Source organism: Piliocolobus tephrosceles, chromosome 3 (assembly GCF_002776525.5).
Source record: "Piliocolobus tephrosceles isolate RC106 chromosome 3, ASM277652v3, whole genome shotgun sequence".
Taxonomy (NCBI): domain Eukaryota; kingdom Metazoa; phylum Chordata; class Mammalia; order Primates; family Cercopithecidae; genus Piliocolobus; species Piliocolobus tephrosceles.
In genome coordinates this window covers 172,237,381-172,309,469 of record NC_045436.1, presented here as the reverse complement: position 1 = coordinate 172,309,469, position 72,089 = coordinate 172,237,381, and the positions used below count along the sequence as shown (strand labels likewise).

Sequence of the window (72,089 nt, the reverse complement as noted above, 5' to 3'; positions counted from 1 at the left end):
AGTGCTAAGCCAAGTTCTCCTTGGGAAATTTCCAGCGAGTTCTTATTTTGTGTCAGGCATTATTCTAGGATCTGTAGTTCAAGGTCTTGTAAATTCCTACTCTCAACGGGCTACATTCTGTTGGAAGAACACCTATAAATAGACAAATGCCTAAACAAAACAATGAAAAAAAATCAGGCAGTAATAAATATACTATGAAGAAAACTTAAAAAGAGTGATGTCAGCTGACATCATACTGAATAGGCAAATGCTGGAAGCATTCTACTTGAAAATCAGCATAAGACAAGGATGCCCTCTCTCACCTCTCCTATTTAACATAGTATTGGAAGTCCTGGCCAGGGTGATCAGGCAATAGAAAGAAAGGGCATCCAAATAGGAAGGGAGGAAGTCAAACTATCGCTGTTTGCAGACAACATGATTCCATATTTAGAAAACCCCATAATCTCTGCCCAAAATTCTTTCAGCTGATAAACAACTTTGGCAAAGTCTCAGGATACAAATTTAATGTACCGAAATCACTAGCATTCCTATACACCAACAACAGCCAAGCCGAGAGCCAAATCAGGAATTTAATCCCACTCACAGTTGCCACAAAAGAATAAAATACCTAGGAATACAGCTAACTAGGTAGCCGAAAGATCTCTATGATGAGAACCACAAAACACTGCTCAAAGAAATGAGAGAGGACACAAACAAATGGAAAAACATTCCATGCTCGTGGATAGGAAGAATTAATAGCATTAAAATGGTTATACTGCCAAAAGCAATTTCTAGGTTCAATGCTATTCCTATTAAACTATCGTGAGATTCGTCACAGAACTAGAAAAAACTATTTTAAAATTCATATGGAACCAAAAAAGAGCCCGAATAGCCAAGGCGATCCTAGGCAAAAAGAACAAAACTGGAGGCATCATACTAACTGGCTTGAAGCTATCCCTACAGGGCTACAGTAACCAAAACAGTGTGATGCTGGTACAAAAACAAGACATATAGACCAATGGAACAGAATAGAGAGCCCAGTAATAAGGCCACACACCTACAATCATGTGATCATCAATAAAGCAGATAAAAATGAGCAATGGGGAAAGAACACCCTATTCAATAAGTAGTGCTGGGATAACTGGCTAGCCATATACAGAGAATTAAAATTGGACCCCTCCCTTACACCACATACAAAAATCAACTCAAGATGGATTAAAGACTTAAATGTAAAACCCAAAACTATAAAAGCCCTGGAAGAAAACTAGGCAATACAGTTTTGGACATAGGAATGGGCAAAGATTTCATGATGAAGATGCCAAAAGCAATTACAAGCAAAAATTAACAAATGGGATCTAATTAATCTTAAGAGCTTATGTGCAGCAAAAGAAACTATCAACAGAATAAATAAAACAACAGAGTAAAGAAACAACAGAGCAAATCCTACAGAATGGGAGAAAATATTTGCAAAGTATGCATCTGACAAAAGTCTAATATCCAGCATATATAAGAAAATTAGACAAATTTACAAGCAAAATATAAACAACTCCATTGAAAAATGGGCAAAGGACATGAACAGACACTTTTCAAGAGAAGACATACATGCAACCAACAAGTGTATGAAAAAAAGCTCAGTATCACTTATCATTAGAGAAATGCAAATCAAACTCACAATGAGATAACATCTCACGCCAGTCATAATGGCTATTACTAGTCAAAAAATAACAGAAGCTGGAGACTTATATGCTGTTGGTGGGAGTGTAAATTAGTTCAACCACTGTGGAAAGCAGTGTGGGGATTCTTCAAAGAGCTAAAAATAGATTTACCATTCGACCCATCAATCCCATTACTGGGTATATACCCAAAGAACTATATAAATTGTTCTGACATAAAGGCACATGGACCTATATGTCCTTTCCCTATTAAACACTAATTCTTTGCCTATTAAACACTAGTTCATTGTTGCACTACTCACAATAGTATGAATATAGACATGAATATAGGCAGGAATAGACATGAAATCAACCTAAATGCCCATCAATGATAGAATGGACAAGAAAATAATACATATACACCATGGAATACTACACAGCCATAAAAAAGAACAAGGTCATGTGCTTTGTGGGAACATAGATGGAGCTGGAGGCCATTATCCTTAGCAAACTAATACAGGAACAGAAAACCAAATATTGTATGTTCTTACTTATAAGTGAGTGGTAAATGATGAGTACACATGTGCACAAAGAGGGGAACAATAGATACTGTGGCCTACTTGATGGTGGAGGGTGGGAGGATAGAGAGGATCAGGAAAAATACCTATTGGGTACTAGGCTTAATATATGGGTGATGGATTTGTGTACAAACTCCTGTGACATGAATTTACCTATATAACAAACCTGCACATGTACCCCTGTGTGTAAAAGAAAAGTTAAAAATGAAAATAGAAACAAAAAACAGAGTGATATGATAGAGGGTGACTTGTGGCTACTTTTCATGGGTGAGATTCAAATCTGAAAGAGATACCTTGTGAAGACTGAGAAAGAGATTTTCAGAGAGAGGAAGAAATAGTGCAATAAACATTAGGTAGGGACCGCCATTATGGGCTGAAAGTGTTCTCCTTAAAGTGATAGATTGAGATCTTAATCCCCAGTATGATGGGATTAGGAAATAAGGCTTTCAGGATATAATCAAGTCATAAAGGTGAAGCTCTCATGAATGGGATTAGTGCCCCTACCAGAAGAGACGAGAGAGCTTGCTTCCTCCCTCTCTCCCCCATCTATCTGTTTCTCTCTGTCTCTCTCCTTTTCTCTGCCTTGTGAGGATACAACAAGAAAGTGTCTGTCTGCAAACACTGGATCTAACAGCACTTGGATCTTGGACTTCCCAGCCTCCAGAACTGTGAGAAATAAATGTTGAGACTCCAGTCTATGGTGTGCTTGTTATAGCAACCCTTGCTGACTAAGATGCAGTCATAATGTGCTCACAGACATAACAGCTTGCTCCTGTGGCCAGAGGACAGAGGGAGAGGGGCAGAGTGATGAGAGTTGGAGTCCAAGATCAAGCAGGGTTTTTAAGCCTCAGTGAAGGGCATGAACTTTATTCTAAGCATATGGGAGACCATGGAAAATTGTACACAAAGGGGAACCAGACTATGATTTACATTTTAAAAAATTACATTGGCTTTTCTATGACAAGATGATTGTGGGGTGAAAAAAAGGAAAATCAGGAAGACAAACTAGAAGCTAGTGCAAAAGTCCAAACAAGAGATTACGGTGGCTTGGATTAGGTAGTACTGAGATGGAGGGAATGGCCAGAATTGCCACCTATTTTGGCAGTATTCTTTTTAAAATATCCTAAAAGTGAAAAAAAAAAAAAAAAAAAACCCACACATATAAAAAATTTACCATTTTAACCATTTTTAAGTGTGCAGATCAGAAACGTTAAGTACATTGTTGTGCAACCATCACTGCCATCCATCCCCATAACATTTTCATCTTGCAACCAAACTTCTTTCCCTACTAAATACTAACTGCCCATTTCCCCCTCTCCCCAGACTCTGGCAACCACTATTCTATGTTCTGTCTCTGAATTTGACTACTCTAAGTACTTTGTATGAATAGAATCACAGAATATTTGTCCTATTGTGATTGGCTCGTTTCATTTATCATGATGTTTTCAAGGTTCATCCATGTTGTAGCATGTGTCAGAATTTCCTTCCATTTTAAAGCTGAATAATATTCCATTCTCTATGTATGCCACATTTTGTTTATCCCGTCATCTGTCAATGGACATGTATGGCTTTCACATTTCAGCTAGTGTACATAATGCTGCAATGAACATGGGTGTACAGATACCCTTTGAGACCCTGCTTTCATCTCTGTGTGTGTGTATACCCAGAAATGCAATTGCTTGATCATACAATAATTCTGTTTAATTTTTTGAGGAACTACCATATGAGTTTTCACAGCGGCTGCACCATTTAGCATTCCCATCAGCAGTGCACAAGGATTCCATTTCTCCACATCCTCACCAACACTTATTATTTTATATTTTTTTAGTTGTAGAAAACATAGACATAAAATTTACCATCTTAACAATTGTTAAGTGTGCATCTCAGTGGGGTTGAACCTATTCAAATTGTTGTGGAACAGATCTCTAAAACTTTTTCATTTTGCAAAACTGAAACTCTATACTTATTGAACAACAACTCCTTATTTTGCTCTCACCCCAGCCCCTAGCCACCACTAAGCTTATACTTTCTGTTTGCATAAGTTTGACTGCTTTAGATACTTCATATGCATGAAATCATATAGTATTTATATCTTTATGATTGGTTTATTTCAGTTAGCATAATGCCCTCAAGGTTCATTCATATTGTAGCATAAACGTGGCAGGATTTCTTTCTTTTTGAATGCTGAATAATATTCTATTGTATGTATATACCACATTTTCTTTATTCACTTTATTCACTCATTCATCCATTTGGGTTGAATTAATGCCCCTTCTACTTCTTGGCTGTTCGGAATAATGCTACAATAAAAATGTGTGTGAAAATAACTCTTAGAGATCCTGCTTAATGTTCTTCTGGATAGGTACTCAGAAATGGAATTGCTAGATCATATAATTTTATTTTTAATTTTTTGAGAAACCTCCATACTGTTTTTATAATGGCTGCATCATTTTACATTCCCATTTACAGTGCAAAAGCATTTTAATTTCTCTACTTCCTCACCAATACTTGTTATTTTCTGTTTTTGTGGTAGCAGCCATTCTAATCATTATGAAGAGCATCTCACTGTGGTTTTGATTTGCATTTCCCTAATGACTGGTGATGGTGAGCATCTTTTCATGTACTTATTGGCTACTTGTATATCTTCTTTGGAGAAATGTCTATTCAAGTACTTTGCTCATTTTTGAATTTGGTTGTTTCTTATTTTGTTGTTGAGATTCAGGAATTCTTCGTATATTCTGGATGTTGATCCTTTATTAAATACATGGTTTGCAAATTCTTTTCTCTCGTTGTGTGAGTTGTCAGTATTCTTAAAGGACTTGATAGATTAGATGGAGATGAGGGAAAGAGTCCTTCCCTCTAGGAGATCCGAGGTATCTCCTGGATTTGAGCTTAGGAGACTGGGCGAGTAGTGGTGCTATTGATCTAGGTAGGAAAGACCTGAAAAGACTTGGTGGGAGAGAAGGGGGGAGGCAGGTGTTCAGTTTGGAATGTATTACGTCTGAGATGCTTATTAGACATCCATTTGGAGGTGTAAAATAATCAGCAGTGAAAATGACATTTCAAGAAAAGTTCAATGCTAGAAATAGAAATCTGGGAGTGCTAAGATGATAGGTGATATTGATAGAACTGGATGTGGTCACCTAGAAAAATGATTGTAGCCTGGCCAGAGTGAACTACAGGTGCAGCAATCAGGGCCTTTCAACATTTACAGATTTATTAGCAGAGGGACATTCACCCAAAGGAACTAGGAAGGAATCATTAGTTTTGTAGGAAGAACCAGGGGAGGTTGGAACTTGAGGAAGCTGAGACAGGAAAATGTTGCCATAAGGAGAGAATGATCAGTTGTAAAATGTGCTGTGGTCAAGCAATGTGATAAAGAAATGGCCCTTCGGTTTGGTAAAATGGACATTACTGGTCACCTTGAACATAGTAGAGGTAGAAGCAGAGTTAGTCAATACAGGTAACTCTTTAAAGAATTTGGCATGAAGAGGAGCAAAGCAGTGAGATGGAAGATGGAGGGGATCCTGCATCTAGAGATTTATTTTTAGAAGATACTAATGTAAGTAAGCCATTAGAGAGTGACTATTGATAATCCAAGACAGAAGAGAAAATTGCAGTAGCAAAATCCTTGAGAAGGTAAGAGATTGCTCTTTTTAAATGACTTACTTTGAAAAACTGCCAGATGAATTGATATACCTTCAAGTTTTTTTTTTTTTTTTTTTTTTTTTGGGGTGGACAGAGTCTCACTCTGTCGCCCAGGCTGGAGTGCAGTGGCGGGATCTCGGCTCGCTGCAAGCTCCGCCTCCTGGGTTCACACCCTTCTCCTGCCTCAGCCTCCGGAGTAGCTGGGACTACAGGCGCCCACCACCACGCCCGGCTAATTTTTTGTATTTTTAGTAGAGATGGGGTTTCATCGTGTTAGCCAGGATGGTCTCGATCTCCTGACCTCGTGATCTGCCCGCCTCGGCCTCCCAAAGTGCTGGGATTACAGGCGTGAGCCACTGCGCCCGGCCTGATATACCCTCAAGTTTACTGATTCTTTTTTCTGCCATCTCTAATTTTCTGTTAAGTGTGATAAGAACTTATTTTCAAAGGAAACTTTATATAAATAACATATGAGTAATATAGATATATTTATAAATATGTAAATAAATGGAGCATAATTAATCTCTTGCAATATGTAATTTAAACTTATAAATAAAGCAAACTGAAGGAGTCAGTTTGTGCCTGTAATCCCAGCTACTCAGGAAGCTGAGGCGAGAGGATATCTTGAGGCCAGGAATTTGATACTAGTCTGGGCAACAGAGCAAGACCCCATCTCTAAAAAAAATAAAAATTAGCCAGACATGGTGGTCTGTGTCTATAGTCCCAGATACTTGGGAGGCTAAGATGGGAGGATTTTATGAGTCCAGGAAGTTGAGGCTGCAGTGAGCTATGATCCCACCATTGTACTCCAGCCTGGATGACAGAGTGAGACCCCCAACTCTAAAAAGAAAAACAAAATGCAGATGAAACAATGTTTGGGGCTGAAACAATGTCTGGGGCTGGGTGTGGTGACTCACGCTTGGAATCCCTGCACATTGGGAGGATTGTCTGCAGTCAGGAATTTGAGACCAGCCTGGGTAACATAGCGAGACCCTAAATCTAAAAAAAAAAAAAAAAAAAAAAAAAAAAAAATTAGGCCTGGTGGCACATGCCTTTAGTCCCAGCTACTCGGGAGACTAAGATTAGAGGATCCCTTGAGCCCAGGAGGCTGCAGTGAGCTAAGATCAAGCAGTGGCACTCTAGTCTGGGTGACAGAGTAAGACCCTATCTCAAAAATAAATAAATAAATAAATAAAACAGTGTTTACAAACTCTAGCTAGCTACAGTGTGATGCTGAAGGCTCTGGACATGAAGTTGGTTATTTGTTATAGGGACACATTGACAAGGGCTACAGAGATGTTACCGAATGCCAGCTCCAACCTGGACCTTCCTTTGACATGATTAGCCAGATTAAAAGGGAACTGACACAACAGAAATGCACACCTAAGTTCACCAAAAGACATATGCCAGAATGTTCATAGCCTCATTTTTTGGACAGTAGCTCCAAACCTAGAAATTAGGCAAATGCTCAACGTGGAATGAATAAATCAAGTGTGGTATATTCACAGAATAGGATACTATATAGCAATGAGAATAACCAGTCTACATCTACATGCAACCATATGATGGAAGTTCATAAATGCAATGTTTTAGATGACTCACTGTCACATCCCTAGGGCCTAGAATGGGCCTGACACATGGTAGACTCTTAGCAAATATTTATTAAATGAATGGTCTCATTTTACCCTCAACACAACCCCATGAGATTAGCAGGGCAGTTATCAGAATTTCTGAAATGTAAAGAGGTCAAGTGATTTGCTCCCAGTCACCTCGATCATGGTCACTACATTAGGATCCCTGCTAAAACAGCTAGCTCTCTATAATGTGTGTTAACTCACCATCATTCTAAGTAACATTGCTGTTCCCTCAGCCTTTTAGCACAAATAGCATATTTTAGTTTCTTTTGTTGTTGTTAAATCGTATTTTGGGACCTAACTTGGAGATGTTTATTTCCATTATGGGATATTTTGGACTGGGTTTTGAAAGAGAAAGGGCCAGAGGGCTGTGCTTTCAGAGAAAAAGGCTTAAGGTAAGGGCAGAAAGCTCACTGGAGAGATTTATGTCGAGGAATTTGCAGCAAACTCTGTCATTGCATCTGAGTAAGTGTGGCTAGAAACAGGAAGGGAAAAACAGGATATTGTGGTAACGCATGGGCTTAATGGAATGTCAGATGAACAGATGGGTTGGAGCTGTCCTGGGAACTGTCAAAGGAGGAAGTCTGAGGAGCCTTCAGAGGAATCCTTACACAAATGCAGGTGAAGTGGGGATGGGGACGTGTGTTTCCTGTAAAGTCAAAAAGAGTTGTGAGTGAAGCATCAAAAGGACAAGCAAAGGCATCTCTGTCCAAGTCATCTCTCTAAAGTCAATCCGCATTCAGGTCAGAAGGAAGTAGGGGCCCAGTAGGTTCCCATCAATTTACTTTTAGGAATTGGAAATGATCACTTACATCCTTTGACACTCTGTCAGTGTTTACTGGAAAATAATTTTTTGAAGAGCCGGAGAATCCCAAAATGACAAGGATGAAATTAACATCAATGTTCAAAGAAGGAAAGGGAAGCTCTTCTTGAATATTTGTTTTTGGCTGAAAAAAAAGTCAGTTTAACTATTTTAAGTAAGACTCATTGAAGACTGACAAGTTGGTGTCTTCAAATAAGAACAACTAATTTTGGAAAGGATAACTTTATTAGCCTGTTTCACACTGCTATAAAGATACTACCAGAGACTGGGTAATTGATAAAGGAAAGAGCTTTAGTTGACTCACAGTTCTGCATGACTGGGGAGGCCTCAGGAATCTTACAATCACGGCAGAAGGGGAAGCAGGCATGTCTTACGTGACAGCAGGCGCGAGAGAGCGTGTGTAGGAGGAACTGTCACACACTTAAAAAACCATCAGATATCATGAGAACTCACTCACTATTATGAGAACAGCATGGAGGGAAACCACCTCCATGATCCAATCACCTCCCACCGGGTTCTTCCTTTGACACGTGGGGATTATGAGGATTACAATTTTAGATGAGATTTGGGTGGGGACACAGAGCCAAACCATATCAATGACATTTTTAAAACAGCATTGAACAAATTCTACTAGTGGTCATAGGGAATGCATTAACTAAAAGCTAATTGGGAAGCTGATCCTTCAGATGTAAACTGAGCAAATGAGGACACAAGTGATTTCTGGAGGATTTGGAAAATATATTTGGAGTTTCCACTTTAGATAGCATGACAATATTAGGTACTTACAATGACCCTACTGCAGCGAAACACCCAGATGCTGGACTAATTACATACTTGAATTGCATACTTAATGTGCACTGCTGGGTTTACTAAAGAATAAGCGATATCCACTAGCCAAAGATTGTTCTTTTCTTTTTTTTTTTTTTTGTTTTTTTTAGATGGAGTCTTTCTCTGTCACCAGGCTGGAGTGCAGTAGCATGATCTAGGCTCACTGCAAACCCTGCCTCCCAGGTTCAAGCAATTCTCCTGCCTCAGCCTCCCAAGTAGCTGGGACTACAGGCGCACGCTACCATGCCTGGTTACTTTTCATATTTTTAGTAGAGATGGGGTTTCACCATGTTGGCCAGGATGGTCTCGATCTCTTGACCTCGTTATCCGCCCATCTCGGCCTCCCAAAGTGCTGGGACTACAGGCGTGAGCCACCGTGCCCAGCCGCCACAGGTTGTTCTTGTTATATTGAAGTTGAAATATGTATTGAAAGATGGGATAGATGAGAAGAGTCAGAATTGTGGTTGTGCTGATTGTTAAGCTGTTGTCTCTTAACTCCAAACTCTTCTATATTCTGCTTTGTGGTGCTAGGATTGGGATTTTGCAAGCCAGATTTCTCCCTAGCTAGCAGGCCCACTGTTAAGTTCAGTCAATAGGGGATGCTAACAGAAGTCCAGAAGGCTGAGGTTGAAAAGAGGTCTTATTTCTTCTTTGGTTACTCTTTTGTTACCATCACTCCAGCAATACTTCTTTATCTCAGTAATGGTAGATGATGGCAGTGGCACTTGGTTCCAGTTTCCAAGTTTCCACCCACTCTCCTAGGACAAGCCACGTTGTCCTCTCTCAAAGATACCAGAATTATCTGGGTAGCATCTCTCCTCAGGTTCTAAATCCCAGCCCTGCAGGGCTTCTCCTTCAAACTTCTAAAACCTCAATTTTTGTCTTTCTGTTCTCCAAGCCCGGAGATAGTCCTGGTTGCTTTCAGAAATAACTCTGTATTATATCAGTGTTACTTTTTCCCTCTTAGTTCTCTAATAACTGTTTAACTAGTTCCCATTAAATTATTGTCTTAGTCCATTTTGTGCTGCTATAATAGAATACCACAGACTGGGTAATGTGGAAAGAACAGAGATTTACTTATCATTCCTGGAGGCTGGGAAGTTCAAGATCAAAGGGTTGGCATCTGTCAAGGACCTCTTTGCTGAGTCATCTCTTGATGGAAAGTGGGAGGCAGAAAGGAAAGAGAGCATGAGCTAGCAAGAGGGGGCTGAACTCACTTTTATAACCAACCCACTCTCACAATAACGAAACTACTTCCATGTTAATGACATTAATTCATTGCCCTCATGACTTAATCACCTCTTAAATGTCCCACCTCTCAACACTGTTGCATTGGGGATTAAGTTCCCAACATATGAACTTTGGGGGACACATTAAAATAAACAGCAGTTATTTATTCAAATAGCTGGTGCAGTTTCTAATAACTGACTGGACCATAACTGAAACAAGGTCCAAAATTTATTTCCTATAATATGGTAACATGAATATAGTTAGAATCAGGCCTCGCATCCAATACCAGGGGCACACCCCTCTGAAAGAAAGGTGATCTTTAGTTTCGAATCCTTGTAAACTTGCCAATAATGATAGACCTCCAGGAAAACAGCTAATGGTGTTTACTAGTAGGAGAGTTGGCACTTAAGAAATGCTTTTAGCAAGATATACCTGGTCTGTCCAGAATTGCTTATGGCAACAGAAAACCAAATAAAATCCCTTAGAATCTATTGATATGTGGGACATGGCTCCCTGGAAAATATCACACAAGTTATGTAGCCATCTGAATACAGAAGTTCCATGACTGAAACGGCTTTCTTCTAACTAATGGAGCTGCAGATTTTTCTTTCTTTCTTTTTTTTTTTTGAGACCTCATGTGTTAATCTAGGCACATGTGTCCTGATGAGAAAGGGCCTGGGAATAAGTTGGCTAGCCTGGACCTGTGTGCTTCACTTGTGTCTAGCAACTACTTATATCCTTGAAATTATTTGTAAAGCTTGATGCTGGGTAAGATCTCTGATTCAAGAGTCTGATTTAACAGTTGATCCTTTATGGTATTGCATAGACCTTTGCTCAGAATGCTATAGGTGCTTCAGCAAAATACAGGAGTATACAAGCAAGAGGAAGACATAGGATACAGGTATTAGGAGATCCAATGGGAAGAGAAGTGAAGGGTAACCCTAGGACAATGGTTAGAGGAACCTCCAGGATGAGATGGCAGCCAGTCCAGACTGCATCAGGAGGACTCAAGGAACAGTTGGAGAGTTGTCTTCAGCAAGATGCCTTCTGGCTTTGGACCATCTTTTAAAATCTAGGGGTACCTGGGAGAGTTTGACCTAGATTCTTTTATATACTTGGTTTGCTGCCAAAGCTCTTCCTTTCCTCTTTATCTACTAAATGTGAGGCAAAACATTAAAACTTTTAGAATAGTTGATCTTTAGAGTCTTTAGGACTCAAAAAAAGCTGGCCACAAGACTAAATTTATATCAATTACATTAAAAATAGAAACTGTTCATCAGAAAGTACCATAAAGACAGTGAAAATATAAGCTGTGTGTGTGTGTGTATGTGTTTGGGGGAGGGATACGTTTGCAACACATATACATGAAGGATTAATATCCTGAATATATAAAGAACACCTAAAAGTTGATAAGAAAAACACAAATAACCAAATGGAAAAATAGACAAAAACCATGAACAGGCATTTCACAGAAGAGGAAATAAGGTTGGAAAATAAGCACATGAAAGCATGCTCAACCTTCTTGTAACCAATGCAAATAAAGGCCACAATGAGATATATTATCCCTACTAGACAGGTGAAAATCTAGAAGTCCTGTACTACTCAATGTCAGAAAGAGAAGTCATTTTTAAACAGTACTGGTATGAGTACAATATGGTACAAGCATCTGGGAAAAATTTTGGCATTATTTTCCAAAACTGAAAAGATGCTTATCCTAGGAATTAGCAGTTGTACTGTGGAGCAGAAAGCTGTATATATCTTAGTGCAAAGAATGGATACAGGTGTAAAGATATATTAATTCCCTAGCTTCAAAGTAGCTGAGTAGTCTGCTTTTCTGGTTAATAGGCTGATACTCTCTTTAGGTAGCAACCAATCTGGTCCTTCCACTTACATCCTGTGCCTACAAATACCACTTTCTATATGTACAACAAAATTCATAAGTTTAGGAAACTCTACCATAGAGAAGCTTCATAAAAATGTTTAAAACAAAGCAAATTAATCTGTGAATAACCCAAGGACCAGTAAGAGGTGAATGGCTTAGTATACTGAGATTATATATATATATATATATATATATTATTAACATAGATGAATTTTAACATATTAACATAGATGAATTTTAAAATATAATGTAGAAGACAAAAGCAAGTCTCAAATGATCCATAGAATGACTCTATTTGGAAAGCAAAAAAAAATTAAAACTGAATATATTGTTAGGAATATATACATATGTAGTAAAACTGATAAACAGCTATAAAATAATAATGATGGTAATCTTGGGGGGAAAAAGAGTGGTACAGTTGGGATAAGGAATGGACATGTTTTAAAAGGGCAAAAAGGTGGATATGTAAAATCTCATTTTTGTAAAAAAGAATCTACTATTTCATTAATTCAAAGGCATGCTTTTTTCCCCTGTATTTTAACAGCTCTGAAGTTAGAATGTGTCTTGAAATTGCTATTGAATGAGTTACAATCATGATATAGTTGTCATTGCCATGCCTGATGTTGTTCCTACTATTCATATATCACTTCAACTGAATTATGTATATCATTGGTTCTAGATCCTTTGATTTCAAACACCATTTAAAGTTTTTTTAAAAGGTTGGAGTATGACTTGGCATCAAAACAGAGTTACTGTATATTCTGAAGGGCACAGGAACCAAGGACTGAGAAATACATTTTATATCAATGAGGCAAATATTCAGTGTTGGAAAAGAGAAATAACTACGATTCTATGTTTTCTCAGAAAGCAACAACCAAGTGCTTTCTGTGACTTAAGAAAGGAAGATATCTACAAGTAGGTGATGTTGTTATATTTTGTTCCTGACACATGTGCAAAGAATTGCCTAATATATGACAAATCATACAGCTAAAGGTGGAGAAATCACCAAATTCCTTGTAATTGAGGAGAGACATTTTAAAGCAACAAGCTAATATAACTGATTCATGCATGCCATTAAGAATATCATTAATTTTTGTGTTATGGTGTTTCTCTTTCCTAATAGTATACGAAGTAATGCTGCATGGACATTTTATAGTCAATAGCATTTTAGAATTAATGATTTGTAGTATATGAGTTTTGAGTATAGGTAAATAGAAAAAGGCCTGGAGCCAGGCATGGTGGCTCAAGCCTGTAATCCCAGCACTTTGGGAGGCCGAGACGGGCGGATCACGAGGTCAGGAGATCGAGACCATCCTGGCCAACACGGTGAAACCCCGTCTCTACTAAAAAATACAAAAAAATCTAGCCGGGCGAGGTGGCGGGCGCCTGTAGTCCCAGCTACTCGGGAGGCTGAGGCAGGAGAATGGCGTAAACCCGGGAGGCGGAGCTTGCAGTGAGCTGAGATCCAGCCACTGCACTCCAGCCCGGGCGACAGAGCAAGACTCTGTTTCGTATAAAAAAAAAAAAAAAAAAAAAAGAAAAAGGCCTGGAAGAATTACACATCAGACTGTTAATAGTGATATCTGACTTTGGGATTACCAGTGATTTTTTTCCTCTTTATTGTTTATTTTTAATTTTCTACAATAGAAACATTGCTGATATAATAAAGAAAAATTAAGATTTTATAACATTTGTTTTGTTTTGTTTTTTTGAGATGGAGTCTCCCTCTGTCTCCCAGGCTGGAGTGCAGTGGAGCAATCTCAGCTCACTGCACCCTCTGCCACCTGGGTTCAAGGAATCCTCCCATCTTAGCCTCCCAGGCATGCACAACCACGCCTGGCTAATTTTTGTATTTTCAGTAGAAATGGGGTTTTTGCATGTTGACCAGGCTGGTCTCGAATTCCTGACCTCAAGCGATCCGCTCGCCTTGGCCTCCCAAAGTACTGGGATTGCAGGCGTGAGCCACCATGCCCGCTGCTATTTTTCTTTTCTTTCTTTCTTTTTTTTTTTTTTTTTAAATCAAACATATTCCAAGAGAATGTCAAGGGAAAGTTGTTTCCACCTAGATCTGTTGTGGGCACTAGCTAGGTGGATGAACGTGGAGGAAATCCTTGAACAAGGCCTTGGTTCTAATACTAGTTATGCTTTATATGTGTGTTCTTAAGCAAGTTATGTAATGGCCCTGTGCTTCAATTCTGCCAACTATGAAATTGGGTGTATGATACTCTTTCACAGGGCTATTCTGAAACTCTTAAGGGTTTTCAACGTTTTGTGCAACATCAGTTTCCATGGGCGTTAAATTAAGTTTCTGTGTGTGTGGTTTAGGGAAAGAAAGCAGGTACTCTAAAGGTTTAATAATAACCTTGGAAAATTATAGGTTCAACAAATTAACCTGATTCCTCTCATAATTTCTTAGAATTTATATTTGTTAATGTGCACAATGAACTTCCAAGAAGGGCTACCGTGTAAGGAAGCATCTCTTGGAACTACTGTTTTGTGTAATGCCAAGATATATTGATAGCATTATCTGTATCTTCCTCCAGGAAGTTTCTGAAAGGTTGACTTAGTGGTAAAAATGGCATCCATTATTGTCTCCAGTCGTCCCTGCTCTTCAGCTTCCAAAATACTCTCTTTAGGTTCCAACCTTGCTTGAAACTCCATTTTAGACTTTTAAAAATAAACTCCTCCCTTCATCTGCCAGGAGTTAGTCCTTTGTCCTTCTTCTCTAAGGAAGGTATTCTTCTCCCACTTGCTGTTCTGTGACAGTGCCAGTGCAGCCCAGCTGTTTGCTTCATGTGGTTGTGCCCTTGAGACTTGAGCCAACATTTGAGTCCCTAGTGTTGAGCAGAGTAGTAGCTCAGCAAATGTGTCCTTTCCCAGCACAGCAGTTTCAGTGGGAAAAGTGCTGGTTCTAGAACTATTTTCTTCCCCTGAGAACAGTATCTGTCAGTGTATTCTGAAAAGCATCTCGTTCTTGATTTAATCAGACAAAGATGGTTACACAGTAATCTTAGTAAATATGAGGTGCTCTTGTACAAATGATGAACAAGACATCCCAAAATAAAATAAAAAAAAATAATAAAAAATAGAAAAGCAACCTTTTCTAGCATTTCTTCTAGTTAGAACTATCTCCCTCTGACCTCGCATCAGTTAGGTTTTAATCACTGGCAGAGATGTTTGGGGACAGGCTCTGATATATTATGGTCCTAAGAGCAGTGAGCCTGCTGTTGAGGTGGAAAGATCAATGCCTCCCTCCCATGGGCTTTCATATAAATAACTCTGGCCTGGGGGTTAGAAGACAAAGTGTTCAGTCTGTGTTGCCACCAGCTCGCCATGAAATCTCATTGGGAAGAGGAGTGTTACCCGATGACCATTCCTAATTGGCGTGGTTATGGTAAACCTGGTGGTAGACTCTAGTATTTAAGTCAAGTCTAGGTGGTAGGGGGTCAAGTGGTACCATCCTGAGGAAAGAGGCCTCAAGTAGGCAGGGAAGGATTGTGGTTGTGGATGACCAACTTCAACTGAAGAGGAACCGGCCATCATTTTGAGTCACATCGTCCTCAGTCACAGGGCGCTCTGCTGGCTTCACTAAGTCTTGTGTGATCCTCCTAGCCTTGTCTCAGCTCCGGGATGGGAAAGCAGGTGGGCTCTTGTTCAGGTTGCTCATGGAGAAGCAGTGAGGCAGTGGCAGTGGTAACCAAGCCAAGGCCTGGGAAATGTCAAATTTGGAGATGGTCTGCAAGTGCTTCTCAGTGAGTTAGTGGAAGCTACTGGATTTTAGGCTGGATATTTTTTTTGGAGTCAGGGACTGTCCTGTAAATTGCAATATGTTTTGCATTCCTGACCTCCTTCCTTCTGCTCAATACTAGTAGTAGCAAATCATTGTAATGACTAAGAATTGCTTCCACCTATTTCCAAAGTCTTGTATTAGAACCATTGGAAGGTATGTGGTTTAGCTGACTTCTCCATCATAAAATTTTTCACGTATTTCCACTATTTAGTTCCAGTTTTATCGAGAGGTCGCATTTCTGCACACTCCAACTACCCGGTCCCTATAGGGTCATGCCAACAGCAGCCATTACTAAACTGAATAACATCAGTGTCACAGTTAAGACTGCATTTTCAGAATGCACTGCTGGTGAACCAGTCTAAAACTGACTGGTGCAAAGGCTATGACCAAAAGAATCAGGAACCTTGGAAACTAGTTCAGCTTCTACCCTTTTACTTTTTACATTTTTTACTTGTATTTTGTATTTTAGATTTGGTTTTCTGTTCCTGCGTGCATTTACTTAGAATAATGGCCCGCAGCTGCATCAGTGTTGCTGTAAAGGACATGATTTCGTTCCTTTTTATGGCTACAGAGAATTCCATGGTGTGTATGCTCCACATTTCCTTTATCCAATCCACTGTTGATGGGCACCTAGGTTGATTCCTTGTCTTTGTTATTGTGAGTAGTGCTGTGATAAACATCTAAGTGCAGATGTCTTTTTGGAAGAACAATTTACTTTCCTTTGGGCATATACCTGGTAATGGGATTGCTGGGTCAAATGGTAATTCATTTTAATTTTTTGAGAAATCTCCAAACTGCTTTCCACAAGAACTGAACGAATTTACAGTCCTACCAACAGTGTATAAGAGTTCCCTTTTCTCGCCAACACCTGTTATTGTTTGACTTTTTAATAAAAGCCTTTCTAACTGGTACCTCACTGTGGCTTTGATTTGCATTTCTTACTTTTAAGACAAATCACTTTAGATTTTTGAGCTTTGGTTAAAAGTCATCCACATACATAAAAATGAGAAACTCTCATGTTCCTCGTCTCTAAGGGCCTTTCTGGATCTAAAGTTCAGTTCTTCCAAGTTCAGTTCTACAGAGTTCAATTCTACAGAGTTCAGTTCTACCGAGTTCAGTTCTACTGAGAAACACCATCACTGACTCAAATTTGAATGTGAACATGGAACGATATAGGTAAGACCAGTTATTTAGAGAGAAGAAAATTTTCATGCAGACAAATTTTAAAACACACAAATAAAATTCTTACCACTCAAATTTTGGTAAACATTTTATAATTTATATATAAAATCTCAGTAAGAAACCATGTAAAATGACAGAAATATCCACCTGACATTAAGAGTCAAAAAAAAAAAAAAAAAAAAAAACCCATACACACTGAATGTAAATTTTAATTATAAAACAAGAATATGAACAAAACATTTAAAAATAATCTCAATTATTTGGCAACTCATCACATCATTGCAAGAGACAAATTTGATCGTAAGAAGTTTAATCATATGAAAAACTGAAGTTGGACAGTTTGCTCATATGAGAGTTAAAACATGTTTAAAAAAACACCTGGCAATAAAGCCAGTTTCTATACTGAAACAATTATGTATAAAACAACATAAAATCCTGAAACTGGATAGACAGGAGGGACCTAATCTTGAATGCATTTCTCTTCACTGAAAAAGACAATATGGAAAGAGTATTGGTAGAGACTTCAGAACAGCACAGAGAAGGGGAATGAACACCAGCAGAGGGGTTTCTGCTGCAGGTGACTGACGCAACTTTACCTGAACCAGAACCTGTTTTATGTCAATGGGGCTGGTAGTAAATTCACAGATGCAAGTATAATCTAAAAACGTTACATTCTTAAAAAACAGAGCCACAACTGTGAACAGAAAAGCAATGGAGAAACTTTCTTTAGCTAAACTACTTTACTTGGATACATGCGAGTTTCTGCCAGATCATATTAAGATAGTTACAGGGCAGGCAGAGTCCTAAAAAATTTTCTACTAATGACTGCATAGCATTTAAAACCCTTTTTTATTTAAAAAAAAAAAATAATAAAGTAAAATAAACAGATATATAGTAAAGTTCACAGATAAGTTTTCTCTGTAAAATAAATAGTGTTCATTGATTAGCATCATACATAGAGTAAAATACAACCTATTTTTACATGTTTATATACTATACACAGATTACCAGTAGGCAGCCCGGTGTCTGATGGGCTGGAGGGGTTTGCATTCATGATGTGTCACATTGGGAAATCCCAATTTTGAATGTTAAAATATACAACTACTTTGTTTTGAGTTCAGATACAAAGTAAACTTATTGTCCTTTATCTGAAATAAATGTACATAATATCTTCTATGAACAATAGTTTATAAAGCTGTTTAAAACATAACAAGAAAAAGCTTGCACCTAGGGACTTACAGCACATGCATATCTTTTTCCTGGTTAAAGAGAAGCCTATGGCCACCGAGGCATGTCTCTTTCCTCTCCACTGTGTTCCTCCATAAGCCTAGGGCAGCAGTGGTCAGGATTATCGCTTCGCTTTTTTCACAGGGGCTTCCTCCACCCTTTGCTGGCCTCTTGTTCGGGCCCCAGGAGGGCTGACTTCTCTCTTGCGCTTGATAGAAGGGGAGAGCTGTGTCTTTGATCTGCATTAAGCAAAGTCAAGGCAATGGTGAGGTTTAAAAGCAGTTGCTTCAAATAACTTGGGAGTTCCTTAAAAAAATGGAAGAGTTTTGAACTTGACAGCTAAGAAGAGAAAAACCCAGTAAAATTTATACACGAAAAGGAGCTATTTCGCGAAGAGCTCCAGCTAACTGGTTATTTGCTGTCAACCTCACACACAAACACAGGACACTGGAAGAGAAGTGTGAAGCCTGTGCTCTGGTTCCAGCTCTGCCACACTCTAGGTGCTGATGGTGCTCAAGTCCACTTCCTCCTCTGGGCCCTAGTTCTTTCATCTATAAAACAAAGCCATCAACAGCAGGTCCCACCAATATACAAACTGTTCTAAGTTCAAACAATTAGCAAGAACACAGCAGGATTTCAACCTAGGTTGGACCAAGTGCAAAATCATACTTCGTAGCACAGGATTACAGAAAATAGCTGTGTTAAGAAAAGGCACAGGAATTTCAGAAGAACATTCTAACCAATCTCCCTGTAACCAGCATACCCTGTTGATACAGTCTGTGATTAAAATTATTTGTTGGAAACTCCAATTAATCATGTTACTGCCCGGGAGATGTATGAAGTAGTTCCTCTTGGGTCTCTGATGCTTTCAGGAGAAAATCATCCAGAGCATAGAACACAGAGCCTTTTATAATTCTGCCTTCTACTTGTGCACCATCTGGGACTGTAGTCCTGCACCTTCCACATCACAGAGCAAGATGCCCTATCTTTGGAATCCCCCACAGAGAAATGCGACTTTATTGACATGAAGGCTTTAGGTCTTTACCACAGCATTTACCATTGTAATTTATCTGCTGTGTTTCTACAAGTTACAATCAATATTTTGTAACTACAAGTTACAACCAATATTTTAAAACAATATAGTAATAGGACACAACAGAAAATACCACTTGTATCACATCTACTAAATTTGACTCATGAAAATTTTGTTTCAGTTACAGTAGCAGGAATGTGAGCACCAGCTGTATTGCAAAACATTCTGATAGTGGGTTGTTGTCAAAAAAGTTTGAAAGTCTTACACACATATATCTCTCCCATTAGACACAATGATTCTCTAGGGCAGCTGCTGAGATTTATTCATTTTTCTAACTCCAGTGCCTAGAGAAATGCCCAAAACATGGCAAGCAGGCAGTAAATGTCCTGTCAATAATAAAAGGCTTGGAAAACCAAAATTGCAGGAGACGGAGAAACGGGACTGTACTGATATGAAGACACGTCTTTCATTTATTGTTTGACAGCAAAAGTAAATAAACTCAAATTGAGTCAAAAATTGTTGCAGATGATGTGGTTTTGGCATGTGTTGACAATGACTGAAAATGTGTTTGTTGATAATCCATTTCAAACCATTTCCATGGAAAGCCACCAGCCACTCAATGAACACCTCTTCAAGTAAAGGTGCCGTGTGCAGCATTGTGCTGGGGGCCAAATGGCAGCTAACAGAAGCTCTGAGTCAGGCTGCTTCTCCCCAGCCATGTGAGCTTCGTAGCTTATCCAGGCCCTTCCAGTTCTCCCAGAATGTGGTCTGTGACCAGGGGCACTGGTCACTGAGGAGCTTGTTGGAAATGCCAACTCCCAGGCCCCACCCTAGACTTACAGACCCTGGATCTGCATTATACAAAGAGCCTCAAGTGATTCTACTGCATGTTCAATTTTGAGTAGTATGCATGCAAACCTTCCTGAGATTCTGTCCCTCACACATAAAATAAAAGTAACTGTTACAATTCACTCAATGAGAGTTAAATGAGAGCATGTATGTGAAAGTGCCTAGCACTATAGTTCGCTTTCGTTTCTAGAACGTGGGGAAAACAGCACATACATGCAAGTATGCTGTGAAGATGAAAATGTGGTAAGAGGTCAAAATGGTTTTTGTGTACAGTGAAGAGTCTTTTGCTTTGGAATATGATAATGTATAGAAAATATGACAAGTTCCTATCTCAAGAAAGAAAGCTGGAGCTCAGAGGGGTAAACAAAAGGAATATACCAAACCAATGCTATGTGGCATCTCAAGTGCCCAGTACTGACCAGAAGCGCAGCAAGAAGAGATGAAAATGGGCTGAAGCAGGATGGAAAGGATCTGACTTATTGGGGGTGCTGGTGCACTCCTCACTAGTTCAAGCAAAGGCAAGAAAGGAAGGCTCAGGACCACCTCTGGGAAGCAGTAAGACTAGTAAGGCTGCAGTGAAAGGTGTAAGCTGGCAGGGGCTGTGCCTCAAAGAGGAAGCTTTATCACCTCATCACCTCTCCGATGTTCTAGCTAACACAGAAATGATTCTGGGCTGTTATATGCTTTACCACACTGCCTTGCCTTTGGTCTTAGCGGATGGGAGAAGGCAGATAAGGCTGATAGGTGTCAAGGACAAGCCTGTGTGGCAGTCCACTGCGGCAAGGCCAGACTGGTGAGGCCACAGAGGTGCCTTCTGCAGCCCTTCCTATTCTTCTTGGAAACCAATGATCCCCAAAAACAGTTGCTTGGTGAGACAAAATCTTAAAGGAAATTAGGAAGAAAGCATTATTGCACCAAAAATAGTCTTAGGGGGTTAAAAATTACTTGAAGTGTAAGCAGGGACTTACCTTCCTAATGGGGGAGAGTTACTAACTTTTTCGCTGGTAGGTAACTTCTCTTTTGCTAATTTGTGGCGATTTCTAGGAGAAACTGTGTCTGGGCTGCCAAGTTTGGATGTTGCACGTGCAGGTGGCTTGCTATGTTGCTTTCTGAAACAGATTATAGAAACACCGGGCAATGGTAGCACTGAATACTCCAGTCTCTGGAACTATTTAGGAAGTAGGAAGCTCCTTGTGGGCAAGTCAGAACAATAGGAACTAAAATCAGAAAAATGGTTGGTTTTCCTGACCACTGCTGATAAGTCGATCTTAATGTCATCTACAACTACCTCTGCTTGTGTGACACTATCTTTGCTCTTACTGTGTGTGGTATTTTATTGTGATTTAGAAAAAAGATGTATCTGTGAAAAATAGAAAATATATTGGCTGACAAAATAAAGATTACAAAAGAGCTCATCAGGATAGAATAAAGAGCCAAGATTAATGACAGTACAATTCACAAAGCTAAGTGTTAAGGCCTAAGTAGTCAACTGCATAAGAATTTGATAAGGAATTCTGATTAGCCAGTAAAAACTCTGAAAAAGGAACTTGTTTAGCTGGTGTGTTTTTCAATTTGAGGCTCAGTAATGAGGATGCACACTGAAGAAAAATATCCAGAAAATAAGGTATAACAGTCCTCTTCTGGATTCATTAGACCACACTTGGTATACAGAGTTTGCTTCTTTCTCTTTCCTTCCTTTCCCTTCCTTCATTTCCTTCCTTTTTCTTTCCTTTCCTTTCTCTCTTTCTTTCTTTTGAGAAAGAGCCTCGCTCTGTCACCCAGGCTGGAGTGCAGTGCTACAATCTCTTCTCACTGCAACATCCACCTCCCGGGTTCAAGCAATTCTCCTGCCTTAGCTTCCCAAGTAGCTGGGATTACAGGAGTCTGCCACGAGGCTCAGGTATTTTTTGTACTTTTAGTAGAGATGAGGTTTCACCATGTTGGCCAGGCTGGTCTTGAACTCCTGGACTCAAGTGATCCACCAGCCTTGGACTCCCAAACTGCTGGGATTACAGGCGTGAGCCACAGTGCGTGGCCTCTTTTATTTTTTATTAATTTTTTTTTTTTTTAAGACACAGTATCTTGTTATGTTGCTTAGGCTGGTCTCGAACTCCCAGCCTCAAGCAGTCTTCCTGCCTCAGCCTCCTGAGTAACTGGGATTACAGGCATGAGCCACCGCGCCCAGCTGCACATTTGCTTCTAAAAGAAGATAAAGGTAACTGAGGAGCACAAACAGGGATGACGAAAGGGCTCAAGAAACAAGCAGAGAAGACCTGGAAGCTGCCCTCAAATATGTAAGGGAAAATTAGACAGAAGGTTCTGAAAGTAGAACTAGAATCAAGAGTAGAAGCCATAGGGAGGCCGGCTTCTACTGAACACAAGTCAGAGAATGCTGAGGAGGATGTGGCCACTGAGGTCCATGCAAAAGCAGGAAGACCCTTTCAGAGGAGATGCAGGTGCAGTGACTCAGGCATGACTGGCTAGTGGTACTACATGACCACCAAGAGCCCACTCAACCCAGACAATTTGTGAAATTATGAAAACATCAGAGCCCAGGGACTGATCAACCAATGCCAAGGAATCTAAACTAGAGAGAAAAGAACTCATTTGTAAATCAAAAGTTTATATTATAAAGTGCATGAAGAAGAACTTTAATAATCCAGGTGATTACAGAACCAGATACATCAAATAAGATTTTTAAAGAATTTATAAAAGGCAAATCGGAGAGCAATTTCTAGACACTCACTAGACGGCTAGAAGGCCTATGGAACGTTCTCTGAGTTGAGCCCTACTTTCCACAACTGTTTTAGAGGGAAGCAGTAATTCTGGTGGGATGGATGCTATACCCAAATGCATGGGTTTTGGGCTCCAGCACCCTCACCCTCTCCTAGCAGCAGCAATTTGGATTCTGTGACTTCTTTTCTATTTATCTGAGCTGCTCCACCTAAAAAAAAAAATACGAGACCACCTTATAACTTTCGCCGTGTGAGCTTCTAGAGTCCTCTGGCTCTAAAATCTGATTCTTTGAGAAATCAAACCATGGCACAAATATGTGATTCTTTGAGAAATCAAACCATGGCTAATAATGTGTTAAGTTTGGAGAAATTAGAAACAAACTGATTTTAAGTTTTTTTCTGAGATGGAGTCTCACTCTGTCACCCAGGCTGGAGTGCAATGGCGTGATCTCGGCTTACTGCAACCTCCGTCTCCCGAGTTCAACCGATTCTCCTGCCTCAGCCTCCCGAGTAGCTGGAATTACAGGCACATGCCACCATGCCTGGCTAATTTTTTATATTTTTAGTAGAGACAGGGTTTCACCATATTGACCAGGCTGGTCTCGAACTCCTGACCTCATGATCCGCCGGCCTCAGCCTCCCAAAGTGCTGGGATTACAGGTGTGAGCCACTGCACCCAGCCCCGATTTTAAGTCTTTATGTAAACACAAGATACTATCATATTATGGTGTTAGTGTTATTTTTGAAATAAATCTTCCTGAACTTTTTGATCTTGAATAATGAAATTAAATAAGATGATACCAAGATTAACACCTTATAAATTACATTAATTAAAAATTTTAAAAATATACATTTTTTCAGAGACAGAGTCTCACTATCACCCAGGCTACAGTGCAGTGGTGTGATCACAGCTCACTGCAGCCTCAACCTCCTGAGCTCAAGTGATCCTCCCATTTCAGCCTCCCAAGCAGCTGGGACTACAGGCACATGCCACCACGCCCAGCTAATTTTCAAGATTTTTTTGTAGAGATGGGGTCTCCCTGTGTTGCCCAGGCTGGTCTCAAACCCCTGGATTCAAGTGATTCTCCCATCTTCGTCTCCCAAAGTGTTGGGATTACAAGCATGAGCTACCATGCTCAGCCTGGAAAATATTCATGTTTGGGAAAGTTATTAACGGTTAGGATGAGACTACACAGTTACGTATCCCTTCTCAAATGTGCCATGGGAAAAGGAATACTGGATGAAATGAACAGGTATAATGATATAGGCCAACAACAGAAAAGGGGTATCAGCAAATAATGCTTGTTTAAACAAAGTTCAACCAGCTTCTTTCCTTTAGGAGTTTGCCAACTCCCCCGCTTTTTTTTTTTTTTTTGAGATGGAGTCTCGCTCTATCACCAGGCTGGAGTGCAGTGGAGCCATCTCGGCTCACGGCAACCTCCGCCTCCCAGGTTTAAGCGATTCCCCTGCCTCAGCCTCCCGAGTAGCTGGGACTACAGGCGCGAGCCACCATGCCCAGCTAATTTTTTGCATTTTAGTACACACAGGGTTTCACTGTGTTGGCCAGGATGGTCTCGATCTCCTGACCTCATGATTCACCCACCTTGGCCTCCCAAAGTGCTGGGATTACAGGCGTGAGCCACCGCGCTGGGCCCTGGAGTTTGCCAAACCCTCAATGTTTTAATGAACATGTAACTGAGAAGGAGAGAGAATTCACTGACATTCCCAAACTCATCTGACCATGGTACTCTTTTTCTTACAGGTTTCTGGCTACAATAGGGCTTGAGAGAACACATTTTGGGAAATACATGAAATTATGTACCTCAAAATTGGTCAAATTTGGGCACTTTCCTATGATCAACCTATTGCATAGCACTGGTGAGATGCATGTGATGACGGTGGTGCATGGGCCTGGTTCCTCCTGCTTTCTGGGCTGAAATAAGTATGCTGAGAGCAGGGATGATGTTTTATGTATGTCCATATTCATGAATGGTGCACAATACAACGTCTGAAGGATGGCAGATGCTCAAAAAATATTTGTAAACAATTGAATGGGTTCCACCAAATAGACGTTTAAAACCTGGTAAAGACTGAAGCAATCCCCCAAAATGGTTTAGGACAGAAAATGTGTTCTCCAAGAACTATGTGCCCACTGCTAACAATAAAAATGAAAGGGAAACACTTCCACTGAAGTATGAATGATTCAGTTCAAAGAGAATCCCAGGAAACCCAGAGCAGTTTTCAGATGGAGAAGCTGGTGAAGGTCTCTGGCAGCTCTGTGCTGCCCCCATTACCTCTGAGCCTCTGATCTGGTGGTGGATCTTGTGGTGGCTCCTGAAGGCTCGTCCTCTTCCTCTTCTTCCTCTTCCTCATCAGACTCCTGCTCTTTCTTGTCCTCTGCTGGTTCAGAAACTGATTTCTGGCGTTTTCTTTCTGGCTCTGAGGATTCTGTTCAAATAGAAGGGTAACACCTGGATTATACAATTCCCAAAGATCCAAAGGAGAGAGTCATGGAGTTTAAAACTTAGGATATTAGGGACTTGGAGGCAGAGAAGTGGTTTTCCACTTCCTTTTTGTTTCAGCACTTGCGATTCACAACTGTTTAACTTAATCTCAAACACATTTTGGATAGTTTACATATGCAGTTCACAGCCAGCGTTCATAAAAAATTCACATGTATTCAGAAAAGCATCTGGGATGTACCATTTCTGACATGGGATTAGACCTATTTCACACATATTTATGTAATATTAATATTAGCCGTATCACTGGATTTTTCCTCAAAGAAAAACTCTTAAAAAAGGTGATTTTGAAACAATAAGACTTATTAAGAATTTGCTAGAAACATACCTGCATCATCTGACACAGTGAGAGAACGTTTGGGTTTTCTTCCTCTTCGACGCACACTTGCTACTGTTTTTTCTTCACCATCATCCTAGAAGCAATAAAATTAAAGTTCAAAGGGTGGTCAGTTGAGCACTGAGGTTGATTTGTAAACATATCTTGATAAGAAATTTAACACTTACATTGCTTATACTTCTTTCTTGTAGGTTAGCTGTTTCTTTATTGGATTCATCTTTAAGAAAAGGAAATCTCTGCATTAATATTTTATTACTGTAAATTTAAATTTCAAGTCAGTCTGGCTTATCTGTCAGTATATCAGTATTAATTAATACACTTTTATACACTTCTTTATTATTTTGTTATCAGTCAAGCAAAGATAGAATCAGAATATCTAGCAGAGACCACACTGGATTGTGAGTTACAAAACTTAAGTTTCCATTTCAGATTTTATTTTATTTTATTTGCTGACCCTCAGTTTTTTCAGCTGCAAAATAGGAAGTTGGATTAGACTACTTTTTTTTTCTAAGACAGAGTTTCACTCAGTCACTCAGGCTGGAGTGCAGTGGCATGATCTTGGCTCACTGCAGCCTCCGCCTCCTGGGTTCAAGCAGTTGTCTTGCCTCAGCCTCCCAAGTAGCTGGGATTACAGGTGCCAACCACCACGCCCAGCTAGTTTTTTGTATTTTTAGTAGAGACAGGGTTTCATCACGTTGGCCAGGCTAGTCTTGAACTCCTGACCTCGCGTGATCCACTCGCCTCGGCCTCCCAAAGTGCTGGGATTACAGGCCTCTGAGCCACCACGCCTGGCTGGGTTAGACTACTTTTATGATCCCTTTCAGTGTTCTGACCCCAAAGAAAGAATTAAAAAGGGGCATATAAGGAGCCCACAATATGTACCAGTAACTGCAAGTTGGAATGATATACAGGCAGAGCATCCCTAATCTGACGATCCAAAATTTAAAATGTTTTAGAATCCAAAACTTTTTGAGCACCAACATGACCCTCAAAGGAAATGCCACTGGAGCATATTGAATTCTGATTAGGAATGCTCAACTGGGAAATGCAAATATTCCAAAATCTGAATAAATTCAAAATCTGAAACACTTCTGATGTCCTAGGCATTTCGAATAAGGATATATAACTGGTACTTTTATTTTTATGAGACAGGGTCTTGCTCTGTTGCCCAGGCTAGAGTGCAGTGGTGCAATCATAGTTTACTGCAGCCTCCAACTCCTGGGCTCCAGTGATTCTCCTGTGGAGGCCTCGGAAAGTGCTGAGATTACACGTGTCAGCCACCACACCTGTCTAATATGGACTTTTCAATTTCAATGTAGCTCTGCAAGTATTATGATCCTAGCTTATAGCCTGAACAAACCAGGCTTGAGTAACTTGATTTATGTAATTTGTTCAGAGTCACATAAGTAACAAGTAGAGTGACAGGTAGAATTCTTTTGACTCCAAATACATCATGGTAGTTAAAAAAGTACATCTTATGGCCTGTTTGTAGGGTGCATACATACATTCTTTATGCATTTGCTTTCTGCAGATGTTACAATTTTCTGAGACTGTTTCATGGTAAGAAAAGTAAAGATTAGTTCAATGCACTAGTTGAAGCTGAGATTATGGGGATGTTCATCAGGCACTCAAAAACTCAAAGGTACTTCTTTTTGGTGACTGTAGTAGTCGTTGTTTTTTGCAGGTTTAAAATACCAATGAAAATGAAAAAGTTAACCCAACAGAAAGGTCAACAAAGAGGACTGTCTTAAAATGGTCATCATTTTACCCACATTCAGAAAACATTATGAATCACACAGCTTTAATTAGCGTCCTTAAAGGGCACTGAAGTTACAAAGATTTCTTCTTGTATGGATTCAGAATACTACAAAATCATTAATACAAACTGGTGAAGACCAAACATGCAGAATCTCCTCCCTCTTTTAAAAAATAAACAAACCTTAATTTACCAAGACACAAGAAAAAATGAAGTGCGATCACACATAAATGTGGAAAAAATTTTATATTACCTATTTGCTTTATTTGTTGATCAGAATATATACTTTATCGATCTGACCATGCTATTTATTTGATACAAAATAGCTGTCACATTAACCTTTGTTGTTGATATCAGCACTTCAAAGCTCACTAATGGCTCCTCTTGCTTTTATGTAAAAAATTTTAGACCACAAAATGGATACACACGCATTGCAAAAAATATCTGGAAAATGCATGCAATAGTGACAAATAATATGGAATGCTCCCATTATTCCACCCTCCAGAGCTAATCATTATCAATATTTTGGAATATATTTTTCTCCTTGGAATGAGGAGAAAAAGAGTCAAAGCAATTTCAATTCTTGAGTCCTGGACTCCGTAAGTCAATAGATAGTCTCTCCCAGATACAAGGACAACTATTTTTACCAAGGGGGCCACCCACTTCAATGAGAAGCAGAATGGAAGTCCCAAACGTTCTCCAAGAGCCAGCCTCTCCTGCCCCTCCCTCAGATCACACACAGAGGAATGCTATAGGTGCATACCTGTTGGCATTACTTTCAGTTTGCTGCTAGGTGGAGATTGTTCTACCTATGTTTAAATAAACAACAACAAAAAAATTAAAATCAGCAGTTTATAATCATCACATAGAAATGCAATCAATGATATAAAAGTGGTATAGGATCTTTATTTACACAGGCATATTTGAGATCTATTTTCTATAATTAAGTATACCTAGCAAACATGGATGCCTGAGCTTCTAAATACAGACTTTCCAATAAGTAACTTCCCTTTTGCGATGCTAGAGGATGAGAAGTGAGGCAATGCAGCATGGCCACTGTGGTTAATATTCCCCAAGACAAACCATTTTACATGTTGGTAAATGCATTCACATGTGCTTCTCTGGTTTTGTCTTAGAATAATTCTATGAGATAAGTACTGCAGGCATCATACCACTTTACATTCAAGGAAACTGAGTCACCAGAGGGTCCCATGACTGACCCTAAGTCACAGGTCTCGGGGTAAGTGGCAAAGCTGAGGCTTGAATCCCATGTTCTTTTGTTAGGTCAGTGAATACACATCTGTTCTCCTTATAATGCTCTTCTTATAATAATCCATTGAAATGCATGCGATGGAATCCTGATACAATGATTTTGGTGGGTATATACATCAGGGTCAAAGATAAAGAACGTTCAAACATAAAATATCACTGAGGATTTTCCTGCACTGAACTCTGTGTATATTTTAGGTCAAAAAGAATTCCATAGAAAGTAGTAAGATGGCAAGACAACTCACAAGTCTCTATAAAGAAGCCACTATCTCAAAATCATATAAAATAGCTAATTTGTATATTTTAACCACAGGTAGCCACAGGAAGATAAATCCCTAGATAATTTTTAAATAATCAAACTCATGAGTTAGAATGGAATAAGAATGAAGAACAACTAATATAACTCTGTTTACACAAAGATACTAGTAATCAAAATATTTGAATGGTTACTCAGTATTTTATTTAAGAAACTCTTTCAAAGCTTTTCAAGTACTTAAAAAAATAAAGTTCAAAATACTAGATAGTGCATTATACCCTTTTCAGGTTAAGAGCAAGTATTTGAAATTGTCGTGTTTTGCAGTTACTTACAGTGGCAATGCCAGTATCTGTTTTGGAGTCGTCTTCTAAAAAAAAAAACATTCTCTTAGAAAATCGGTTCGAAAATTTCTTGTGTGTGAACTGAAAACACACCAAGTACCTACTCATTTTTAACGTTGTTTCTACAGGGTATTTGCGAGGTCTTCCTCTTTTCCTTTTAATAATTATTGGCTGATCTTCCTAAGGGGGAAATAAAAAACATCAGCAATTAAAAAAAAAATTTAATCCTTTATTGTACAAAGTTTTCTCAAAAATCAGACTTAGAGTTCCTGTCTGAGACAGCTCAAATCCTAGCTTTGTCACTTTAAAAATATGTGATGTAGGGCTTAGTGTTTTATTTACTTATCTCACTGTAGTTTCTTCAACCTGATAAATATCACTAACTGTCATAAATTAAAGAAGCCATGAGGATTTTGAGACAATGAAGTAATCAAAGTGTTACCTTTTACTTCTGTAACAAATATGTATGTCCATTTAAATTGGGATTTAGCCCAAGTTAGTTATGACCAAATGGTAACCCTTATAAAAAATAAAGGGGTCCACTGAATATATCATACATACAGAAGTGAGAACGACGACGAAAGATTTAAAATGGGCAAACTTGGCGATGGTTATCTAGATCTGGCTAGTGCACAGGCTGTGTCTCTTGATTTATGGTACTCAGTCTCAAGTCACTGCAATTCTCTGCTCCACGGGCTCCCTGAAAATCTATGGGTTAGAGTGGGCAGGGCTGGGATGCTGTCTGTGCCTGCAGCCTCCAGGAATCCATGACCTTGCCTCATGAACTAGGTCCCCTTCAGTATTCCCTGCATGCCTTCTGCACACCCTGCTGCTGTTCCCATTTCATCCTAGCTGGACTCCATGGCTCAGACAGCCTCCAATGTCAGGCCAGGAACCTGACATTGACACTGATGTAGAGCACTGAGCTGATCCTATCTGGCTATGACATAAGTGGGTCTCATATAAATGTTTTGAAGAAACAAAGATGAAGACAACAAAATTAATCAAAATGACACTGATAAAATGCACTGTATGAAATGGTGCCCCATTGCACTAAAAAAACCCCAAGCTCCTTCAAAGTACTTAAGAAAAACTCAAGGTAACAGTATTTAACGAATTTAATTTGGTTTTAGTGCTTAAATAATTGTGAACAAATAAATATGAAAAGCACATCTCACCTCCTGAGATTTTATGGTGTCATCATCGTTCTGCTCTGGCTTTTCACCAGTAGTTTCACTGCTGCTATATTCATCTGTAGAAAAGGAAGAGCTTTGTCCACTGCTAGAAACCACGGTCAGCCTTCCCCATCTTTACCCAGGTGACCTACATAGCTGCAGCCACACATGAACACACACTCCATTTTCATGTTTCTACCATCAAAATTAGTAAGCCTGAGTCAGGGTGACTAGTAAACAGCACATTTTGGGTACAGCAGGATCCAAATTAAAAATGATTCCTAATCTTAAGCACGAGGCTCTTTATTATACAGGGAAAGTAAATGAGCAGAATAGATGTTTCGGTTGTTGAGAGATACGATGGCTACTTTGAAGGCTCAGTCAATTTACCTAAGCAGATGTTTTACTCACCTTTTTCTTCCATGACCCTTGAGGCAGTGCTATTTGTCTCAGAACTGGTTTTAGATAATTCTTCCAAATCTCCGGAGTTCTCTTCCTATAGAGAAGTTGAAAAAGACCAGAAGCTTCTTCAAACTGAAGCCTTCATCCATTCATACTCCCCACCCAAGTGTGCCTTTCTATTTCAAAAAAACTCCCTAACTCTTTTTTAGGATAGTTTTTTGGAAAATGTTTTTGAAATGTAACTATTATTGCTGCTAGTGAGACTATAAAAAAAATAAACATTCTGAGAACAGAAAAGCATGAGATAAGGTTCAAGTATCAAATATCAAGGCCATTTTCTTTCCTGCTAAATAGAAATTGCTCTTCTCCTCCCTCCGCTTGGATTTTGTCTTTTTAAGACAAACTCCAAAGGAAAAATGGACAGATATTGGCAACAGATATTTATCTTTGTGGGGTGATGGAGGGGGGAGATGTGGGGAAGCAATAATTTGGGAGGTGCCAAAGGGAATTTATGGGTATCCAGATGGGCTGACTTGGAGCAGTGATCTTTCAGCAATTAACTTATCCCCCCATAGTGGCAAGAAAGTTCTCAGCATGAAATGCCAAATCATTTCTACTATAATACTTATACAGTATATAAACAAAAATATATAAAGTAGAATAAGATCAAGATGAAATAGGAAACTAAGCATTAATTTTACTTTAATGGCCCATTATAAACAACTGTAAATCCTCATTTCCATTAATTTTAATTTTACTTATTTTTGAATGGAAACATAGTCTCGTGGTTCAAAATTTACAGGGATCTATAATGAAATGCCCTCACCCCCGACTTCCCTACTTGGAAGACTTCAATGTCATTGCGTTTTGATATAGCCTTTCAGGGACTGGAAGGGGATGGATATAAAAGCAAATCCACATTTCACACAGTCTTCTGAAACACTGTAATTTCTGACCCACTTCATGTCACATATGATTAGATCTTCATTCTTTTTTACCTAACAATGAAGATGGCACAGAGCTTCTGTTACTTCCTAGTAAAAGAAGTGTCAGTTCAGCCATTTCGCTTGTTATTTGTTTGCATCTGCATTACAAATACTATCTTTATCTTATGGGGTTTTTTGTTGTGGTTATTTTTGCAGAAATCTCAAACCAGTGTCTGTTTTGGGAGGGTCAGTTCAATTAAAACAAGGTAAACAAACTCTGCAAATTCATTTAGTTGAGCATTTGTAAGCTATTGTCATAAAATGCTGAAAGTGAACAAATAAGTGAAGGTCTCAATGTCAAGTCCTCTGTGTTGTGGGACTCCCAGCTTCCCTTAAGGTACTTTGACAGGACTACATAACTAGGTCCAAGACGTGCGATTACAATACAAGACTAACAGGTGATGTCAGAGGAGAGCTCACTTTCAGTGATGGCATCAGGGCCAATCTATACAGTAAATATTAGTAGAGATTAATTTTTAAGATTTTTAGATAAAAGGCATATATAAATCATGGTTCTACCATTTCTTCTCACATTCTGAGGGCTTGTGGTACCTTGGGAGAGTGCTAATTTAGAGGATGGAAGGTCCACTCATTTGGGAAAGCAGAGGAGAAACCTATTTGCTCTGACCTTATCAACACATCAACATTGAGGCTTCACTGAGACCCTCATGCTGCACTGCCATTTTCGGCACAGGACCTCTTCAAGTGCTCTGGGTGTGTGTGTGCGTGCGCGTGTGTGTGAGAGAGAGAATATGTGTGTGAGAGGGAGCGAGGCAGCACGTGTGTGAGGCGAGGGGGAGAGGGGGGGAGAGGGAGGGAGGGGGAGAGAGGCGGGGGGGGGAGAGAGAGAGAGAGAGAGAGAGAGAGAGAGAGAGAGAGAGAGTTGGAGCGGGTTTAGGAGCAGGCAGAAGTTTTTGAGGTCTTCTCCCTCATTTCAGCCAGAACATCTACACTTATATCTGTTTCATATAGCGGGGGCTGAAGATGTTCTGCACAAAAGTCTTCAAACCTGTATTTCTGTTTCTGAACTGGCTCTTTCAGAGCCAACACTTGGTCCTATAAGCACTTAATCAGATCCTGATGACATGCATGCAACTCACTTTTTATGTCCTGCTTTTCTTTTTCCAGTGCCTGGAATTTTTTCACTTACTCAATTTTGGTCTTCTTTTGGTCTTACTATACACATTTCAGAATAATGACTTTATTGCTTTTATAAAATGGTACATATTTACTACACAGAAAACTTTAACAGAAATGATGAAATCACTCCCAATTTACTGTCCAAAAATTACTAATATTAAGATGACATCAAATAAATGCTATTGCAGACAGCTTTCCATGTAAGAAAGGATTCTTTTGTAGTAACTGAAAATACCGTGTCTATAAAACTGCTTAATGAAAACAGTTACATTAGATTTTATTTAAATTTAACATTAAAAAATCATGAAATTTAAGAGAAAATAAAACAATACCCCTTCAATCTACTTTTTTGCAAATTTAGAAGTATCGTCTCAGGATTTTTTATTTTGGACAGGCATAGCTTAAGAGCCTGTTTCTTCCTTTGGTCACAACCAACTAAAATTCATGACAATATGCCACTTTCCCTCTTAGGTTATTAAATCTTTTCCTACTTTTTATTTAGTTCTTCGGTTACTAGGGGAAAAAAGAGAACAAAGTCTGGTTTTAGAGAACTGGAAGTCAGTTCTCTAAATTCGGGAAAGAGAGAGGAAAAGATGGAACTAGTTTAGACAGACAATGAGAAATTTTAGAGTACTGAGTCTCAGAAATGGAAGAACACCCAAGAGGTATCTAGTAGGGAATGAAAAAATCTGGGCCTACAACAAAAGAGACAGCAGAGCACAAATAAAAATTTGTGAGGAGGTTCTGTGAGTCATAAGATGAAAATAAAACCACAGGAAAAAAGGCAATGGGTGAGGCCAATCCTTAGAGTACTCAGATTTTAAAGGTAGGAGGTGATATGGTTTGGCTGCGACCCCACTCAAATCTCATTTTGAATTACAGGTCCCATCATCCCCACTTGTAGTGGGAAGGATGTGGTGGGAGGTAACTGAATCAGGGGGGCAGGTTTGTCCTGCGCTGTTCTCCTGACAGTGAATAACTCTCATGAGATCTGATGCTTTTATAAAGAGGAGTTCCCCTGCACATGCCCTCTTGTCTGTCGTTATGTTAAGACGTGACTTTGCTCCTCCTTTGCCTTCCACCATGATTGTGAGGCCTCCCCAGCCATGTGGAACTGTGAGTCAATTAAACCTCTTTCCTTTATAAATTACCCAGTCTCAGGTATGTCTGTATTAGCAGCATGAGAACAGACTAATACAGGAGGTAAGCTAGAGAGTAAAGTACTAATATTTAAATATATGTGACTGTATTTCAATATTTTGGTGCAAGTATATCTGTGATAAAGCACATTCTACTTTGGAAGAAAACATTTAGACACCTTAAGAAATCAATACTACTGAACAAAAACCTAAGCAATGTTATATTTAAATTGTAATAATTAAGACAATCTTGCAGTTTAAGAATTATAAAGTGCAACATTTGATTTTGGGGAGGAGACTAAAAATATACACCTTTTATAATAAAGTGATTATTATTAGAGACATATAAAGGGGGATACTAAAATGAAAAAAATATTCTAATAAGTATTCACAATGCTGTAATTAGGCCTCCCTACCCCCACCCAAAACTTTAATATGTGGAAAAAATACCTTTGTGTCACATGGTTCAGTTTCAGAACACTGCCTTTGTGCTGTTTCTATTCTGGAATCCAGGACATCTGGATTATCATCTGTAAATCAGTTTAGACAGAATCACAAATGAACAAAAGCTAAATGAAAAATGAAATACATAGTTCTATTTTAAGACTGTTTGAGCCTTCTTTCTTAGGCCTGTGATACAGAGAAGCCAAAAGTTACTCTATATTTATAATATCATGTGATATGAGCACTGAACACTTGCCTTTTGCCCTGGCAAAGTAAAAATAAAACAAAATACAAAAATCCCCATATGTTCACATGACACTAATGAAGTAGTGGGTTCTGTGGGAAGGGCTTAGTGTATAGTTTCCAGAGATACTTTAACTTTCTAAATGAGTTACCACCTAAGAGGTATAGTATAGTAATTGAGACCATGGGCTTTGGAATCAGATTTATGTGGTGAAGATAAAGTCGTAATTTTTCAGAACCTTAATCTCTTTATTTATAAGATGACACCACCACCTAACTTATAGGTTTATTGTAAAGATTAAATGGGAATGTATATAATGTACCATAGATAGTAGCTGAATACATCAGGAACTCATTAAATTGCTACCAAATAATAAAAATATAAATATTTCATTCTTCACTCTTCATTCTTTCTCATGTAGTCATTCAATAAGTATTGAACTTCTCCTTTATGTCAAGTATTAAAGGTCAGTGCACTGTTCAACATGATAGTCACTAACCACATGTGGCTACTGAAATATAAAATAATTAAAAAACAATTAAAAATTCAGTCTTTTGTTTCCACTGACCACTCTCAAGTGCTCAACAGTGACATGTGGCTAGTAGCTTCTGTATTAGACAAAATGAATGTACAACACTTCTATTACTGCTGTTCTACTAGAGGGCACCATTACAGACCATGAGAAAATCAATAGTATGAAGCACAGAAGGGGTGTTAGAGGCACTTTGGAACTAAAGTGCTTCACTAGCTCTGTAGGGCATCTGCTTATGATACAAAATACAGACTGCAGTGGCACCTGGCTGGGCCCCGGGGTGTGGTTCCAGAGAGAGTCCATCTCTGTCTGAGATCCAGGGGTTGGGTCTTCTGCAGGAAACAATCTAGTTTCTAGACTGAGGTCCAGAAGGGACCCTGGAGGTATCAAGCCAGTCTAGAAACAAATTAGCCTCAAGACTTGTGAAGTAGACAGAGTTACTATCCTCAAAAATTCTCTGTTTTTGGCTCACTCTTTTGGATATAAAAATAATATGCTTTTCAAAGATGTCTAAAACAGAAACATATATAAATACCCAGTTCATCTTCTGAAGAGAGATAATGCTTTCTTTTTCTTTTAGGCATATGCCTTTCTTCCTCTTCAACCTGGAATTAAGAATGACTAGATCAAAGGCCATAGAATCTTGATTCAAATAAACTGAAATGGGGGCACATTGTATTAGTTTCTAACCTTTGGAATAAGTTGACATACACATTTTTTAAAAATCTAGAACACTTGGCCAGGCGCAGTGGTTCACGCCTGTAATCCCAGCACTTTGGGAGGCTGAGGCGGGTGGATCACGAGGTCAGGAGATCAAGACCATCCTGGCTAACATGGTGAAAACCCATCTCTACTAAAAATAGAGAAAAAAATTAGCCGGGCATGGTGGTAGGTGCCTGTAGTCCCAGCTACTTGGAGTCTGAGGCAGGAGAATGGTGTGAACCGGGAGGCGGAGCTTGCAGTGAGCAGCGTTCATGCCACTGCACTCCAGCCTGGGCGACAGAGCAAGACTCCATCTCAAAAAAAAAAAAAAAAAATCTAGAACACTTGATATTTAGATTTGGATTAGACTAATTTTGTAAGCTTTAGTCTTTTTTTGGGTTTGAATGTAAATTCATACAAAACATGCTATTTCTAGCTGCATATTGTATTTCAATAATTCTAAAACACGTTTAAAAAATTATTTATCATTTCACCATCTCTGAAGTCAAGCTATATATATCTTACAACTGATGGCATGTCATAATTAGTAGTATTTTTCTGCTTAGTGGCTGATTAAACATGAACTTCTTATGGCTGATGAAGGTGCATGAAAAACCATTCTGACTGTACAACATGGGCACTTCCAGACAGTCCTGAGAACTGCTATTTGCTTAAACATTGAAAGGGCATATACAGGTAAAAGTGACATGTGGAACTCTCAGTATACCCATTAATATTTAATTTATACAAAGAAGTAAAGCCTTTCTAAAGCCCTTCTTTGTGCACAGTGAAAATATTATGTATAAAATATCAAACACTTGAGTTTATTAAAACGCACCTCTTTAGCATCTGCTTCAACACTGTGACTGCTTATGGCTTCTGCATTGTCTTTTCTATCACTGGATATCTCTGAGTAATAAATACAAAAAAGAAAAAAGAACTTAAATATTTTTATATTCCAATACTTATTGTAGGTGTGTGTTAGGGGGCTGGGAGAAAACTGACTGAGTAACTTTACTGAGTATCAGCTATATACAAGGCATTGTGGTAGATAGTTCACAAATGATTTTTGATGGGATCCTCCACACAACTCCGTCAGTTAAGTTCTCTTTCTTCCTCCACTTGTAGATGTGAGGGAACGGGGTTCACGGAGGTCAGTAACATGTCTGGGGTAACAACACTGGACTTTACACAGAAGACTTCAAGGCCCTTCCCTCCAGTTTGTGTAGCAACACAGTATTAAGAAACATCAATGAAAACAATGAATCACTGCATCATAATCATCAGGCTAACAAACATTCACCAGTCAAACAATACCAAATACAGGAGATGGTATGGAGTGACAACTGGTACACTACTTGGGGTCAATTTAGTACATGCAGTTAAAGTTGAAGAGGTGCCTATAACTGAGCAATTCCATACCCAGAAATACAAGTACATTACATATACACTGGGAAAGGCAGGAGAACATACACAGTAGCACTCTTTGTAATTGGAAAAAGCTTCAAAATACCTACATGTGCAAAATAATGTACAAATGAAGCAAAAAATACTAACTGTGGTATATTCAAAAGCAATGAAAATAATTAGAGTTAATACAAATCAACAGAACAAAATCTCAGAAAACTGCTAAATGAGCAAATAAGGTGGGGAGGGTTTATGTAATGTGAGACCACATATTTATCTGAAGAAGGCAACATATGTTACATATTGTTTATGTACCTATATATAACTAATGCATAATAGTGATTCCTTTTGGAGTGAGATTAAAGGGAAAGAGATTGGGATTGGGAAGGGGTAAATGGGGATTCCACCATAACTAGTATTTTTTAAAAGGTATGTGAAGCAAATATACTGAATTGTAAGATAGGGCAAAACGAGGTTAGAGGGCACATGGGTGTTTATTACCGCTTTACTTTTGTTTGAAATATGGTATATGTTATAAAAATAACTGTATAAGTAAATAAGCCTCTTTTCCCACTCTTACAATAGAAAATTAACAAAATTAGTAAGCATCAAGCAAATTCTATGTTCTGTTTGAGAAGGGAATTCTCTGTCCAGAGTTGGCAGCCTGCACAGGTTGTATGGCCACCAGACCTCACCCCTGGGAGAAGACCCTCAAAAATGTGACATCCTTGATATGCCACCATCCTAAACTATCTGTCAGAAGTTAACACATTTCACAGTTGGGTACTTGCAATCCACAGGGGACTATGTGTTTTGTATTCATGTTGGATTGAGTCAACTGTGAGATTAATGGCAAAGTTCTAGTAGCTATTTAAAGTGAGACATCACTTTTAGGCTGTATAGCTTGGAATAAGTCACCTGGCCTAAGACTCGTTTTCCTCAACTATAGGAGTGATGCTGTTAACTATCACTTTACTGAATTACTATGAATTAAATGAGAGAAAAATATGTAAAATACTTAACACAAGGCCTGGTATACAGACCACACTCAATAAATGGCAACTATAATTAATATTAAAACTATGGCTATGAAATTCATTAACTTACCTCCTTTGTTATAAGATTTGCTATGAATTTCTTCATTTGTTCTGAAGTCTGAATTTTCAACCTAAATATATAATATAAAAGATATTTATGGATAGTCTTACAAAAAATGTAAAGGCTAAAAGAGAGAGAGAGGAGAGAAGGTAATTTACGTAACCTGGCTATTTGTACAAATGCCAAAAGGAATTGGGGTACATATTCTTTTTAATTTCACCCAGAAGCTCAGAAGCATGCAGCATCTTCTTTTTGAAAAGGTTTCAGTTTAACAAATTATTGTGCTTATTCTTCCTGTCCTTAAAGCAGCCAATGGCAAAAGAGTAAGAATAAATAAGAGAAAATCCTATAATATCCTAAGTCCTGGCCACAGGCTTTTGTACACATTTGGAAAGGACATTTATGCTCGACTGGGGAAAAGACAGCTGTTGGTGGACTCGGGGGACTGCGGTAGGATGGAGAACATGCCACCTGGCTTGGTAAGCTTCAACCCCATTTAAAGTCTTTTTAACTTTTAAAATTTATTTTATTAAAAAAAAATTATTTTTAGAGACAGGGTCTTGCTATGTTGCCCAGGTTGGACCCAAACTCCTGGGCTCAAGTGATCCTCCCACCTCAACTTCCTCAGTAGCTGGGACTATAGGCTATGCCACTGTGCCCAGTCAAAATATTTTTAACTCTTGGATGGCAAACTCGAACCACACCAAGTGGTGCTTTTCTCTTTCTTCTTATTCAGCATATGGTGTATGAGTTTCTAGCTACAAAATAGGGTGGTTGATGAGGAAGTACTCTGATTCCACGGTTCACTGATAGTACCCCAATTCCTCTAGGGGCATTGGAAAGAATGCAGTTGTCTGCACATTTGGAAACATTTTATAAAATGTTCACTCCTAGTACAACACAAGGTTCCTTATAAATACATTAAGACAGAAAGCCCAAAAGAAGACTCTTTCAAGAATGAAAGGGATTATGAGAGCCACATCTGGGAAAAAAAATACAGACACATAGCAGTTACAGGTTAGTATGTTGAGAAAAGTTGTCTAAAAACATAAAGTGAAATTTAATTCTCAAACTAAAATCTATTTTGTCTATAGCACCAGGATGATGTAAGACATCAAAATCCAATTTTCAATCCTGTTATAATAATAAACAATAGAAAGTTCAGAGTTCTTCATCAGTGGGTATAGGTGAACATGGAAAAGACCTAGTGAAAGATGCTGTCAGGATGCTGAACTCAAATGAAGAGTACATTACCAAATGCCTCCTGGCTCCTACAGAAATATACACGTAACCTCTCCAGATGCTCCTCCTCAATAGCTCTCCAAAAAATAAAAAAAAAAATCCAATAACCACAAAAATCAAAATCATTACAGTGACTTACATTTAGTGATTCATTCACCAACAAAGGCTCCTTCTGGAGTTCAGCTGTTCAAAAACAAAAATGAGATGTAAAGAAACTGAGTATTGTTTCTGAAACGTAGAGAAATAAATTTGAAGATTTTCAGGATAGGGAACCTATCCTACGTCACCAAGTGGCTTAGTTGCCTTCATAAATTATAACATTCTGACTACTTATTTCCCACAATCAATCCATATTGTACTACCAGAAAATATTACCAGAAAAAGACAACAGAAATTAATGTTGACTGCATTTTTATAATAATGGCAGTGGTATATTAAATCACTGTGATGATTTAACTATGTTGGTGATCTGAAGCTTAGAAAAAAAGTAAAAGACCTTAATGTAGCTGTTAAGCTGCAGTATAACACTGGTTCATTTAAAATAATAGCGTCAAATGAAAAGTTAGATCCTATCCCCTCAAACAGCAATGGTCTGTTTATATTCTTTGGAAACATGAAGTACAAAGTCTACTGTTTCTACTCAACAATGACAGAACACACATTTTTCTTTTAAACAACTTCCTTTTACGTAAGTAGATCTCTTACTGAACTGTACCTAAACACAGTAAACCTATCTGAAATATAGCTGTGGGAACAATGGACTTCAGAATCCAAAAATGTTAGCTTCTTGACAATTAACAAATGAGACGTTAATTATTTGTAGTATAAAACACCCATGCACATTTTAACTAATGTATCTGTCCAAGTTTTGAATAGGTTAGTCATCTTGAGGGTTTTAACATGCCAGCATAAATGACTTACCAAGTCTTGCTGTGGTCTTCCAGGACTGGCTGACACTTCTTACAAGGCTTCGAGACCCTTTCAGATGGTTTTGTGTAAGAAAGTCCTTAACTGCTCCCACTCCCCAAACCTCCCGAGATAAGTCATGGGTGAGATTTATATGCACTATTCACTTAATCTGAATCACTCCAAATCTACTGCCCTTCTCTTTGCCTTGTACACCTAATGCATACCTACTGATTACTCAATATTTAGCCCCAAATGAGTAACAAGTACTTATAAAAATTCAAAATGTATACAGGTTGAGCATCCCAAATTCAAAAATGAGAACTCTGAAATGCTCCAAAAATCTGAAATTCTTTGAGTGCCAACATGACTCTCAAAGGAAAGGCTCAGTGGAACTCCAGACTTTGAATTTTTAGATATGGGATGCTCAATGAGGTGTAATGCACATATTCCTAAACCCTAAGAAATCTGAAATTCTAAATACTTCTGATCTCAAACCTTTTGGATTAGGGATACTCAACCTGCATATTTTTCGACCCTCCCTCCCCCGATCCAATCTTATGAAAATACCTGGTAAAACATGTAGTGATATGCATTATGGAAGTTTGTTGCAGCCCTGTAACAGTAGAAACCCTGAGACCACTAAAAGATCTAAAACTGGTATTAGGGACGATTATTTAGCTATTAAAACAAAGAAGTGGATCTGTATATGCTGATAAAGTAATGATGGGTGCCTGCAATATATGGTCGAGTGAAAAAAAATTCTAGAACAATATAAATATAATTTTATTGTACTGAAGGTGGTTACTCATAGGGAGTGGGAAACTTTTTATGCATTTCTGTATATCTTACTTTCTATAATTAAAGGAGAGGGGTGAAGGAAGAGACTGATTGAGCCAACACAAGTCTTCCCTGAGGTCTTACCTCAGGGAAGCTGACTCCCACAGTCAAGTAAGTATCTTTATTATAGTACATTATTTGCAGGTTGATTTCAGTGAATGACTTATTTCCATCTGTCATTTCCATGTTGATTTCCCTAGTACTCACAGGCAGCAGACTTGATGTTTGTCAGGGAAATAATTTAAAGAGCCAATCCAACTACAGTAGACATTATAGTTGCCCTCCTGGCACCTTTCCCAAGAGCCCAGACTGTGGTCTGGAATACCAAGTGGATCCAGGAACAGAGCACCTGACTTAAGTCAACTAGTAAGCTACATTCTACATTCGTCTGGTCACAGTAATTAGTTTACAACCAAAATCACTCTGACTGTTTATTCCACCTGACTTGCATGGACATTTTAACATTGCGGGAAAAAATGGAGGACTGGCTTAAATTTGGTCACATACTCTATAGTTCCTAGTACTTAAAAAAAATATTGTGGGAATCAGAAGAAAATACACAATCATGTTTGCAATACAAATTAGAAATAATTCCTCACTATCACAGTTCTTCTCATTTCCATTTCCTTAAGCCAGTATGGTCTGGCCTCTCTGGGGAATTCCTGAGGCTTTCCATCAAGGAATCCACAAGGGCCAAACTAACATTATTTGTCTTACAGACTCATGAGTGCTCAATGGAATTTTCCACAGGCCAAGATGTACCATAATTATTTGAAAAGGCTACTAAAACCCAACCATCAGCCAGGTGCAGTGGCTCACGCCTGTAATCCCAGCACTTTGGGAGGCCAAGGCGGGCGGATCACAAGGTCAGGAGATCGAGACCCATCCTGGCCAATATGGTAAAACCCCGTCTCTGCTAAAAATACACAAATTAGCTGGGCATGGTGGTGTGTGCCTGTAATCCCAGCTACTCAGGAGGCTGAGGCAGGAGAATAGCTTGAACCAGAGAGTCGGAGGCTGCAGTGAGCCGAGATTGCGCCACTGTACTCCAATCTGGCAACAGAGTGAGACTCCGTCTCAAACAAAACAAAACAAAACTAAACTAAAACAAAACAAAACAAAAACAAAAACCCAACCATCTATCTGTAATGTTGGATTTTCTTCATTTACTTTAACCAAAACAATAAATAGCAACAGGACTGAATGTGAAAACAGATATGAGAAACAGCTGTTTTTTATTAAGCCAGACTTAAAGGGATTTGCAAAAATGCAAAACAAGGTCACTTTTATCACTTAATTGTGTTGTTTTGGAAAATCTAGCTATTTTTCATGAAAAAAGAGTTAACTTATAGTGAGTTAATTATATTGAATTAATAGTGACTTAATATTTACTTTTCTCAATTTTAATTTCTTATTTGGCAAATGTCAACAGGTATAAGCCATATAACAAAATCTCTTTGGGGTCGTCGGTAATTTTTCAGTAATTTTTGGTCCATGAGACCAAAACGTTTAAGAGCTCCTGCCTTTATCCTTTCTGATACTGAGGCTCTCCCTTAAAATCTGTAGTCCACAATGAAGAATGTTGCACAGAGAGACTGAGAAGAGGTTATATAAGCTGAGAGTAGTTTCTGTGCAGCCACTGGGACAAAACCCTGAGCAAGAGACAAGAGCAAATGGTGTAAAGTGGGTACTTAGGCTCCAACTAGCCTTTTGGAAGTGAGCTGCAATAGTGTCTGGAGACAGGCAGGGGTATGGAGAAACATTGCTGGGATAGAGCAAGCGTTTGCTCCAAAACAACTTTCGTTTTGCATTATCATTTGGAGGTAATCAGATTTAAACAATTACCCTGCGTAATGCTGATTGACATTTCATGAGGAAAAGTGTATGTTAAAAATAAGATAGTAAAGAATTCTCCCTAATCTATTTTAAAAAGTGAGAGGTAAAGTAATATAGACTGTATGTTATTATGCATCAACTATTGATTTTTAGAAAGGTAAAACCACATGCAAGGCAAAAACAAAAACAATGTCAACAACCACTCTAAGGAGCTCACCTATTCCACTTGGCTTTCCCCCACACAGACTTTCTGGTGGTGCCAGAATCTCACGATTTTTCTCTTCCTCTGAAGGCACATAAGCCTAAAAAATCCAAAGCACCGTAAAAATAAGTTAACTGGGGTTTTTACAAGAAGACTAACCTCAAGTGAATTAAACAAAAAACCCTAGCCTCCTGAAACAATATAAAAGCCTACTTTTAAGAGTACACAAAACTTAAAAATAAATACATCAAACTTTAAAAACCAAGCAAGTAAAAAATCAATTTAATTTTGTATTTCATCCATCAATGGGTCTTCTATTGCTTTAAAGGTAAAACCCCTAACTCAGGACACAAGACTCTTCTTGATGGGCTCCCACTGCCTTCCAGGCTTAAGTCTCACCACAGCTCACCGTGAACCACTGCAGTGCCTGAGACACACCATGTGCCCTCCTGTCTCTCAGTCTAGAACACAACATTCTCTTTGCTTAGAAGGCCCTTTCTCTTCTGGGAAATTTCCACTCTACTTTCAAAATTCTATTTCAGTGTCCTCCTTGCAAGCCCTCCTGTCTACCTTCCCATTGCTCCTATTAGGCAAGTTGTGTTTCCTCTGTGGTGTTCATAACCCCCATGTTCACTGCCGTCTTGTCACATATACTTGGTTGGTGCCTTGAGATCAGGCTAGAAAGAGGATATGGAGGCTAAATTGTGTAAGCACCAAAACCATGCTTAAAAAAAAAAAAGATTTTATTCTAAGCATGATGGGAAGCCACCACAAATTTTAAGCAGAGCTATGACAGGGCCTAAGTTATGTTTCTAAAGACTACCTGCAGGGCTGTGTGAATCACACTGGGGGAGGGCTGGAGCGAAATAAGCCTAATGGAGAGGCTACTGAAGTAGTGGCTTAGCCTAAGGTGGTGACTGTAGAAACAGAAATAGATGGACTCATGTTATATTTTGGAAATGGAACCTGTAAGAAATGGCGATAAATAAAATGTGGGATGACGGAGAAACTGATGGTGACTCTTGTGTTTCTGGCTTGAGTAAATGGAACTGATCATGGCACTATTTACTAAGATTACTGAGGTTCTTAGCTTTCTCCCCCACAGAATATGACAATAACAACACTAAGTGTCATAAGTACAATGAGAACAGGAGCTATATATCACATAAGTATAAATATGTGTATATGTGATGAAATAGTATTTAATCACTTACAGTTCAGCACAGCTGAATTATAAGCCATACCTCCATTTTCAAGTTGGCTTTCAGTTCCAATCCTCCCAAAACATTCAATGGAGACTCTTCATTGCCTAATAAAATTCAAGCCATTTAGTACAATTTAAGAATTTGCTTGCAAAATACATCCGGGGTCAAAAGTTATGGAATGTGGTTATCTGACATGCCGTGCCACCTTCCTTTTCTGGTTTATTTTGCTGTCAGGAGAAAATGACCAAAAGGAATATGTTGTACAAAAAGCATCTGGATGAAAGGCAGGGATTACTTGCTCATTTTGGGTGAGTGGAATTCTTGTTTGCAGAGTAAGAGAACTGCCCAGAAAGAATAACAAAAGTATTATCTGTGGAGACATCTTCATTTCCAAGTAATTTTCTGCAGTGATCTCCATCAAGTTTGTCCGTAAAAATATTCTGAGTCACTAAGGTCTATTCTCAGTAAAGGTGATTTATTAACAGATTCACTTTACTTGCTTCACATTGAACACAGAAATATTGAACACAAAGTTAAACTGTGAGGTAGACAAAAAGAAAATAAAATTTTGTCAGGTGGAGAGATTCAATTCTACTCCGGTCTTGCCTCTTTCCTATATCCTTCTGTAGATTGTGTAGAAGCTTCTGTAGAAACCCTTCTATTTTCACTTCTTCATTTTAGAAAAAAAGAGGGATGAGTAATTGTAGCAATGATTGAGTCATAAGAACTTCTGAAGCATTCAATTTACTCTAGGCTAAATTCAACAGAAACTTGTAAAGTTACTTGTTTCAACCCTTGGAGCATTTCTTAAACTCTCCTAAGTCTCTATAATGAACAAGACTAAATCTATTGGCCTCAGTTTCCTGAGACTGGGTTAGCTGATGGCTAAGGTCTGTTTCAGTTAAAAGTCCAGGATGCTACAATTTATACAGCCAGAGTGGAAAAGAATTCCTCTGCCCCTTCAAGTCCAGCGCATAAGGACCCTTTGGTTCTTACAGCATCCTGTGCTTAGTACCATTCTATGCAATTGTCACGCTTTCAAGTGTCACTGTCCACTTAAAGTATCTGAAGTTGGATGGTATAAGGCATGACTGATATAGTATCCTTGAAAGTTATTAACTATTTCTAAAAGACCAGCACTGTCCAAAATCTATCAGCAGGGAAAAATGTTTCCTTTCACTTTCAAATACATTCTAAACTAGAAACTCATTTCACCTGAAAAATAAGCTGTTAAAAAGAATAATGTGCTCCCTTGATTCAAAGGAACCAGCAGACTGAACAAATACATACTGCAAACCTATAATCAGATGAGGGTTGGAATCATGTTTGCCTTTGTATTGTGATCCCATCTAATTATCCCCATTTTATACAAGAAATGGAGGCTCGGAAGCTTTTTATCTTCTAAAAGTCACCCGAGGACCATGAACACTATTTAAATTTTCTGACTGTATTTCCTCATTTGTAAAATGAGGGTGGTAAAAAATATATATATTGCTTTCATTGGGTTGTGGTAGGGTACTCTTCCTTTTGATTGACAAGAAACCTGTAGGTCAAAGAGGTTTAGTAAGTTGCAGCAGTCATGTAAATAACATGTGGACTTCCCATGCCTCAGCCTCCTGCTTTTTCTCTCCCCACACATGAGAAATAGGCCAGAGGTTTTAAACTTTTAAACACAAGTACCTTTTAGAGAAGTTTGACCTTCAAGTTTGATGAGTTATTTTGCAACATTATGATATGAGAAAAAAATTTATAGATATTTCATCTTTCTGGAACCAAAACCATCTTTTGGAAGACTGTCCTAAATGCACTCTGTTGTACAATCATCCTTGTAAAATGTTAAAATTTGCAATTAGGTACAGATTCTCACCTATGTCACACACATTTTCTTCAGAAGACACAGTAACCATTACGTCTCCTTCCTCAGGGAATGATCTCCTTGTGCTGTTACCATCTCCTGTTTTCTCAGCAGATGCTTGATCAGTCCATTTGCCACTATAATCACTCTTTACAGTCAAGTTCTGCTCACATTTAGGAGCTAACAGAGCTACACTGTAGGTAGCTGGAAGGATCATTGTGTGGGAAGGAGCAAATTTTGATTCTTGGCCAGTAATACATTTGGTGGTACCGGTTTTCAAGTTGTCTTCAGGCCCCTGCTGCTCAGGAGGAAGAAAGGAATGCTCAGCCACTGTGCCTTGAACAGGTGGCATGTCATCAGCTTTTATAGCACCGGTATTTACTGCTGCCAAATAGCGAACACTGACAGAGGGATCCTTAACTGTCTGCCCAGACGTCTGTTCTGGTCCTCTCAGGTGGGCAGGTGAGTTAGCATTCCCCTCTAAGCCCCTTCCTGCTGAATAACTTGCTGTGCTACTGCCCCCTGCTGTCCCTGTCTCTGGGCTCTTATCTTCTTTCTGAAGAGAGTTCAACAATACATTCTTCTCTTCTGCATTTATGAGGTGTGAAGTGCTCTCTTGCTGTCCTCTTCCTACAAATGGTCCTGCTTCGGGGCACTCCTTGCCATACTTCTCTTCCCTTTCTGCACAAACAGCACTTGGATGGCCTTGCCCTGCAGAGGGTTTGTGGACTGATGGCCCGTTGTGCCCCTCCTCAGTGCTCACGGTCAACACGGGACCCAGTTCTTTGCCTCCCCTGACTGGCCCAGGACACCGACAGTTATTCTCAGCAATTAGGCTGGGCATGGGGACCTTGTGCTTGCTCACTTCTGTGGCTGACAGGTCACCATTCCCTTCTGGGTTGTCTGCAGTCAGCTGGTTCTCTTCATGTCTGTCAATGCTGACAGAAATTGGCACACATTCTGCTGTGCTGGTGGAGATGATGGCAGCATCGCTCAAGTCTTCCACTCTTGTGATGGTCAGCCGATCTTCATCCTGGAGGACAGCACCAATCATGACTGCTTCACACCCTTCAGAGGTGCTTGTGGAAATCATAGCAGTGTCACCCATCTCCTCTGCTGGTGTGACTGAGGCGTGGCCTTCCTCCTGAGGGACAGCACTGGACACTGGGCCCTCACAGTCTTCCACCGAGCTCGTGGAGATGATGGCACTCCCGTCTTTTTCTTCCATGACTGTACCAGCTCGCTCATTTTCACTTTCAACAACTACACCGGAAACAGAAGCCTCACACTCTTCTGCTATGCTAGTGGAAATGAGAGCACATTCATCCTTCTCCTCCTTGCTGGTTGAGGCAAGAGGACTTTCAGCTTCTGGGGATGCACTGGGCATAGGCCCCTCAAAGTCAGCGGTGCTTATCAAGGCTGGACCTGTAGCCCTTTCTTCCACTGCTGCTGCAACTGGCTGGAGACTTTCAGCACACTTGATAGTTGTTGCACTGGAGATAGGCACTTCAAATTCTTCCCCTATGCTTGTGGAAATCATGGCACACTCATCTTTCTCTTCATTTCTACTGACAGTGAGTTGGCTGTTATCTCCTGAGACTGCACTGGGCATGGGGGCCTCAAATTCTTCTGTGTTTACTCTGGTACCTTCCATGTTTTCTTCAGTTCTCAGAGCATTTGAGTGACCTCCTTCCACATCTGTAATTGCGCTTACCTGAGGGGTGTAATCATCTGTGGTACTGGTGGAAATCATCAAGCCTTTGCCTTGATCTTTACCCCCAGCTAAGCTATTTTGGTTGGTAATATCACCACTGGCTGTAGTTGCCAGGAGGCCATCACACTCTTCATTTTCTACAGAGGTGATGATGTCCTCATCTTCTTTTTCACTTGGTGATGTGTGGGCAACTTCACATTCTGGGACTTCACCAGATACAAGAATATTGTAACTACCCCCCACCAGGCCAGTGGAAATAGTGGTATCTTCAACTTTTTCGAGCTGACAGTCACTTTGATCAGATGCAGCACTAGTCATAGGACCCTCACAACCTCCTGGAACTGGTGTCACTTCATCCTTTCCTGAGACTGCACTGGTCACACTGCTTTCTACAATCCCTTTTGCACTGGAGCAGATATCTGTGTCTTTACTTTCTTTCTCTGTGCCACTCATGCTGTCAACATTATTTTCATTTGCATTCATGATGGCAGCTCCAGCCTCAGCTTCCACATGCTCTACCACAGTACCAATCTGACTGTCCCCTTCTGCACTTTCACAAATCAATACCCCTTCACTTTCTTCTCCTAACCCTGTACAAGTTGAAGCATGCCCAATTTCATTTCCTCTTCCAGTACTAGTCACAACACCCTCCCCTTCCTCGTCTTCCTCTTTTGCGCCTGTGCTAGTCACAATGCCTTCATCATCACAAGGACCAGCAGCAACTAATGGTACATTAGTGCCTTCTTTGGCTACTGTGCTGTCCATCGCACTCTCTCCATTTTCTTCCGATTCAGAACTTATAGCAAAACCTTCACTGCTATCTTCTGAACCTGTGCAACTTGCTGGCCCATCTCCATCTTCTGTTATTCCCGTGCTGGTGACTGCACTCTCACCTTCTGTACCATCATTCACAGAACCATCTCCTTCTTGACTGGCACTTGTTCCTGGTGGTGCATCATTATCTCCCAGGGCAACACCTGCACCTGTAACCACGCGTTCCTCCCGGGGCCCTGCTCTGGTTACTGAGCAGATCACAAAGTTATCACTTCTGCCTTCTGCTCCTGTACATGTCACAGTACCCTCTGTTTCTTTTTTGGGACCCATTCTCATATTTCCCTGGGAGCCATCCACCTCTTCACTGCTTATAGATCCTGCTCTTATTTCTGTCCCAGCACTTGTAACTGCTCCATCACTTTCAACTTCACTAATAAAAGTAATAGTTCCTTCAACTATTTCTGAGTCTCTACTTGAAGAACCATCACATTTTTCTTCAGAGCCTGCACTGGTTACAGCATCATCCTTTTCCTCTGTCACAACGCTGTTTACACTGGCTTCGATTTTAACTGCATGTACAGCCAGCAGGTCTGCTGCACTGTCCTCAGATTCAGCCACAGCACATTCCCCACTTTCCCCTTCCTTAGTGCTTGTGAGGAAGGTTTCACTTTCAGCAAATCCTTCTGTGACAACAGCCCCGCCTTCTTCAGCTGCAGCAAAAACAGTGCATTCACTGGCTTCTGCACCAACATGAAGAGGATTATTTCTGGAATGTGTTCCTATTATGAGGCCTTCATCTGCCTCAATACTGGTGCAGGGTAAAGCCACCTCACTCTCTCTTGTTTCTGAAGAAGTAGTTGTGGCAGGCCCAGCCTTCACTGGACTTAAGGTGACATCTTTGTCCTTCCCTTCAGTACTAGTGGCAACAGAAGTCTTTTCTGCTCTCCCAGGCCCAGTTGCCACATCCTCAGTTTGTCCATTCCTTTGGTGCAAAACAGAGGGTGCAGAGCCACTTTCAGCACTGGTGTCTACCTCACTGTTTTCATTCCTTCTGTCAACATCAATTGATATGTCTTTCACTTTACCTGGGCCTCTTTTATGCTTAAGTTTGATAGGTTCAGCATATTTTTCCGTACTCATGCCTACAACATGATCAACAGCAATACCATCCTTCTTGCCATTCTCTACTGTTGCTTTAACTGTCTGCTTTAAATTGGGCTCTGCATTTAAGTCACTTTCCTTCTTGGCTATGTCCACTAAACCACCTTCTTTGGTAACATTCTCATTTTCCACAATCATGCCCGTTAACTTGCTTGCAAGAGGCATGATTACCTTTCCTTGTTTACCATCCAATAAAGTAGCCTGGTGACCTTCTGGAATGTGTCTTTTGCTAGTGATGCTTGCTTTTGCTGGTGTATCTACTGTGAAACCTTCACCACCTTCTTTGCTGTCACTTGTCTTAAGGACTTCTGATTCCCTAACAGTCAGACTTTGATTAGAGAGAGCAGAGTGATCTACAGGGGAGGTGCTGGCTGTGCCACCTTCTAAAACAGTTCTTTTGTCAAACACAGGAATTACATCTGGATCATAAGAGTCCTTCAGAGGCACAATAGTCACTAAACTTAAGGATGGAGAGGAGTCTAAATTTGTGGAATGTTCAAGAGCAGCATCTCCTTGAGCAACATGTTCTTCAGCAGCTGTGTTTTTCAAATTCTTCTGTACCCTATCATTTTCTGATGGGGCACTCAGTAACATTCTATGAACAGTTTCAGAATCTATATTCACTTCATTAGTTCCTCTATGAATGGGTTCTTTCTCCCCAGGGTTGAGTTTGGACACAGCACTTTGGATATGCATTTTCTTGGTCAGGGTGCTTCTATGGTCGGCATGCTTTTCAGAATTACTATTAACTCCTGTTCCACGGCCTGGCTTATAAGCTGGAGCTGTTGTTTTTGAATCTGCTGTGCAAGTTCTCAATTCGTCCTTTGGAACTGTGGCAGAAGTTTTTTGTTTCATATTTTCAGAGTCAATGTCTTGCTGAGAATTATTATTGCGGCTGTCTTGGGTTTTAGATACTTCAAACACATTTTCAACACCTGGCTCAGAATCAATTTCCATTGGCTCTTGTTCAGGGATCAGTGTCGTATCACCACTCTTTTTTGGTCTCTGAAGAGAAGAACAACTGGGCGTGCTCAAAGTGTTTGCTGCTAGCTTTTCTTCTCCTTTAGTCAATTCTTGTGACAAGCTTCCTCTCCGATTTTCACACAATCTTCTGCTTAATTTCTTTTCCACGAGTGAACTATTACCTCTGGCCTTTTCATGATTACTGTCAATTTCTTTACCATCCTTGTCATCTGCCTTATTTTCTTCCTTCTTTTTTATGTCTTTACTACTATGTTTCAAGCTTCTGCTTTTGTGGCCATCTGACAACTTTCTCTCAAGCCTAGTGGAAGTGGAGTCTTTATCACTCTTATATTTCTCCTTTGCTAAGGGTAACTTGGTTCTATGACTAGAATCCTTCTGTGTAGTATGTGCTGAAGAAGCAGCAGCCTCTAATACAGGTTCAACACCAGTTTCTTCAAAAGGTTTGTCTTCAACTTTAGACTTCCGCTGTTTTTCTGAGTCATTTTCTTCTGTGTTCTTCTCCTTGTCTGGTTTTGGAGTGGTTGCCTGTTTTGTGACACCTTCTTGTAATTCTGTTTCTCCAACTTTTAACTGTTTGCCTTGACTTTTTGATTTAGACTTCAACACAAGTTTCTCTTCTAACAAGCTCTTTGTTCGTCGTTTCTCCTTGTGAACAAACTCTTCTGGTTTCAAATTACTATCCATGTTAGTGGAGTCCATATCACATTTATCTTCCGAATAACTTTCACTTCTTCTCTGTAATGTGATACCATGTTGCTTGGAACCCAGAGAATCTTTCTGAATTTTAGAATCACTTGACCTTCTTGATTTGTGCTCTGCCCTAGTTTTTTCAGCTGACAAGCGTCTCTCTTTTTTGTTGTTTTCTTTACGAACATTCTCATCTGTTTTTATAATATATTCAGAAACTGGCTTTCCATCTTTGCCTAATACTGATAATTTCCTTTCATTCCTATGTTTACTTTTTCGTTCGGCTTTATCATCTGAAGAAAGCTTTGTTTGTTGACTTTGCTTTTGAATATTTTCCTCTAGCTTTAAACCTTTCTCAGAAGAGTGAAGCTCAGTCTCATCACCTGTTTTATGCATACAATCACCTTTATATTTATGTTTCACAGGCAATTTGTCTTCCGATGGAGTTTTCTCTCTTTCAGGCTTCTCCTTGGAGGATTTCACCTCTTTCTTAAGTAGGCTTTTCAAATGTGGTGTTTCAGAATCATCTTTCTTTAGATGTTTTTCATTTTTAAGTGTGCTTTTCTGTTTCTGGGGCTCTTCGGTACAAATTTCTGCACGTTCTACTTGCCTTTTTGCATCTCTTGTGTCAGTCTCTTCCTGTGTCCCCTCCATGATAACAGGGGTAGATGTCCGTCTTTTATGTTCTCTTTCTACTTTGGATTCATTTTTGTTTTCATCAACTACATGCAAAGACTCTGAAAGTCTCCGGGCAGGTTTACTTGGTTCACTTTTTGCATGAACATGCTTCAGCTCTTTTGAAGAAGACATTTTTTCCTTTTCACAATGCTGAAAGAAAGCAAAGATTAAAATATGAGAAATACCAAAATCAATCTGTAGATTCAAATGTAACATTTGGGTGCACTAATATGTTGAGTGCTGTCACATATGTAACATCTCACTTAATTCTTGCAAGCAGCCTGTGTAGGTGTCAAAAACTCACCTGATTTTTAAAAATAGATATTATTAACTTGATTTTAAAAAGCTAAATTCCTCAAAGAACTAACAGGAGTTTACAACAACCACATTTCACAATAAAAAAACTAATTCTAAACAATATGAACACAATTTTATGAGATTACTTCTTATAGAGATTTATCACAAAATAAAGTTAAATACTTAAAAATATGCCATTAAACCATCAGGAAATTGAAGCTCAGCATGATTCTATAACTTGACACTCAGGCCTCAAGTAGGTGTGTTAGAAATGAGTTTAGATTATTTCATTCCATGTCTAGTACTCCTTCCAGTATATCACAGGCACTGATTTGTCTATGAATTCTTCAATTCTGAATCACTAGAGCTCACTAATGCCCAGTACTCAATAATAAATACAAGCTAAATAAATGACAGTCCAATGTCCTTTACAGTCAAAAACATAATACATGAAGGCAATTTAAAATGGAAATACACTGAAAGATAGATTTCCTATATTTTGATTTAGAAACCTGAATTATGTATGGAAACCTCATGAATTTAGGCTACTTGTACAACATTCTATACACGAAGCTTCAAATGTACACGATAACTCATAGTAACCATATCATATATAACATATGCATATGTTTATGTATTCAAAAAAGATACTGAGACAAGAGCATCTAAACCTTCCTCCTGGCCCTGTGGTTTGGCCCTAAGTAGGTGATTAATATTAATGAGGGGATGTTGACTAAATCTACTTCAATAAAGACCCACTGACTACTAGCTATAATTATTCTTATGCAAATAATGGGCCACAGTTCTTAGACAGACCTTTGTGCCTCTAGGTCAGTTTAACATTGCATCTCCTTAAATGTCAACACAAAGATTAATGTATTTCTACTAATAATAGAGTCCAGGTTATAACAAGACCTTATTAAATAGCTTAAAATTAAATTCCTCAAAGAACTAACAGGAGTTTGCGTCAACCTAACTTCACAATAAAAAACTAATTCTAAACAATGTGAATACAATCTTATGAGATAATTTTTTATAGAGAATTATCACAAAGTTAAATCTTTAAAAATATGTCATTGAACCATCACTATATGTTTCTAAATACACCTTTAATTTCTGAGTAAATAAATTTATGTTTGCTGATGATAAACAAATAATCACTAAACTATTACTTTTTCCCTCTGGAAATAGTAAGATATTTTAGCTACAGAACTATAGATAATGTGGCTTTGTAAATAAGAATTTTAAACCAGTGCAAGCAAAAGTTTGTCCCAAGAAAATAATCCTGAAAGGGGGAAGAAAACATTGTACGTTGGTTTTACTGTTTAAAATGATCAAATCTTGGAAACAACCTAAGTGCTAAAATATAAGGACATACTTAAATAAATTATGGTATCTACATTAAATGTAACACTACACAATCATTAAATAATTAGGAAGCCTAGAAGGTGACTTGAAATGAGTAAAATGTTAAAAACAGTTTGCCAGATTACTTGTACTCTAAAAAATTATGTGGACCTGTGGATAAGGAATGAAAGGGAATAAAAAGGATAATTTGTTATAGTGGGGGGATTTTAGATTTTAATTTTAGCCTCCCTTTTTCTTTTTTTTGTCATTACTAGCATTTTTGTTATTGCAATTATAAGAAATGGGAAAAGAGAAGAAAAGTAGCTATTATCTAGATAAAAGACAAATATATAAATCAACTCAACAAAATGGGCAATTTGGGACATAACAAAATGGGGTTTCGAAAATACTGAATGTAAGTGACATTTTATTTAACTTGAAAAAAGTCAAATGACATGCTAAGTTTTATTCCAAAGGAATAAACAGCCTATATCTAACAAAACAGCATTTGAAATGAGGTTTTATTAAGACATACTTCACTTGTTTTAAAGGTTTCTTTGGAATCTTCTTCAGATTGCTGTTTCTTTTTGGAGTTCTCTTCAACATTCCTAAGGGTGAAAGAGTCAAATATAAAGCATGAATCAAATGTGAAAATTTTTCAGGAAGGTTGAAAACAATAAAAAGCTTTCCTTTACTATAATTTTTATTTATCTTATTTTATTATTATTTTTTGAGGTGGAGTCTTGCTCTTGTTGCCCAGGCTGGAGTGCAATCGCGCAATTTTGGCTCACTGCAATCTCCGCTCCTGAGTTCAAGTAATTCTCCTGCCTCAGTCTTCCAAGTAGCTGGGATTACAGGCATGCGCCACAATGCCTGGCTAATTTTGTATTTTTAGTACAGACAGGGTTTCACCATGTTGGTCAGGCTGGTCTCAAACTCCTGACCTCATGTGATCCACCCGCCCCTGCCTCCCAAAGTGCTGAGATTAAAGGCGTGAGCCACAGCGCCTGGCCGTTTACTATAATTTATACACTTAATCGATAAATGGAGACTTGTTACATTCCAATTTAAATCCTATCAATTATTGGTCAACAAAGGAGAGCACAATCCCAAATATGGCATGAACTGTTTTTGGTGCTAAGGGAAAGTACAGCCGAAACAAAAATTCCTAATTTGTTGCTTAAAGATGAATATTTTATCAGCTATAATTACACTTCAAAATTACTATCTTTTGAGTAAAGAGGGAAGTCTTATTTATTCAGATCAATAAGGATAAGATATAATAACAGCAAGAAATTTGAGAGCTTACTACTCTTACCAAGTTCTGCAAATTATCAAATCAGTTATCTTGAAGTCTGTGATAAATTTACATAAACGCAACTTGATGGAATAAACAAATTGCAGCCCATGGCTCACATGACTTCATAGCTACCCTTGAGAGTCTCTTTAGCTTTCTAATTCTTAAAAAGTTAACCAAGATAACGCAGTGTAAACAAGGAATCTGGCTCAGATTCTGAGTTGGGGGAGAATCATGGAATACTGGTAAAACTAAAAGCATGGAAAGACTGGAAATAATAATTGTAAACAAGTGGTTACTGAACGCCAACAAGAGGAATACTTCCAGATAACTTCTAGAGGATCCATAAACTCTGAAACTCTAGGGATAATTGTTAGCTTATGCACGTACATTTTTCAGGGGAGAGGGTCTAAAGCTCTCATCAAATTATCAAAAAGATCTGGGACACCCGAAAAGATTAAGATACACTACTTAGAAATGTTATATATATTAACATTTTGATACTAAATACGAAATCCTAAGGTCCTTCATAAATATGCAGCAACATACACATCCTAAGTACAACTCTTTAGTGTCACTTCAATGCCTCTCTTCTGAAAGCACCCGGGGGAGTGTTACAAGGGAAACATGCCCAGATAAAATATGTACCTTGAATCTTTTTTTCTCTTTTTGCTTAAGGCTACCTTTTTTTCTAAAACTTTCCGTTCTTTAAGGACTTCTTTAATTCTGGGGGCTTTAGGTTCCAAACTCTTTGTTGATGATTCCTCTAAGTCCACACTACTCCTGCCTAGAAAAGAAGCAATCAATAAAATGTATTTCAGAAAAGTTTTAGAAACAGTGTAATATTAATTTTTCATTAAGATTTTTCTAATCATTGTTAAAGCCAAAATGGCTTTAATATTCTTAAGCTGTGCTAGAACAGACATAATATTTTGGATGAAGAAGTCTTATCTTTCCTCTTTCAAATGATCACATAAGTGTGTATATATGTGAATTCACATATTACATAGGATTAGTGACCAGAGGGAATACAATTTTGTTCAATGTAATATTACAGGTAAATGTTTGACATTTTAGTTAACATAAGCATAGATTAATTTCATTAATCATCAGCAAGGGTTGATAACTCATTGTTAACAATCTACTTTCCAGTGATAATCAAATCATTACAGAAAAATAAACTGCTAACAAACGAGTTGCATAAGCTGGTATCTGATGAAATGTTTAATTAAGATTTAGCAATATAATAAAAAAGAAAAATGAATAAACACATGAGATTAAAACATAAGGAAACCTTCCACATTTGAGAATAGATCCTTTTATTTTATATCCATGTCTCATAAGTAATATAAGAGTACCTGGAAAATAATGAAATATATAAGATAGTTTAAAATATTAAAAGTTAACATGTATACCTTGACTCTTGGTTTTTGAAGACTTTGTCTTTTCTGCTTTCTGTTTTCGTTTTTCTTCAAGTTTCTCTCTATTAATTTGCCTTCTTAAAAGCCTCTCTTCTTTTTCTTTGGCCTAAAACCACAAAATATCCTAACAGATTATTAGGCAAAGGCAGAAACACACTGAAAAACTGTATTTTTTAAAAGTTTTAGTTTACCCTTCAGATGTTCAAATTAATGGGCTCTGAAAAAATGCACATACACTACATATATATACACACATTTATCTGTATGTGTATACATACATATGTATGCGTATGTTTCAATCTGGAAGTTACCAGAATAAAATAAACAGTTATGAAAATTTGCCATTACTCTTTCAGAATGCCATTAGTTTAAAGAATGGGAAAGGTATTATTTTGGGAAAAAGTGATTAAATAAGCTGGTTGTTTCAATTAAAAAGACAGCTGTGAAAATATCTATGAACATTAAGTATATATAGGTAGGTGTTTATAACTTTCCAACTATTCTCATAGAAAACAGTTGAAATAAAAATTCAAGTGATAGGCTAGTTCTACAACATATATGACTTGATGGTTATATGCTTGGGACCCAAGGGACTTGGGACTTGCAGCTATTGTCTTTTACAGCAGAAAGAATTCACAATCACTGTGCTACTCTTAACTACTCTTTTCTGGCCCGGAGTGCCAAAAATCCTAAGCAGGTGCATAACTTCTAACCAAGTAACCTTTTCAAGAGATAAACCTGAAGTGAAAGCTAATCACCACTAGCATTTTGGGGCAGTTTCTTCAAATCATTTTCCTATGTAACAGTATTTCCTGATTCTGAACTTTTCATATTTTATAACTTTTCATACTTTAATGTTTCTAAAATGGTAAGCTATCTTAAAACTAACATACATATGTAACAATAAGTTAGTAATTTTCTTTAAAAAGCGGTTATTAATTCAGTGGTACATTTTATAATTAGAAATGTTTTCGAATCCAAGAAATAGGTGAACAGCATTTCCATCTCAATAGTATGTTAATAGCTGCATATCATATCCTTGCAGGACTGGATCTACACTTGGTTTAAACATTTCCATACTGTGAAGCATTTAGGTTGTTGCCAGTTTCACTACTATAGGTTGAGCAACCATCATCTGAAAATCTGAACTCTTTAGCTCTGACATGCTGTCACAAGTGGAAAATTCCACACCTGACTTCATGTGACAGGTGGCAATCAAACTATAGTCAAAACTTTGTTTCATGCACCAAATTATGAAAAACATTGTATAGAATAATCGGCAGGCTATGTGCATAGGTATATAAGACACACAAATGAATTTTAGGTTTAGACTTGGGTTCCATCCCTAAGATTTCTCACTATGTATATGCAAATATTCCAAATTGTGAAAAATTCCAAAATTTGCAACACTTCTGGTCCACCCATTTCGGATAAGGGATATTCACTTGTATTAGTAATGATGACACAAACATCTCTGTCACATGTTTACATCTACTCTACGTAGTTAAATGACAAGGTTCCTACAGGCAAATCCTGTTATGTCTCTGCTTCACATGCACACCAGTACCTTGCAGATAGACTATTTAAGTTTGTTAACCTGATGTAGTAGGTTAAAATAACAGAACAAAGTGGACTTACAATGGACTGTCGTCGTTGTTCTACAGTAAGCTCATCATCAGAATCACTATAGTACTTTGAGTAAAGATATGGTTTGTGGACATACGCATGCCGTACACTTTTTGTTTTTCCTTCACTAGAATCACTAATTTGAGTTTTTGTTTTATTCTGTTTGTTCTTCTCTTCATCTGTAAGAAATTTAATAGAAAGAGGAGTATGTCTGTGAATTAGCATAAAATCAACATTATGCTGTACAAGCAGCAAAGGCAAGATCAATTGGAGGTCCAAAAGGGGAAATATTAGGATGTGAAAATTTCAGAAATTGACTTTTAAAGGCTATAATTCTTATTTTTATTTCTTATCAGCTTCTCACACATAAATAAGACAAAGAAAAATTAGACATTATAGTTATTTATGCTGTTAAAAGAAAAATTTCAGACAAATTAAATTTAACAGAGCTTTTTGGAGCAAAGAATGATTCATGAATCAGGCATCAGAACGAGGAGAGGTTCTGAGAGCTCTGCTTCAGCAACACAAGCAGTGGGCTTTTACAGGCTGAACACAAAAGCAGACGAAATACATGACTGGATTGGCTACAGCTAGGTGTGTGCCTTATCTGAATATGATCTGGTGGAAAGTCCCTAGTTAGAAGTTAACTGGAGGTTTCTGATGAGCTAAGTTTAAACTCTGTTTTACTATTTAGACTGAGCTTCAGTTTGCCTTTGTAGGAACCCAAGGCATTGGAGCTATCTCAGCCTAACAGCCTCCATCTGTGCCTCAGTGTTCTCTGGACAAACAATTCTTATTTTTCACTGGACTTGATATTTATGCTTTACCATTGTTAAGTTCAACAAATCCACTGGAAGCTGTACTTTAAAGTAAACTTGAGATTTTAATGACCACCTCTGAATTTCTCATTTAGGGAAGAGGCAAGAATCAATAACTGGATTGAATCAATAACTGGATCAATAACTGGAAGGTAATCTGTTTTGCTTTGACACAGCAAGAAGAAAAAAAAGTAAACAAGGTTTTCATTTCCTACCATGTACTCTTAAAATAGCCATCTTCTTACTTTTTAAATTCCATACATATAAAATCTAGTCTTAGCAGGAAAAAACTTAAGACGACCCAAAAAGGCATCAAGAATTAATTTTAGTTAGGGTAGAGAAAGTGGAGTGTTCACAGGATAAGGAGCACTCTTCCTATACAGGTAACACAGAGCTGACCTCATGAGGACAGATATGACAATTAGGAAGTGCTGCTGCTGCTTTTTTTTGTTTGTGAAATTGAAGAAAAAAAAAGGGAGGGACTGAGACATTCATCTATGGTGTTACAAGCTTATACTTTTTCTCCTCTATGATTTTCTCTCTAGGTAGCCTATCTGAAAGCTAGCAACAAATTTGTAAGATGCTCTCTACAGGCAATTGCAAATAAAACTCAGTATTTTTATTATTCCTAAACTAATAGTCCTAAACAGAATTTAATCATGTGGTAAGAGCAGCATAAGATATTGGTAAGAAGCACAGACTCAGGTTTGAAATCTGCACTGGTGCTCACTAGCTACATGACTGGACAAGACATGGTCTCTCTGACTTTGTCTCCTTGCCTATACCTACTTCCTGGGGTTGTTCTGAGGACTACAGGAGTTATTACACGAACGTCCTTAGCACAGCGCCTGGAAGATAGGAAGTGCTCAGGAGGGGTTTTCTGAAAAACACACTGCATTATAAAGAATTCAGCCTTGCCCAGAGAGGTCTGGCCTTTACCATTAGCTTCTGGGAGGTAATCTCTAAGCCTCTGGAATGCTATGCCTGACTGGAGTGTTTCAGAGTGCGAAGGCTCTTGAGTCAAGCTAAACAGTCTAACAATGTGATTTAGGGTTGGAGTGGTGGGGTCATGGAGTATGAGTTTGACCTCTAGAGGGGTTAGAGACTGAGATCAGCCATGTGGGCAGCCAACTCTGACAACATGCTAGAGCCTTGGTAAGAACTTTGGATCCCAAGGCTCTGGTGAACTTCCCTGGTTGGCAATATTCTGCATATGTCATCAGACATCAATGCAGAGGAAGTAATTCAAGGGGGAACAACTGGAAGTTTGAAACTTTCCTGGACTCTACCCTGTGTGCCTCTTCCCTTGGCGGATTTTAATCTGAGTACCTTAACTGTAAAAAACCATAGCTGTGAGTATACCACCTTTCAGTAAGTTCTATGAGCCCTTTTAGCAAATTATGAAATCTAAAGGTGGTCTTGGGGAACCCTGAACTTGCAACTGGTGCCATTAATTGAGGGCAGTGTTGTGGACTATGCTGCCCCCAAATGTGAAACACACAAATAAAAAGCATCTTCATATATTTATCTCCTCTACATTTTAAATTAATAATCATACTAGGGGATAGAGTTAAAGAATGAAGAATTAAAGGTTGTTGAGATTTAGTAACTTACCAAGCTCGCCCAGACAGACAACTTTGGAGCTGGGTCTCAGAAACAAATCTTTCAACTACAAAATCCCATGCTCTTGCTATTATACCACACTGTTTTTCAGGATATAGCCATCAGAATATACAAATAATGCTTGACAGGATGCTTCAGAGGCATTATTATGTAAAATGCTTTACCATCTGACGTAATCTCTCCTTCTTCCATGCTATCAGACATTACGACTTCCTCTTCAGTATCTTCTTCAAAAGATGAAAGGTCACTGGTATGAACAGAGCTAACTGTGATGTCTGTAAGTCCATCCACATCAGAATCTATCAAAGATAAATCTTCAAGAGGAAAATAAAACAGAAAAAAAATCATCTCGTTATAAGAACATATTCAGAGCTCAATTACTAAATTACATTTAAAATTTTCTGCTTTAAATAGGTGTCAAACTATCAAACAAGGCAGAGTGGTTTACAGAAAATACAAAGGCAAAGTAGACTTCTGTAAAAATAACTGAACTATTAATTTACAATGTATGATATAATAAAAAAATGAATTTTAAGTAACTGAAGTATTTACTACCTAATAAAGATTAGGATATCCAACTATGAATTAAGTTGCTTAAAATAATGTATGTGAATAAATTATAAGACAAATTATAAATTCATAATTTCTCTGTTAATTTACTCTGTGAACAGATATATCAGTATACAAAAATACAAATATTTGTTTTTTTCCTTAGGCAAAGGGGATTTAAGTTTCCAAAAGTATTAAATAAACTTATTAAAATATGAAGGCAAATTTGATACTTCCCTGATCCCAAAATACTGTTCTTTAAACTTTGTAGATGTTTGCAAGTTTTTATATACCTTCTTTTGTCCCTTCAACAGTTTTAGCTTTATTACTGTTCTTGTCTGAAGGAAGTTTTAAACTCTCTACTTCTTTTTCTTTTGCTTGTTTTTCATCTTTAACTTTCTGTGTATCTTCACTCTTTTTTGAGTGATCAAATTTCTTTTCAGTCTTTTCCTTCTTTTCTTTCTTTCTTTCTCCTTTCTCATTGCTGTCTGGCTTCTTTTCACCTTTGTCTGTTGATTTATTTTTTTGCTCACTGCTTTCCTGTTGAACATCCTTATTTAGCAGAATTAAATTATTATGCTCTTTTGTGTAATTTTTAGTTTCTTCAACTGGACAAGGAAGGTCGCTAAATTCTTCAGACTTTGGGGCTGTTTCCAGTCCTTCACCTCCAGAGTCAGCTGTAGATTTTTCTTTATCAGCCATGTCCTCTGAAGTTCTTTCTTTGTCAGTACCAGTATCAGTGGTTGGCTGAGATGGAAGTTTTTTTGATGCTCTCTCATTGGTCTTGGCATTTGATGTTTCTGTTGAAGCCCTAGCAGCACTGGCTTCTTGGTTAAGAGAAGTTATGGTTTCCAATATCGACATGGCATCATTGGCTACATTAGCACTGGGCCCAGGAGCAGGAACACCTTAAAGAAAAAGAGAAGTTTTAGAATACATTTAATCAGAAGGAAGATACCTCTGCTAAATCAATACCACACATTACTGTCATCTTTATACGATGCATATGCAGTGCAGACCATCTGTATATTCTTTCAGACTTTCAGGTACCAGTACTAGTATATACTATATTCTGAATTATCTATCTCTCTAATATATTATCTTAGGAGGGCACCATGCAAATCTGAGGAATTCTACTTCCTAGAAAAAGACTATATTCTCTAATTATTTTACTTATTCCTTCTATTATCATACTCACACACCCCATTAATAATATGCTTATTATTTTTATTAATCTAAAAAAGGAAATGTTATGACAATTGAGGAACGTAGGAGATATTTAAAGTAAGTACAATTTCACTGGAATAGCCAAATTAAAAAATGTGTTAAAGAGCCAAGTCTCCCTAACTTGATATTCAGTTCAAGAAGAAAAACAACGGAACTGACCAAGAGTAAAAGCAAAGCACCTTGTGTAATAAGGGAAGAGTCTGGTTTCTCATCATCAGGAGCTGTGTTGCCACTTGCTTCCTCTTTGTGATTCAGCGTGGCCAAAAACTCATGCACAGCTTTCTCCACCTGAGGTCTGAATGTGTGGTTGATCTTTGGATCCACAACCTGAGAAATAATTCGGTCAATACCAGACTCCAACATTCCTGATCTGAAACACAAGATAATTTATGGAAACGTGAAAAAATAATATATTATTCGCATTAATTACTTTAAAATAACATTCTATCTATCTATCTATCTATCTATCTATCTATCTATCTATCTATCCATCCATCCAACTTAAATTGTTCCAATCCATTTTCTTGGATATAGACAGACAATGGAAACTAAGTTTCATGCTATAGTAGCTTTAGATATACCATACTATAAAAGTCTGTAAACTTTTCTACTACTGTTTCACTAGTGCAAATACTGAAACAGATAAAACAAAACACCCTTAAAACTAGACACAGTACACTACCTAGGGTCCAGTATAGAAGTGATGCTTATCTCACCCCTACTCTGCTCATGGCATATAGGAATAAGCTCATTAAAAAGCTGAGTTCTGGGGATAAAACAAACCTATGGTCTCTGTAACTTTTTTTTTAACAGAACAAAATGTAAGCTTTTTTTATAAGCATTAGAGTCCCCAGAAAAACAACAAACAACACACACACAAAATATAATTTCATCAAATTACAAAATAAAAGAAGGAAAACTTTAGAGAAAAAAAATTGGAGAAACAAGACTTCTGGCTTTCTATTATCTTCCTGCTATAAAAACTGGATGATTCATTCATTCAACAATTATGTTATAAGTGTCTTCTATATAACAGGTACTATGCTGGCCACTGACAGCTACAAACTGACCTGGTCCCTGTTCTGGATGGGGATGTACACACAATTAAGACATAAGATGATAGGCACTAGTACACATCATGTACTAAAGGAAAAGAGAGGAATAAGAAATTATTTGCTTATTAGAGGAATAAGAAATTATTAGATATGTCTAAGATAATTTAGGAGTGCTTCATAAAGGAGAAGACATTTGAGCCAAGTCTTGATTTCTACAGAAGAGAAGGGGAAGAAAGGTACATGGAGTTAAAGAAATATCATATACAAAAGACAAAAGAGAGATGAGGACAACTATCTATGAAATGTCCTTCTGCACAAAGGCATCTGAGTAAAATAAGAGAACATGAATTTATTTTAAGAAACACACTTAAATCTTGTTTCTTCCTAAAAAAGAAGTGGACAAGTCAAGGTACCCGGGATAGGGCTGGAAGATCAAAGTGCTAGTCATTTCTAGCTTCTAAGCCTCAATTTCTCTCTATGGAATGGATGAGGAACCATCTTTCCTTACACTTTACAAATGCTATTTTTGAGTGTAGTTCCATCTGGAGTGCAGGATGGATTAGTTTTTCATTTCTGGAGGCACCTTGTCGCCTTGTGAAACTATAATTCTACTTATGTGGGCCATAGAGAAAAATGAGCCAATTCAGCACAAAGTAGGTTACCTGCTTTTTAAAGTTCTAAGATTAAAAAAAAAATGCAAATCTTACAAACATTGTTACATCTTAGAGGTGTATTTAAAATGTAGTAGGTAGAAAAGAAATAAGAAAAAGCAATCTTAAAAAAGGTTTTAGAGTACAAGTAAAAAGGTACAAAAAGGGCCGGGCACGGTGGCTCACGCCTGTAATCCCAGCACACTGGGAGGCCGAGGCGGGCAGATCACAAGTTGAGGAGATCAAGACCATTCTGGCCAACATGGGGAAACCCCATTTCTACTAAAAATACAAAAATTAGCTGGCTGTGCCTGCAATCCCAGCTACTTGGGAGGCTGAGGCAGGAGAATCGCTGGAACCCAGAAGGCAGAGATTGCAGTGAGTCGAGGTGGTGCCACTGCACTCCCCCGTGGCAACAGAGCGAGACTCTGTCTCAAAAAGAAAAAGAAGAAGAAAAAAAAGTACAAAAAAAAATTAAAACGATCCACTCCCAAATTTTTGCTTCAGTCTCTTTCTCTGTCTGCCTATGTTCTAGCCTCTTGTCCTGCTAACAAAGAAAACACTTCTACTTTAGTCCTTTCTCACACAGAGGTCAGCTCTGGTATCTTATAGAAAAATGGAGTCCAGTACTAATGATCATATTGCACTTAGCGGCCATAACTGCCTCACCCAGGTGGGGAGAAGCTACAGCCCTCGGTCAAGGGCAAAGCCAAAATGCCAACAGCTGGCGTTTTTCTGGTTAAAGTTACTTCCTTGTCTTCTTTTCAAATTAGGTTTAGCTAAGATCATTATTCAGTTATCTAGGATTTTCAGATTCTGTTGTACAAATAAAAGCTTAAGTAGAATAAAATTTTCCCTCCTACTGAGTCAGCAGATCAGCTATTAAGTTGAACCATCTGAAATTGCTGATATTAGACCATTTTTGTCTTATAAAAATGGCAAGTGCAGATAGCTCAACCTAATGGAGTCAAGTGAGTATGTATGTCTCCACGAAAAACTGTTTGAAATTATATTTATTCACAGGGGCTAGTCCACCCCTATACCTTCAGATTAAACACAACTAAATAATCTCTTTGAGAAAGCCTTAAAATGTTATTATCAGTATCGTAAAATGTTACTAATGGATATTAAATGAAAATAGTTCATTAAAAAAAAAATAAATACAGCTAGAAGAAAATTTACAAATGTCCCAGGAAAAGCAATGCCTAAATTATCCAAGAGAAGGCAGCTGTCTTCCCTCTTTCAAAATGGCTCCAGAAAAAGAGATTCCTCATTACTCATAAGCAAATTGCTCCAGCATTTAATCACTGACACAGCCACAGGAACTCCTTACCACGCACCAAACATGATTTTGTGATCACAATGTCTTACTGGTACAGCAGTAATTTTAAGTGATTAATGTCAGGCCTCGGAGCCCAAGCCCAGCCATTGTATCCCCTGTGACTTGCACATATACGCCCAGATGGCCTGAAGTAACTGAAGAATCACAAAAGAAGTGCAAATGCCCTGCCCTGCCTTAACCGATGACATTCCACCACAAAAGAAGTGAAAATGGCTGGTCCTTGCCTTAAGTGATGACATTACCTTGTGAAAGTCCTTTTCCTGGCTCAAAAAGCTCCCCCACTGAGCACCTTGTAACCTCCACTCCTGCCTGCCAGAGAACAAACCCCCTTTGACTGTAATTTTCCTTTACCTACCCAAATCCTATTAAACGGCCCCACCCTTATCAGCTGACTATCTTTTCAGACTTATTGCCCACACAAAGCCTGTTTGGTGGTCTCTTCACAGGGATGCGCATGTCACTTAATTTTCACGTGTAAGACTTAGCTCACTTAAATAACAGAACAGAATGACTGTTCCCTTACCTTATAGATTTTGTACGCTATAAAAGTAAATGCAATTCTAAGAAGTTTGCCTTCAATCTGAGTGTCAATATATGAAGAAAAAGAATGCCAGACTCCCAAAAAATATGCTTTTAAAGCAATGCGATCATTTGTGAACAGGGAGGTGGCTATGCAAATCACTGAATGAAAGTAATCAGTAGAGCTCTGCATAAATGTGTGTGAAGGGGTGCTCTACCCTACCTCCACTCCCTTATCCCCAAGTTCTAAGTTATTTTGGTCATTGTTCTCTTTGAAGGCCTTTGTGGAAACAACAGGCAGCAGGCCTGTCACCCAACAGATTTCTTTTGTTTCTACTTTTTCTAGAAACAGCTTTGACCTTTTCCTACCAGGTATTATTATGCAGCATTCTAATGGCATCTTTTGATCTCACCTAGACTCTTTTACAGGTTCCTCTGACGTCCTTTAAAATGCAGACAAAAAAGCTATTGTGAATTTCCCTCTTCTCTTATGCACAAGGAGACACTGTCTGAGTCCCCAGGCTCCTGGTTTCTAGTATTACCTGTGGCTAAATAGGTTTGTCTTTTAGTCAGGGTGTGAATTTTGATTTGTGGAACTTCCTGTTGGTTGAAACTATCAGACTAGATAGGCTTTCCAGAGGTTCCTATGGGACAAAAAGAAATTAACAGGTGGCAGGAATAAAACAGATTGGTTTAACTGTTTAAAAGCTACACTTCATTCTCAAAGATGTACTTAAACATAAATACTTGTCAAGTCAGGGAGACTGGATGCTCTCTAAATAACTCAGTCACCCTTTTTTTGAGGGGTATAGCACGGGTAGAAGGCTTTCTTATCTTTGCAAATATTTACATTCAAGAACAAGTAGTGGCCAGGCGAGGTGGCCTATGCCTGTAATCCCAGCACTTTTAGAAGCCAAGGAGAGAAGATCCCTTGAGCCTGAGTTGGAGACCAGTCTGGGCAACATAATGAGACACCGTCTCTACAAAAACACACAACGAGAAGCTGGGCCTGGTGGCAGGTGCTCAGGATGATGACGTTAGGAGGTCTGCTTGGGCCCAGGAGATTGAGGCAGAAATAAGCTATCCTCATGCCACCACATTCCAGCCTGGGGAACAGAATGAGACCCTTTTTTGTTTTGTTTCATTTAAAAAAAAAAAAAAGTAGAAGACTGTAAATATAGTTTTCTAAGGATGCTCCAAATATTCGAGTTCTTCTAATTCTCATTACCTTATGTTCACTCAAAATGGCTCTGACAGGTCCAACACTTTGAGGGGAGGTGGGGAGCTATATCATCCATAAGTAGCAGTTAAAAGTCATAGTCAAATGCAAAAGACGGGGGCACTGTATTAAAAGAAGACATGGCCTCAAATCAAGAGAAAATATTTTAATTTCAGTAATCTTTAATGTCTTTATTTGTAAAACAAGAATAACAAAGCCTGCTTGCTCTCTTAGGGTCAAGAAAATAGTTGTGAAGGCAACTGTGTATATCATCTATTAATATTATATCTAGATGTTTTACAAAGTCATATTGTTATTTCCTTCCTTCAAATATTTCCAAAGGTCTACAGGAACAATCAGACTGTTAAAATGTATAAGAAAATGTGAAGTGATTAGACCCAAGTCCAAAATTATGCTACATAGGAAACATTCACACCAAATCAAGTAAAATTGTCAACATCATTAGGTGAACAAACTTGTATGTAATTTCTCCGCTTTCAGGCAAAGTAGGTTAGGACATTTTAAAACCTGCCCAGAACTCTTATTTCTGACACTTACTTGAGGACTTGTTGTCTAATGTTGTTTCTTAGCTGGTTCTTATTGAGATGGGGACTCCATGTGTGAGTTGCCAAGTGATTTGCAACAAAGTTGTCAACACGCTGTCTCAGATTCTGATACGCAGGCTAGAGAGAAAAAAAAGAAGGTTGAGTCTTCAATGTTATACAGTATCAATATTCACCTCTCAGAAAATTATTTTTACCATGGGACAACAAAGTTTCACAGTTTCTGACAATTCTGCTTCAAGATAACTTACACTCATTCAAATACTACTGATTTTGTGTAAGACAAGGTGTTTGGAGAGATGAGGAATATAAAGAAGAAAGATACACCTCTTATTTACAGACAGAGGACTGGAAAATAAGACACAAACAAGTGTTATTATTAGATGATTTGGAGTAAAAAAGGGAGAAGATCTGAGGAAGCATGCCTTCATTGAAAATGTGCCATTTGAGCTGGAAAAATCAATTGCACAATGTAGCTGGGAATGGGAATGGCTGGCTTTGCTCATACAGTCAATGTAAACAAAGAGCAAGTGGATGAGAAAACTGGAGGCCAGGAGCATTTAGTGAGCCCCCAAATCGGTGGTCCAATTTGGCTACAGAAGAGAATACAAAAAGCAGAGAAATAAGGTTAAGACAGAGAGGTTGGGGCCGGGTGCTAAAAGGCTTTGGGTACTTGTACAAGAAGTTTGGAATTACGGGGTAGAGAATGGGAGCCCACTGCACATATGGGCAGAGTGATAAAACAGCTAAGCTTTTTGATGGTTAATCATCCTACAGCGTAAGAGTAAACAGACACAAAATACTTTTAGGAAAGCATGCAATAACTACAGTGAGGAAGGTCTGTACTGGGGTGGCAGAAACCAGCTAATGGCATAGACCCAAGAGAAATTACTGAGGGGCAACTACTTGAACTAGGCATTAAATCTGAGGTAAGACAATGGTTCTCTACCAAGAAGGATTTCAGTCCTATCCCCCAAGGGACACTTGGCAATGTCTGGAGACATTTTAGGTTGTTACAACTGATGAGAGTGCTATTGGCATCTAGTGGGTCAAGGGTAAGGATGCTACTGAATATCCTACAATGCACAGGACAATCCCCTGACAGCAAAATAACTATCCAGTCCCAAATGTCGACAGCGCTGAGTCTGAGAAGAACCCCTGATGTGCTCCCTGAGGCGAGCATGGAGGGGAACACATATTATATCATCTCTACTTGAAGGGGCATTGCCTGGAAGGAATATGTGACCATGCACTCAGGACTGCACTCCATTTCTAGAGGCTGTCCTCCACCACTGATGTTCTTTCTACCTTTCTTCTATACAGCTTTCAATGGGGATGAGTTTGAGTGTCCCTGACTGATACTAAGCAAGCACTGTACAGCCTCACCTTCTGCCATTTGCCTCCTTTTAGCTTCAAAGTTTATACTCCAGTGATAAATTCTCATCTCTGCACTTACCATCCTGCAACTACCATTCCCTCTGGTTGTCCATCTGACAAATTTCTCACCTTCAGAGCTCATCCTAATCTGTGAAATCATCTTGACACTTATGGGCTCTTCATCCACGCTCCTACTGTTTTCTATACATTTTACCATTTGAGCAATTCTTGTACTACATTGTATTTTCAGAAGCAAGGCATATTTATCCTCCATTGAAGTGTAAGCCTCCTCCTCTACCTCTCTTACTCTTTGTTTTCATATAGCGTATCACACTGCTTGGCAAATGAGCAATTCAAATATAGTCCGTTAGCTGAATGGGTAGCCATCTCTAACACAGAATGATAAAGATTTTATCCCTCTGATGCCCTTTCATTAGTTCCAATTTTCAGGCCTTTGTTGATACTTATTTCCTATCCTACAAGGTAGTTTCATGATCATTTCCCACCTGCCTGTCCATTTATCCAAAATCAATATGAACTAAAATTAATTTCTTTTTTTTTGGCAGAGTCTTGCTCAGTTGCCCATGCTGGCGTGTAGTGGTGTGATCTCGGCTCACTGGAACCTCCACCTTCCAGGTTCAAGTGATTCTAGTGCCTCAGGCTCCCGATTAGCTGGGACTACAGGCATGTGCCACCATACTTGGCTAATTTTTGTATTTTTAGTAGAGACAAGGTCTTGCTATATTGGCCACATTGGTCTCGAACTCCTAACCTGAAGTGATCCATCTGCCTCGGCCTCCCAAAGTGCTGGGATTACAGATGCCAGCCACCATACCCAGCCCTAAAACTAATTCTTAACTAATTATTTCTCCCCAATGATTCTAAAGCCTAATTCCTCTTTCCAGTATTCTCAAATCTAACAAATATTCATTAGGCTCTAACATCACAATGCATTTGGCATTCTAGTCTAGTTTTCCTGTAACAAGTTCAAATTTGAACTACTCAACAGGTAATTTTCCTTGTTTTCAAGTTCTCCTTTCAGTAAAAAGTTGAGTGACTAGAGAAATATTAAGTATTCATTGAGAAGTATTCTCCTAGGAACATGTATGTACCCACATATACATATATATATACACACACACACACATATTACACATATTTATACCCTTTCTTCCTTTTCCAGTGCTTTGGTGAAAAGCCTTAAGAGTTATCCTTGAATCCTCCCTTTGTCTTCTACTTCACTTGCAAACCATTAGCAAATTCTCTCAACATTAGCATGAAAATACTCCCAGAATCTGACCACTTCCCACTAACTATACTGACCCCATTCTGTTCCAAGGCATTCTCATCTCCTGTCTGAATTATAATAACTGCCCTCATGCTTCTATCCTTACCTACAACAAAGTAAGTCTTCTAAAAATAGGGTAACCATGTAATTCACTGACCCATTCAAATCACAACTTAGCATGAAAGGGGAAGCCATTACACATGGCCAACCCATCTGAAATGGAAGTCAGATCATGTCCTTCTTTTGCTCAAAACCTGCTAATGGCTTCTGAGCTCCAGTGAAAGCCAAACTCTTCTGATGGCTCCCAAGACCTGCCGGATCTGTGAAGGCATACCTACCTCACCTCTTGTCACTTTCCCCTTAGTGGGTCTCAGGTCTTCTATACTTGCTATGCTCTCTTCTTGGAATGCTCAAGCCCCAGACAGCTGCATTGCTCCTTCAATTTCTTCACAGATGGCTCAGGTATCATTGCATTGAAACCTACCCTGAACAGCTTACTCGAAATAAAACAGTAAGCCCATCCATCCTCATCTTGTTTTTTTCCATAGGATCTATCATACATTATTTGTTGTCTATTTTTTTCCACTAGGATGTAAGCTCCATAACAGTGGGATGTTTGGTTCACTGCTGTATCCCTGGCACCTAAAAAAATGACTGGTACATAAGAGTTGCTGAATGAATGTTTGTTGGGTGAATAAATTGACCAGGGGCCATTTATAACTAAGGAAGTGTCCAAAAAAAAATCAGACTTTGTTACTTGACAAGAGAGGTGCCATATTTACCTGGTTGGTGAACTCCCTGAAGGGCCTCTTGATCATCCCTCCTCACACTCTCCAGATGCTAATCAGTGCAAAGGAGACAGAATGGCTTTGTAACCACTAAGCTTGCTCCAGAGATTTGGAGACTGGTAGTCTATAACGGAGTTGTCTTCACAGTAGTTGGAGCTTAGGGCTGCCCATGGTACTAT

At 38.6% G+C, this 72,089-nt stretch overlaps 1 protein-coding gene across 5 annotated transcripts; it reads right to left on the bottom strand.

Moving 5' to 3' along the window:
- Nucleotides 1–17,301: 17,301 nt before the first annotated feature.
- On the bottom strand, nucleotides 17,302–68,597 carry BOD1L1 (biorientation of chromosomes in cell division 1 like 1). Of its 5 annotated transcripts, none has more exons than XM_023206922.2 (26): nucleotides 68,453–68,597; nucleotides 63,289–63,479; nucleotides 62,176–62,790; nucleotides 61,498–61,647; nucleotides 58,905–59,071; nucleotides 57,261–57,372; nucleotides 56,494–56,632; nucleotides 55,084–55,156; nucleotides 46,919–53,054; nucleotides 45,091–45,155; nucleotides 43,862–43,946; nucleotides 40,202–40,245; nucleotides 38,830–38,890; nucleotides 37,154–37,224; nucleotides 36,149–36,218; nucleotides 34,844–34,923; nucleotides 31,138–31,222; nucleotides 30,730–30,803; nucleotides 29,656–29,731; nucleotides 29,543–29,577; nucleotides 28,449–28,494; nucleotides 26,097–26,146; nucleotides 25,921–26,005; nucleotides 25,365–25,518; nucleotides 21,304–21,444; nucleotides 17,302–18,692 (listed from the first exon to the last, which is right to left on the bottom strand). In XM_023206922.2, the coding sequence occupies exons 2-26, from the start codon at nucleotides 63,470–63,472 to the stop codon at nucleotides 18,575–18,577; spliced, it is 8,916 nt and encodes a 2,971-aa protein (XP_023062690.2). In that variant the 5' UTR covers nucleotides 63,473–63,479; nucleotides 68,453–68,597; the 3' UTR covers nucleotides 17,302–18,574. The 5 variants fall into 5 exon arrangements, with proteins under 5 accessions (XP_023062690.2, XP_023062691.2, XP_023062692.2 ...); XM_023206923.2 differs by having other exon boundaries at nucleotides 29,543–29,574; XM_023206924.2 differs by lacking the exon at nucleotides 21,304–21,444.
- Nucleotides 68,598–72,089: the final 3,492 nt, after the last annotated feature.

What these genes read in the sequence shown, in the direction of transcription:
- BOD1L1 (XM_023206922.2), bottom strand. Translation starts at nt 63,472, where the DNA reads ATGTTGGAGTCTGGTATTGACCGAATTATTTCTCAGGTTGTGGATCCA. An exon ending in TGTTGAAGGGACAAAAGAAG is followed by an intron (nt 61,648 to 62,175) that starts GTATATAAAAAC and finishes TTCCTCTTGAAG; the next exon opens with ATTTATCTTTGATAGATTCT. An exon ending in ACCAGATCAGAGGCTCAGAG is followed by an intron (nt 21,445 to 25,364) that starts GTAATGGGGGCA and finishes AATCTGTTTCAG; the next exon opens with AAAGCAACATAGCAAGCCAC.